This window comes from Lissotriton vulgaris, chromosome 4_1, assembly GCF_964263255.1.
Source record: "Lissotriton vulgaris chromosome 4_1, aLisVul1.2, whole genome shotgun sequence".
NCBI lineage: Eukaryota > Metazoa > Chordata > Amphibia > Caudata > Salamandridae > Lissotriton > Lissotriton vulgaris.
In genome coordinates, this window is record NC_141691.1 from 966,334,247 (window position 1) to 966,406,335 (window position 72,089).

Below are 72,089 nucleotides of genomic sequence, written 5' to 3' on the forward strand. Positions count from 1 at the left end.
TATATTTTGTGACTCTCAAGTACCCTTAGGAGTTTATTGCCAGCAGGTCCAGGGAAATGGTGAAGAATAGTGGGGAAACTGGGCACCTCTACCTGGTACCACTCCACCCCGCAATCCTCCACTCCTAACCCTGGCCCTAGGGTCCATGTACAGAAGTTTTACCAAGGAACAAAAGATTGGTCCAAAGCTTATATGCTTGAGGACCTCCAGCAGACAGGACCAATCTAGGGTATCCAAGGCCTTGGCAATATCAATGGCCACCAGGGAAAGCCCTTTATCCAACCTGTACACAGAGTGCAGGACGTGAGTTAACCAACATAGGTTCATGGGCTTACTGCAGCCTGGTATAAAGTCACACCGGTCCTACTGTACCAGAAAATCCATCACCGTCCCAGAATGAAAACCCGAGTGGCCACCAAAACCCGGGCAGAACTTCTAAGAACCAACATCAAATTAACTGATGAACAGAGACCAGTTTTCATCTCTAAGTACTCAACCAGAAGCAAGGCCATTAAAAACATCATCCTTAAGAGTTGGGACATGATTCGCTTTGAACCAGACTTTCAGGGCATTTTCAACACCAGACCACTTTTCGCATACCAGAGAGCCAAAAATTTAAAGAACATCCTTGAGACCAAACCTATTGACACTTCTACCAACTTCAGTGGCACCATACCGTGCCACAATTGCAGTCATTGTCACAACATAATTCCGGGTAATACCATCAACCATCCATCATCAGGAAAAGCCATTAAATTGAGAACCAACGACACTTGTGATTCCATGAACCTGGTGTATTTACTCAAATGTCCCTGTGGACTGCCTTATATAGGCAAAACTGAACGAAAGATTAAAGTCCGCTTAACCGAACACAAAAGCACTATCAGGAACAGATCAACCAAAGCCCCATTAGCTGCTCACTTCATCACTCACCAGCATAACGTGAGCCAACTGAAGTTCCTTGTCTTGGAGGTTGTCCCACTGAAAGTAGGCGTTGACAACAAGAAACTACTACTCCAAAGGGAGACAGCGTGGATTAAGAGATTGGATGCCTGCCAGCCCAAGGGGCTCAATGACAGACTCGAATTGAGTTGTTTCCTATAGAGAATTGTTGTCTCATATCTATACACATCCAATTTTCTGTGTGAAATTACATGTCTTGATCTTGTTTCTTTACACTTTCATTTCCCCCACTCTCCTCTCACCTTCAGCTTAGAAGGTTGTCACTCTGTTATTTGCAGACTCTTCTATACCTCACACTTCCCCTTGTTTACTATCTCATACTTTTCCCTAGTCTACAATTTCTCTGGTAAAATGTAATTTTCTTTACCTTCTTATAATTCATTTTCCTTCACCTTCTTGTTTTTTTCTCCAGCAACAGGTCTCTGTTATCCATTACAGTTGATTTTCCAGCTTTTTCTTTCTTACTTACCTCTTACTCACACTTTCTGTCCATCGTTTTATTCATTGCCTTGTCAACCAGGATGTTACTGTGTATACATACCATTTAGAACCCATTCAAAGATGGCCGCCATTTTCGAATTTAAATGTTGCGCTAGTTCTCATTTAATTTGGGTTTTATTTATTTTTCACCCGATATGTTATACCTATTTACCTTGCATTTCTTGGCACTTTACTATGTTTCTAACCCCATCGAGCATTCTCCGATTTGGTAGTTCCACCCACCCACATTCCCGCTAGTCCGTTTTCTACCTCCACGGCACTCTATTTACTTCCGCATTTTCCGCGTCCATTCACATACCCTCGGCAACACGGCGTTTGGCGCGTTGCGACTTTCACCCATCGGTAAGCTTTTTTCTTCATCTCCGTTCACTCACAAGGCTATTTTTCTCACTGGCACTGCGTAAAAAAACCCCTCCATCCGTAATCCGATTTCCCGATTGCCATCAACTCCACGCACACGTAAGGGGTCTTGGATCCTTTAGGCACCAGCCCGGGTTCTTTTTTCTTCTTAGACACGGCGATCCCGTTTTCCACCTACTTTGAACGCATGATAAGGCTCATCTTTTGCACTTCTATTTCTGACAGGACGATTTGGTTCATCTTGTGCACACTTTTCCTATTTTTTTTCCCCACGATGTCACTTTAGTCTTGCATGTTTTCACTGCACCCACACTTTATGTTTCTTTCAGCTTGTGGCTGCGAGCTCCCCTTCCTGATTTCAATTCATTTACTTTCAGATCCTTTGCTATCCCCTGACGAAGGGCCCAGCCCGAAATGCATAGGGATGAGGCATAGATCCATGGATGTTGCTTAAACATTGTCTTTAAAGCTCTGTTTCACAAAGGAGTCACTATGAAGATTTAATATGTGACCCACCAAATAAATCATCTTTGAGAAAGATTACTTCGACTATGCTTGTTTGAATCACATGAAACACATTTTTGAAATCATAATTTAGGAGTTTTATCTCCAACTGGAGTGCCCCTGGAAACAGTGCAAGCCCCCCTTGCACTCCTCTGTCTGTTGTCCCTCACTCAGAGCAATGTTGCCAGATTCCTGGAACCCCGCCATCCCATGGCTAAGTGCCTTTTTGCTAATAGCTAGAAGGAGACATTTGTTCTGCATCTTCCCTTGCTTTGATCGTTTGATGATATTATGATGGCATTGTCATGGGATAATGTGATGGGGACCCTGTCTCTCTTGGAGACAGAGCGCACTGCCTGCCAGCAAGCCAATACTGTCTCACACTTCCAGGCCAGGTGAAGGAGTTAGTCCCCTCCCATTCACATCTCTGGCAGGACGCCAAATGTACATTGAACTCAATTTAATTGAAGTTAGGTAGTACGGTGCACATAGTTAAAGTGAATTCATTTAAATATTGTATTGCTAGAAATCCCCTGACCCAATGCACATGTCGCCTCCCAGTCGCAATCTCTGAACTGATCAAACTAAGTCAGCATTCCATGCAGCTCTAGCTGTTAGTTCCTTAGTAGGTATGTCTGCCTTGAGGGCTTTGTTCATCATAAATAATAATGTACACTCTCAACTACATTAAGCAATGATTGAGGGATCTTGGCGCATGTGGCCTCTGGAAACTCCATCCAGATGTCCTTGGCAGTCCATGCATGTTATTTATATTGAAGGCATTGGCCTTCCCCACGGGGAATGTCTTTCTTGCACCCTGAAAGGATATAAAGTTTTCCCCCGGGTACAAGTCATCCAGGAGTCGGCAGACCCCTATCTGCCAGTGCACTATTGACATGGTTTTACTAATGTTATGGAATGGTTTATCACTCACACCTCCAGATCCCTGGAAAAGGGAGAATGCCAAAGGGCTTGAATGGCCTCGCATTTTAATACAAAGGCAGTATGGCACACCAAGTCCCCTCTCCCCTTGAACTATTCATTGGTAGTTCCAGTAAGGGTATATCTGCACATGTGCCCTGTAACAGTCATTTTCCTGTGTCTGAGGCCCATTTTCCAGCATGTTGTATGTGTGACAAATAGTAGTATAATTCTACCTCCTCGGGGAGGCCAAGCCTGCTGTTCTCTTGATCCAGCATGAGGGTTTTCTGGTGTTGCACAACTTCTTTTCCCTGTCCATAGCAATGTAACTCATATGCTGTTTAAAGATTTAAAAGTCTCTGTGGCAGAGGACATGGTGAGTTCTGCACAGCATAGAGGCATCTGGCAAGAATGTGTGTTTATTGCCAGCAGGTCCAGGGAAATGGTGAAGAATAGTGGGGAAACTGGGCACCTCTACCTGGTACCACTCCACCCCGCAATCCTCCACTCCTAACCCTGGCCCTAGGGTCCATGTACAGAAGTTTTACCAAGGAACAAAAGATTGGTCCAAAGCTTATATGCTTGAGGACCTCCAGCAGACAGGACCAATCTAGGGTATCCAAGGCCTTGGCAATATCAATGGCCACCAGGGAAAGCCCTTTATCCAACCTGTACACAGAGTGCAGGACGTGAGTTAACCAACATAGGTTCATGGGCTTACTGCAGCCTGGTATAAAGTCACACCGGTCCTACTGTACCAGAAAATCCATCACCGTCCCAGAATGAAGTCAGGATTTTGCACAGGACCATGGAGTCTGAATTAATCATAGTCAGCGGACTACAGGAGGAATTTAGTATCATGCAAATCAGACCCTCTTGCATAGAGATATAAATCAATAAATAATATAAAAATGTTTTATAATAATTTATGTATACAATTTAACAAAATAGTTCTATAACAAATTGTAAATATTTGAATAATACAGCATAAACATGTCTAATAAAAAATAATTCTGAAAAACGATTGTCATACAAAGTTAAATATGGCATTTTAAATGACAAATTAAACAGTTTTTATATAAAAAAAATCTTAAACTAATCACATCAGAATAAAATGACAACAAATATATTTTAAAAATCTCCCCACCGTTTTTGCCCTATAACCCCAAATCCTGCTCCTAAAACATTTAAAAACGTTTAAAATAATAATATTAAAACACATTTGTTAAAAATAAAACTATAAAAATAACTTTTTTGCCTTAAAAAACTAAAACATTAAGTTTAAAAATGTTATATAGAACATTATTTTCGCTCACAAAATGGTTACAACAAAAGGAAAAACAACACTTAAAATGATATTCTTACCGCCAATGTTTATGCCCGCGATATTTTTATTCCATGACATTTTATTTTCAATATTTATTCCAAACATTAGATTCAGCAAAAGACAAGCCGTAGCTATCTGGCATTGGCCCACCTTTGTGATTCCTGTGTTTCCTCGTGAGGAAGGAACAGGGCCCATAAACCTACGTGTTCAGTTGTACACTTACCATTCATGCCTCACACTTCACCACCCTAGCTTATTTTCCGATTGATGATTTCCTCAGATCATATTTAAACCTAACATTTTGCATTTTCTAAAACTATTCTTGGGCTAGATGGGTTTACTGAGCGGATGAGTTTGGTCAGAGTAAACAATGGTGTAAATGAAAGTGCATAAGGTCAACGTTGGATTGTAGGTTAGTAGATTGGGGGTTGGTAATTTTTCTGTGTCATATATGGAGTTAAGTCACATTAGTTTAGGTTTTGGTTGTTTTCAGAGTAGAGTAATAGAAATCGTTAGTTCACTAGTGTATAGCTGATTGACTACACCCCAGGTCTACTGCATCACACAATGAAAATTAAGTAAACTAAAGGCACATATCAAGCAAAATTGGAGAGCACACATTTACTGAAGGGGTTTCACTGTCTTGGTGCTATTGATGCATAGCATGTTTAACACTAAACAATATGGCATTTTTTATTAATAAGCCGTAAAGGATGAACGGCAAAGTGAACCTACTGGGATTTGAAACTGTAACCTAGGGGTCAATACACAGCACCACTGACGTAATGCACTATTTTACTCCTACTTTAAGAAATCAATGTCAAGTAGACTGGACGCCTGATGGGCCAAATAAGTTTATTAAGTTATTCGATCTGTAGATCAATTGGCCTTGATAGATGTTTTCTAAGTCACAAAACCTGGCCCTTCTTAAAAGAGGGGCAAAGCTTCCTGATTACACAAGACCTGCGACAATGGATTGCCCTAACCTATCCCTGCAGCCTGATGACCTACAGTAGGACATAGGCCTTCAGTGATTTGCTTAACATCCCGTCACTCAGAGATGCCCTTAGATCCTAGTGTACTAATACCAAAAAATATCTGCCACCACCTCTAGTTCGCAATGATCAGTATACTTCCAAGCCCTCACAACGTTCTCCCACAATTCCTACAGTAACAAGGGAATAGAAAGCACTCATCTTGTCGTCACTGCACATCAGGCGGGTGACACACAGGGCAACAGCGAGCTATGGTGGTGATTAAGGAGGGGCATGTTCTTGCAGCACTGAGTGGCAGAGGAAACTCTGACAGTCATGCAGGCCCCTTTTGGTTGCCCTTTGTCATTTGCTGAAGTTTGCAAAGCCATCAAACTGTTTATAAAAGAATATGTGAAGTTGTTAATCAGGTATCTTAGCACATTCATATATAAACAAGTCACATATTTTATTAATTCATTATAACAATTATAAATGGCCAAATATTAAACAAGACTTATCACCTGGAACCTCAATATTCAGGCTGAGGTGCTCCAAGAGGTCTCTCTCCTGACAATGACAACGTTGTCCACTCCTCAATTTTGGACTTGCCATAGGGAGTGTTTAATGGCAGCTTTTTAACTCATTCAGCAGCGAACATGCCCCCAAGTACAGCACTCTCTGGGTGTCCGTAACTCTTTCATGCCTTGAAGCCTGCCAGTAACATGCAGGGGAGATGTCTGTACACAAAAACAAAATAAGTGGTCTATTCTCCTCCACAGAGAAAATGTTATGTGTTATAGGATGGTGGCCATACTGCTAAAAAATGGCTGCCATACTGCTAAAAAAATAATATAGTAAGAAAAATGTACCTAACAATATTTGTACTTACAAAAATTGTTCTGTGTGGGTATTTAGCTCGGCAAGTGGCAGTCACTCACTAACAAAAGAAAATGGCTGCCTCACATGTATCCACCTCAAACATAAGTTGTGTAGTACATTCAGTTCTCACAAGAATTTCATCCGTTTTGCATGAAAAAAGATGACGTTTTGTCCTGACTTAATATTAACGATCGTGAGACTGTAAAGCAATAAGAGAAATACACTGCCCTACATGTATGAATAAAACATCCTGTGTAAACCATTATTTTCACACCATTAAAAAGTTATGGCATTACATAACCTTTCAAAAGTTTGAAATGATGGCGAATGATGGCTTCTTCTGTCAATGGATCTTCTCTGACACCACAAACTTCTTAGATTTCAAAATAGTTACTTAGGTATATTTTTGGAGATATAAAAGGCTATTTTTAGAATTCCATTTTTAGGCATTCAATTGATCTTCTTTAATTACCAGACACATATCTACTGAGGGGTACCATGTTTTAAAATATTCACCTTTGGGATCAAACATAGTTTTTTTTCTTTACATCTCGAAGAACTTTATGTCCTAACTTAATACCCTTCATGCATGAGCATGCACTGGAATGAAAATCTTTTTTTGTGAATAACAGATCTGAGGTTGGTGGTTATTGCCTCATTAGGACTGCACGATAGTTGCCTACTCAAATACCAGTTTCCAGACGTGAAGAAATTAGAGGAATAGTTTGCATACTCAAGGCCACTGGAATTATGCGATGGTGTGATGTTTGCATGTTTATAGGTTAACCACATTTCCACATGATCCATTATCTGCTACATAAACTGCAGATGACAAAAAAAGGTTTTCTAGCTCAAACAGTTCAAAAGCTACTAAAAACACAATGTCATGTGTTGTTGTGCAGTGGAAGGCCATTTGAAAAGGTTAACTGGTTGTTTATTGCTATATGTGAGTGTTAAAAAAAGGAGCAACCAATGCTCAGACAGTTGTTAAAAAGTGTAACAAGCATTTGCAATTCAATAGGTCTCGCATTAGGAAAGTTTGAGCTATTGGTATTGTAAATGACACATTTTTTATTTATGTATTGTTTTTGAAAATAGTGAAATTAATAGCTTTGTCATTTACAATGCCAATAGTTGTAACTTTCGCAAATGTGACACCTATAGCATTTGTAATGCAATATGTGTTGTATTTACATAACTTACATGTATTGATATTACAAATAACAATGGCCTTTAATTTTTTTCCAATAACTAATATTTAAATAAAAGTTATTGCAATTTATAATGGCAATAGCTTAAAGTTTTGTAAATAACTTTTGTGAAGATTATGTTCAGTGTATTTTATTGTCACGAAAATCCAAGAAAAGAAGTGAAATATTAACATCTTTTTGTTACATTTGTAATAAAGCTTGAAACAGTGAGAGAACAATTTGAACCAGGTGTTGTTGAATGGTTGCACAGATTGATGCTGTGGTGGCGCTGACTCATGTTGTGACGGCGAACGAGTGATGCTGTGGCTTTCAGTGATGCTGTGGTAGCACATAGTGATGTTTTGGTGCCCCTGAGTGATGCTGTGGTGATGCGGAGTGATGCTGTATGCTATGCTATGTATTGTTTTGCTATCCTTTTTTTGTTTTGCTATGCTACGCTATGTTTTGCTATCCTATGCTTTGATTTGTTGTGTTATGCTATGCTGTGTTTTGTTATGCTATGCTAATTTTTGTTATGCTATGTTATGCTTTGTTGTGTTTTATTATGCTATGCTTTGTTTTGCTATGCTATGCTATGTTTTGTTGTGTTTTGTTAAGCTATGCTATGTTTTGTTGTGTTTTGCTATGTTTTGTTATGCTATGTGTTGTGTTTTGTTATGCTATGTTTTGTTATGTTATGTTATGTTTTGTTATGCTATTCTGTTTTGTTTTGCTATCCTATGCTTTGTTTTGTTATGCTATGCTATGCTATGTTTAGTTTTGCTATCCTATCCTATGCTTTGTTTTGTTATGCTATGCTATGTTTTGTTGTGTTTTGTTATGCTATGCTATGTTTTGTTCTGTTTTGCTATGCTATGCTTTGTTATGCTGTGCTATGTTTTGTTATGCTATGTTTTGTTGTGTTTTATTATGCTACGCTTTGTTTTGCTATGCTATGTTTTATGTTATGTTTTGTTATGCTATGCTTTGTTATGCTATGTTTTGTTATGCTATGCTCAGCTTTGTTTTGTTATGCTATGCTATGTTGTGTTGTGTTTTGTTATGCTATGCTATGTTTTGTTGTGTTTTGTTATGCTATGCTATGTTTTGCTATGCTTTGCAATGCTATGTTTTGTTATGTATGCTATGTTTTGTTGTGTTTTGGTATGCTATGCTATGTTTTGTTGTGTTTTGCTATGTTTTGTTATACTATGTTTTGTTATGCTATGCTTTGTTTTATGTTATGTTATGCTATGTTTTGTTATGTTATGCTATGTTTTGTTCTGCTATGTGTTGTGTTTTGTTATGCTATGCTATGTTTTGTTCTACTATGCTATGTTTTATTTTGCTATGCTTTGTTATGTTATGCTATTCTTTGTTTTGTTATGCTATGTTTTGTTATGCTGTGGGTGTGAGAGGGGGTGAGGGTGAGTGAGGTTGAGAGGGTTGTGAGGGTGAGGGTGAGTGAGGGTGTGTGAGGGTGGGTGAGGGTGTGAGGGTGTGTGAGGGTGTGTTAGGGTCAGGAGGTATGAGGGTGAGGGTCCGAAGTAAATGGTGGCAGGGCAGACATCATAAGACAGAGAGAAGAGACTGCGTCGTGACTGCTTTGGTCAGTTTCAGAATCAGGAGGGGCAGAGTCAGCACAGTCTGCGAAGGATCAACGTGTCTAGAGGCAAAGCATAGCAGATGTAGCATTGCAGCTAGCAAGTTGAGTGTTTTCAAGCTGAGTGTCCCTAGAGAGATGGCAACACAGCAACAGCATTTGAGGAGCAAGGCTACTGTAAACATGTACGGTTTGCTTTTACTTTCGTCCAGAAAAAAACCGAGAAAGGTGCAGAGAACGCCGAACAGAACACGGCTTCCCCGCGAAATGAATGCAAAAAAAAAACAAGCTCTCAGCATTGCTGTGAGGGGGAGCGGGAGCGTATTCCTTTGAAGTCTGATGCCAAGGCTCGGACAAAAGGTGGTGTGTGATGTGCATGCGGGGGGCAGGGGAGCGGCAGCCTTTGAAGTCTGATGCCGAGGCACAGACAAATGGTGGTGTGTGAAGTGGCAGGCTCTGTGCACGTGCTTAGCTCACATGAACTGTACGCGATCTGCAGGTTAGGTAGACTTTTCTTTTCCCCTTACTATAATCTGGCCTATTTATCCCTGCGGGATATATTAGGCGAGACCTAAAAATGACAAAATAATGATTAGTACTGTCACAAAACGTGCCTCATTACACTGCATAATTTGCATTTTGCCTGCCTCATTTACTTAACCCTGATAAATAATTTAGCCCTCCTCCGCCGCATAATTTCAGTGGCCCTGCTCATACTAAATAGTACCAACATTTCCTTGATCTTTTGTCAGGAGTGCAATTGTCTCATAGTCTTATGCATGCCTCAGCTCTGTGAAGATATAATACTCTTGGGTGCTGTGGCAGATATCAAGTACTAAAATATTTCACTATTTTCCTTTTAGGTCTTAACTAGGCAGCGCTTGTACTGTCTCTTCAAGACATGCTGTATTCAGGATATGGGCATTAAGTGACCCCCATCTTTCTAATTGGCTCCTTTCACTCTCCTTTGTAAACTGCTACTTTTCATTGGATGGTGACTAGTCCCTCCTTTTTTATCTTTGTAACCTCCCATGAGGACTGCCCCTCTTACATGTGGTGTTACTCATCATGTTATTTATTAGTGCATGAACACTTTTTGTTTTCTTTTACCACTTGCTGCCCCTCCTTGGCTACAGCTGCTTTTGATGTCGCGCACCATCGGCCGATTTATATTTACAAAAGGCACTTGCTGCATGCTGCAACGTCACGCTTTAAGTTAATATGGTGATCGCGCCTCTTGTGTGGCCACTTTATATTTACAAAAAGCACTCGCTGCACACTACGATGTCACGTTCTAAATATTATATTTGTTAACAATGAAACACACCACGCCTCAAATTTAACAGGATAGCCGTCCGCCCTTCTTTTGTGCTCTGTGGCTAATCCACAACATTCTTTTTTTTCAGCGCTGCAATGTCGCACGTTAAATATTGTATTTTTTTGCAATGAGCTACACCACCCTTCACATTTAACAAGGCTGCCACGCTCCTTTCTTTTGTGCTGCACGGCTCGCCTACACACACTTTTATTTTTCCAACAGTGCGCCATGCCGTGCTTTAACTTTAATAAACAAACAAAACAGGTGATGGACCGAATGTGGAACAATGTCACACATTCACCCCAGTCCAAAGATCTGGGCCCAAATCCATCGTTTTTTTGCACTCCACACCACCCTGGGTTAGACAATGGCGATATGCAAATCAGCTCTGACCCTGTGCCCCATGGGAACAGTCCAGTCCGAACTACAAAAGACATGTCCTTCCCAGAACGGAATCAAGCATCCGAGGACCGGACCGGTTTCGAGGTAACACCTCTCATCAGCCCGGCTAGTGAGGTTCCGTGACGATTGTAAGTGGTGTTTTCGACTCGCACGAATATGGTCGAGTCTGGTATCTATGAACCGCAAATGACGAGTTTAGTAAGTGTGCGCAGTTTCGCTGTGCTAACTTAAACCGTTCGTTTGTTATGTGGGTTTTTCATCTGTACCCACGGGTTCCATCTTAGATACGGCATCCATTTTGTCTCTTGCCCTCAAGTAGCCAGCGAACGGACGCTGTCCGCTTTGCGACCCTGGGACTCCCGAGATATTTGCGGAAGACACATGTTCTTTGAAAGTGTCTTTATGACGAGGGGGATGCTACTGTAAGGCAGATGGCGCCGCTCGAGGCTCATCTTGCCGCACGGACTTATTGTCTCAGCCGTGCATCTCATTAGGCACGTCTCTTTGATGCCTGTATCTCGTGTTTCCCGATACCTCCCCTTTTACACCCTTTCCGATCTCCCCACTGTCTCCGTCATCCTCTGCACCTGTCTTCGTTCCTATTTCGATCTGTTTTACTGCTGATTGGAATTTGCTAATGGTGGGAAGATGGGTTTTTACAGTTGGGAACCGCCAAATGTTTCCGCACTTATGTTCCGGACCTTGTGTGTTTTGAAGTGACCAAAGCGACCCCTCTGGGGGATAATTGTGGGAACCGGGTTGTAAACTTTTGTGTATCATGTTATCCTATGGGTAAAAACTGTATAAAAGGAGCGATCCACAGAACCAATTTGAAGCAGTCTCCCCGAACTACACTCGATGTACTTCCTGTGATTTCTGTGTTCCCTGCAGCAAATAAACCTTGAATCTTTGACGTCAAAGGAAGTGTCCCGTGTCTCTGTGACTTGTACGCCGGAGCAGGTTACCCACGAAGGTTTCAGGTGTTGTGCCCTGGCACCGCTGGGTCTTGAAGAACCCAGTCCTTCAGTTGGCGCCCAACGTGGGGCTGCATCAGTGGTACCGGTCCAAGCCCGACGATCGTGAGGAACTTCGTGTGAAATCTCCGAGGGAAGGTGCACTCCGCTTCATCGATTCTGTTGTCGAAATAAGTGGCCCGAAGACTTTTCCCGCGAAGATTCCCGCCTCCTGACGGCTGCGACGGACTGCTGCCCTGACTGTAGACCTGTTTTGGCGCCTGGCGTAGACCTTGGTATAGCGAGACGATTGACGGGCCTTCCTGGTGACGCCATCGATCTTTGAGTTAAGTATTTTGTGGGTCGCTGCCAGAGTTCTTGGTTGTTGACACTTTAGCGAGTGTCTTTGTTGTTCACGCTGTGTGAGTGTTTTTGTCGGTGACACTTTGCTAGCGTACTTTGTTGTGTTGTTTGACGACTGCAGCCGCCAAAAACCGAGGGTTTTGTTCTTTGCTGGGACTTGGTAAATCCCGTAACCCTTGAAGTTTGTGAAACTCGGCTAGTGTGCAAGATGCCTGGTCGCAGTACTTTGTTCGGTTGTTTTAGACCTTGTGGTGCGGATTCCCGACTGGAGGACTCGTGTCCGATACCTCCGGTTGGAACTCCTACTTATGACTTATATAGCAAACATGGGCTAGGCCCGATTGCTTTTAACGATTATTGGGTTGAATACACAAAGAAAGACGGCGACCTTCGTTGGCCACCTCACGGTAGCTTCGAGGCGTCGATCTTAGATAATCTAGAAATGAAGTTGTTCGAACGTAAATCAAGGCCGGCCATGTTTGATGCCTTTCGGTTGTGGCGCAAAGAAGCCCGACAGAAAGAGATCAGACAGAATAAACGTAGTCAGCGAGATAATGTTGCTACTATAGTGAAGAAAGCTGAGCAGTTCCAGCGTGATAAGGAGGATAAGGATAAGGAAGTGTTTGAAAGACTACAGCGTATGTCCATAGATAAATGTTATCCGTCTTTGCCTACGGAGTCGGATAAGAAGGAAGAGGCAGTTGAGGATCCTTTAATGTCCTATCTTATGAAGTCGCCACCTCCGTACGTACAGGGTACCGCAGCTCCTGTGGTCCCTGCCGTACCTGTTCTTCCACCTATTGTTCCTCCGCCTGTTCCTCAACCTGCACCCGCTCTTCCGTCTGTTCCTGCACCTTTGTCTGTTTCTATTCCTACTGCTCCTCCGCTTCCACATACTCCTGCTCCCGCTACTGCTCCTGTTTTGTTAACCCCTGTTGTTGCTACTGTTTCTACTCCTTCTCTTGTTAGTTCTGTGTCTTATTCTTCTCCCTCTACTCGTAGTCGCAATTCTCCCCTTGCAGCTAGCTTCTTTCAGTCGCTCGGACCTGTTCATGGGTCTGTTGGTTCCGATGGTCCTCAGAGACGTAGTCAGCTTCCTGGAAACAGGGAACGCGTTGCGCTGTATAATATGGCGATGGGTTGGATGGTAAATCCTCAGAGAAGTCCACCCCGTGTTGTCCTCGAAACGTTTAGTCAATTCAACATACCAACTCAGAGATATGTGTTTGACGAAATGTGTAAGTTCTTACATGATCAGATAGCGGCCGATGCGCCTGACGAGGTGCTGACCGCCCTGTCTGAGCTTCGGCTTCAGTTCGCAACTGGACTGATAGTAGATACTAATGTCCGACGTGCTATTGAGCGATTGCTATCTTTCCGTCCCGCTCCGATACCTCATGCATTGTTTGTTGAGGATATTGAAAAACAACGAGACGAATCTGGCCAATACCCTATGCGTGAAGTTCCGCCAGTTTGGATGCCAGGTAATCCTGGGGCAAACCCCCCGGTTCCGCCATTCTTCCAGAGAGTATGGATACACCTCCCATGGAAAAGATCGGAAGTATTACAGGTGAAGCAATCTTTGCCTGACCCTCGCAAAAATCCTGCAGGGTATTACAAAGAATTATCGCAGCTCGTAGATGCTACGGTAATGAATCTTGCTGATATCGACATGTTGTTTGGCAATGTCGTACCGCAACCGGTATGGGCTAAGATTCGTCAGGAAAATCACGCAAACGAACTAGGTGGTGATTGGGCGGCCATTGTAGCGGCAGATGGGTTGCAAGTTGGTGGCGCTAAGCCTGAGCAGCTGATTACTGCTCTTCCTCAACGAATCATAACGTTAATGAAAACGCTTATGCCAGCCATGAGGGTCAATTGGGACAAGTTGTCAGCCTGTAAGCAGAAGAAAGATGAGAGTGTATCAGACTTCTTTACGAGGTTTGAGGAAGCATTCATTGATCATAGTGGACAGGATATGAGTACTGAGGGTGGACAAAGGTTGTTTGTGGATAAATTTGTGTCGAACTTGTTGCCCGATTTGAGCAATAAATTAAAGAATTCAGAGAGTGCATGGGCCGTTTCTACCTCAGCTCAGATATTGGCTACTGCACAATATTATGAGAATAGGGAGAAAGAGGAGAATGACCGTGCTGACAAAAAGACGAAAGAACTAAAAACTAAAGTGTTGTTGCAACAAGCGTATCCGCCGCGTTCCAATCAAAATGCGCCCCAACAGAATAGATCGCAGTCGCAATCGAATAGATCGCAGCCGCGTAATGATTCCTCCTTTCAGAGATCCTCGTTAGGGTACAATCAATGTGCTTATTGTAGACAAGAGGGACACATTAAATTCAATTGTCCTGCTTTAAATGAACGTAATAGTGGTAATTCGTCTAAAGGAGGCCGTGGTGGCTCGCAGCAGGCATCACGTGGTAGAGGTCGTGGTGCTCAAAACGATCGCTCTGATAACTCATCTAACTCTAATAATTGTTTTGATCAACGTGGATCGTCGCAAGGGCGATCTGCTCAGTATAATGTAGACGATTATTACGTCGATCAGGGAACTGACGACAGTAATTACTAGGACAGCCAAAGACAAGGAGAGGGAGTGGTATCAGTTCCGGTTGATCAGAGAGGGCCTTACGTCGCAGTTGCTACATCGGGCGTCGTTGAGCCTTTTCTGTTGGACACTGGTGCAGCGAAAAGTTCTATCATGCATTCGAAACTCCCTGGCGCACCTTTGTCTGGCTTAACAAATGTTTCCGTTGGATTCTCTGGCGCCCCTGTTAGCAATCCAGTTTCTCGCCCTTTGCCCCTTCAAATTGGGCCACGTGAGCTAGAAGCTCCGTTGATTTTGACTACTGGTTGTGGTGAGAATCTTTTGGGCCTGGATTTGCTTAAACGTTTGTATGCAACTTTGTATTGTTCTCCTGCGGGTGTAAAGCTTACGTTAGGAGAGAGGGTAGTCTCTCCCATGTATTTGTCCCTCGATAAGCTCCCACCGGAATTGAATTCTCTTCCTGCGTCTTTGTGGGCAACAGGTCCAAATGATGTGGGCCTGCTTGATATCTCTCCTTATGTTGTTCAACTGAAGTCTAATGTGCGATTGCCACGTATTCCCCAATATCGTATCTCCCTCGATGGTGAACGAGCACTGTTAGCGATCATCTATGATCTGATCGAGAAAGATGTTATTGAGGAGACTCGGGGAAACGTGTGCAATAGCCCTGTACTGCCCATTCTTAAACGTACAGATCCTACAAAACCGCCTGTTTATCGCTTTGTTATCGATTTACGGGAGGTAAATAAAATTGTGGTTCCTCAATTTCCTGTTGTGCCTGACATCACGGCGCTACTGACTCTGATTCCAGCTACTGCATCATGGTTTTCGGTGATTGATTTGAAAAATGCGTTTTTCAGCATCCCGATTGCCGAAGAGAGCAGGGACCTTTTCGGTTTCTCTCTTGGAGGACGTAGCTTCCGGTTCAAACGCGCTCCTCAAGGCTACTGTGAAAGTCCATCTATTTACAGCCAAGCCTTGAAGGGTCAACTAGATGCGTTTAGGTTGCCGGTTGGTGCGGCTTTAATCCAATACGTCGATGACTTATTGGTGGCTGCTGATACTCAGGACATTTGCAAAATTGCTACGGTGTCATTGCTGCAACATCTCTGTGAGTTAAATCACAAGGTGTCACCTTCTAAACTCCAATATTGTTGTCAAGAAGTAACCTATCTAGGTCACTTATTGTCAAAGGAGGGAAGGAGATTGACCCCAGAGAGAATTGCAGCGATTGCGCGAATGGCTGTGCCAAAAACCCAAAGAGATGTGCGTGCCTTTCTAGGTATCACGTCGTACTGCAGGCAATGGATTCCCAATTTTTCATTGCTAGCGAAACCATTGGTGGCTCTTACGTGTAAGGATGTTTCAACTCCTTTACCATGGACGGAAGAATGTCAGAAAAGTTTTTCTGAACTGCGTGATTCATTGTGTTCGGCTCCTGTGTTAGGTACCCCTGATTACAGTAAGCCGTTCACGTTATATGTTCACGAGAGGGAAGGTTGTGCTTTGAGTGTCTTAACGCAACCTTTTGGTGGTAAGCAGCGTCCATGTGCATATTTTTCCTCGACCTTAGACCCAGTAGCTAGAGCATTGCCGAGTTGTTTAAGAGCAACAGCGGCAGCTGCGGTCTCCATCCGACAATCAGCAGGATTGGTCATGGATAATATGCTTACGGTGATGGTTCCGCATGCAGTTGATACTCTGTTGAATCGTACGAAAACTCAGCACCTGACGAGTGCGAGGCTGTCTGGGTACGAATTGACGCTCTTGGCAAGCCATATTCAGATAAAACGTTGTAATGTCCTAAACCCGGCAACTTTGTTACCAATTAGCGCAGAGTCAGATGAAGTAGCAGAACACGACTGCTACTTGAGGACGGAAGAGGAAACGAAAGGTCGAGTGGACCTTAAAAATACCCCATTGGAAGATCCGGATGGCACTCTGTATGTGGATGGGTCATGTTTTAAGTTACCGAATGGCGATGTGACTACCGCTTATGCTGTTGTAACACTGAACACTGTTGTTGAAACTGCAAGGTTGAATCAGAATTCTGCCCAAGCTGCGGAGCTGATTGCTCTTACTAGAGCATGTGTGTTGGCGAAAGGGAAACGTGTGAATGTGTACACCGACAGTCAATACGCGTTTGGTGTAGCGCATAGTTTTGGACGATTGTGGCGAGAGCGTGGTTTCTTGACGTCGCACGGTACGAAGATACAGCATGGCCAGCTTGTGAACGATCTTTTGGATGCATTGACTTTGCCTAAGCAAGTTGCGATTGTTAAGTGTAGTGCGCATCGTAAAGTGACGGATGATGTTGGTCGTGGTAATGCGTTTGCGGATGAGACTGCTAAGGAGACTGCCCGGAACCTTAGCACTCGAATGTATGTGACGAGTTCGGTTAGGTGGCCTACAGAATCAAGTATGTGTGAAGATACTGTTGAGAGCGTGAAAGCAATTCAGAATGAGGCCACCGAGACTGAAAAGATGAAGTGGAAAGAAAGTACGGGAAAGTTGGATGCGAATGGCTGTTGGATTGATTTGTCGGATCAGAAAAGATGGATGTTGCCTGATGCGTATGTGCTGGCCGTTGTGACAATGGCACATGGGTTAGCACATATTAGTGCGAAAGGTATTTGCAAGTTGTTGGCTGATGTGTGGAAGAATGATGGCATTACGAAATGTGCTGAACGTCTGGTGAAGAATTGTATGGTGTGTATAATGTACAATCCTGGCAAAGGAACCCCAACTCCCCCTGGCAGTTTTGCTCCTCCTTCGTATCCCTTTGAGGTGATTCAATTGGACTTCATCCATATGGAGCGATGCAATAACCTGAAATACGTTTTAGTTGTGGTTTGCGCATTCTCCCGATGGATTGAGGCCTATCCCCTCAAAGACAATACTGCTTTGTCTACTGCGAAAATCCTACTGAAGGAATATTTTCCTCGGTATGGAATGCCTAGAGTCGTGTGGTCAGATAACGGAAGTGAGTTTGTTGGAAGTGTGATGAAGAGTGTGTGTAAGGGCCTTGGAATAAACCAAAAATTCCACAGCGCCAATCATCCCCAGTCAGCTGGATTAGTTGAGGGGTACAATGGTACCCTTAAACTAAAACTAGCGAAGATTCAGGCTACGACTGGACTTTCGTGGCCTGACGCTTTGCCTCTAGCATTACTGTCAACTAGGGCGACTGTACACTCCCGAGTAGGGCTTAGTCCCTATGAGATAGTGTTCGGCCGTCCTGCGAATGTGTGGGGGGTTCCTAGGCCAGGAATATTTTCTGATCTTGAGTATCCAATGTTGATTGACTATTTACATGACTTGACTGCTAAACTGAGGTTAATTCACCAACAGGTTTACGACGCATTGCCGACGCAGACGGAGGGTCCAGGCCACCAGCTCCAGCCCGGAGACTGGGTGGTAACACGCAACTTCTCACGCAAGAATAATCTGGACCCAAGGTTTACCGGACCTTACCAGGTGCTCCTGGCCACGAGGACTGCCGTTCGTCTAGAGGGGCGGAAAAATTGGGTACATGCTACCCATTGTAAGCGAGTCCCTATTCCTTTGCCGGCAGACCCGTGGGTAAGGAAAGGCATTGCGTCAACAGAAACAGAAACATTGCCGGCGTTTGTGCCTTTTAGCGACGCACAGCGTGTTGGAGAATCCTCGGCGCAGCAGAAAGCCACTGTTGAACATTTGTCAGCAAAAGACTCAAGACCAGAACAATCAACTGATCAGCAGGACGCTGTCTCTTCAACGGATCCTTTGTTCGACGAGCAGACACGTCCCGGGAAACACAGATATTCTCTGCGATCTCGCACTAAGGACAAATAAAAATTTTTCTTGCTTTGCTGAAATTGACAACTACAATATCCTCGTTTCCCGTGATCAGTTTTAAACATTCGTATCACTGTGATTTGTATATATATATATATATTGAGTTTCCTTCCTTGTATCTTTTTACTTCCACAGCCGAGAGACTTTGTGCTTGTTTATACATATTGTGTATTGAAGGCCGTAGGGCCGCGCGCGTACTTCCTTCTGGATAGTAGGTCTTGACGCTAGGTTAAAGGCCGTCGGTTCCTAGGAACTCCTGGGGATTGACTATTGCTGCACAGAACGAAGTGCGTCAAGAAACGTTGCGGACGGTCATAGGGAATGGCATTCTCGAAGCTGAATGATTTGGAAGGGGCTCAAGTCTATAGATTCAAGCTGCAGCAACTCAGTCGTACCAAATGTTTTATATTCCAACTGTTTGTATTGTTTTTGACTGCTTCTGCATTATTGGCGGGTGGGGTGTATTATACGATGTCTTACTTCTTACCTGCTACACCTACTCCTACTTCTTACCCTAATCTTACCTCTACTGCTTCTCCCCATTCCTTTCATATGTTACCGGAACACGAGCAGGCTAGACGTGTAGAATTCCGCAACAATTCCTTTATTCAGCTCCTCCATCAGCATCAGTTAGTGGTTAACACTACTAATTGTTGGGTGTGTGGGTTGATGCCACATACTACGGATAAGGGAATCCCATATCTGGTGTTACCGTATAGTTCCCAAGGGTCAGCTCGAGCATTCCAAACAATGTTTCGAAGCGCACTGGGTTTCCACCCCATTCGAGAACCACGTTCCCCCTACTCTGGTCCTACCTCGTATCAGAAGCCTTTATCGATAGCCATAGAGGACTTAGATAGTGAGATCTATGATCCTTCGCTAATCCCTGAAGAAGAGGTACAAGCCTATAAGGTCCTAAGTAGAGGTGAATATAGTGTGTTCACTAGTGAAAAACAGCTTAAAAGCTCGCCTCCAATATGGGTCGTACCCCACACTGGTAATTTTTGTCTTATGGGTCGTGGCCGAAGATCGCAAGCCCGACTTGGAGCAAGTGCTTGCACTGAAAACTACATTCTGCCGATGTTCTCGTCCCCTGTGTTTCTGGCTGCCAAGGGTACATACTTTATCTGTTATGATCGTGCCTATACATGGTTGCCCGCAGACTTCATGGGCACATGTTTTATTGCAAATCTGTTGCCTCCGACGTTCACTGTAGATGCCGATTATCATAAGACTAGAGTTGCACGAGGCGTAATTAGCGAAGAAGACACTGCCGGTCAAGAGGCAGGAGACTTTTTCAAGGGTTTCCTCCCGTTTTGGGGACCTATGGTTAACAGTAGGAACCTGAGACAGTTGACTCGAGTGGTAGAATCGACAGCTAATATTACTGCCAGTGCCCTTGGTAATATCACTACAGAACTTCAGGCGGAGAGACTTATGACGTTACAAAACCGTATGGTTTTAGATGTCATCTTAGCAGATCGCGGTGGGGTATGTAAGGTGATCCATTCGAGTTGCTGCATTTTCATTCCAGATAATGCTCCTACTGTCTATCAAGCCATCTCGAGGTTGCATAAGATCTCCGAATCCATACACGTGGATGTAGGGGATTGGACGCTACTTGGATGGTTTTGGGGCCTGATGTCGACCTGGGGTTGGAAAATTCTGATGATCATCGGAGTTGTGGTAGTGTTCCTGTTCACGTGTTGCCTTTGCGTGCAGTGTGGTCCTGCCTTATGTGGCCTCTGTGCTACAACGTGTATGAGACAACCATCTGTTACCAAGGGGACTCGACTGGACAGAGCTATGCTACAGCAACATCTCGATGGTCTGATGAATATCGAGTATGATTCCGACTAGTGCTTGCCTACATGAGGGCAAAAGGAGCGTCTGAGGTTCCGTGACGATTGTAAGTGGTGTTTTCGACTCGCACGAATATGGTCGAGTCTGGTATCTATGAACCGCAAATGACGAGTTTAGTAAGTGTGCGCAGTTTCGCTGTGCTAACTTAAACCGTTCGTTTGTTATGTGGGTTTTTCATCTGTACCCACGGGTTCCATCTTAGATACGGCATCCATTTTGTCTCTTGCCCTCAAGTAGCCAGCGAACGGACGCTGTCCGCTTTGCGACCCTGGGACTCCCGAGATATTTGCGGAAGACACATGTTCTTTGAAAGTGTCTTTATGACGAGGGGGATGCTACTGTAAGGCAGATGGCGCCGCTCGAGGCTCATCTTGCCGCACGGACTTATTGTCTCAGCCGTGCATCTCATTAGGCACGTCTCTTTGATGCCTGTATCTCGTGTTTCCCGATACCTCCCCTTTTACACCCTTTCCGATCTCCCCACTGTCTCCGTCATCCTCTGCACCTGTCTTCGTTCCTATTTCGATCTGTTTTACTGCTGATTGGAATTTGCTAATGGTGGGAAGATGGGTTTTTACAGTTGGGAACCGCCAAATGTTTCCGCACTTATGTTCCGGACCTTGTGTGTTTTGAAGTGACCAAAGCGACCCCTCTGGGGGATAATTGTGGGAACCGGGTTGTAAACTTTTGTGTATCATGTTATCCTATGGGTAAAAACTGTATAAAAGGAGCGATCCACAGAACCAATTTGAAGCAGTCTCCCCGAACTACACTCGATGTACTTCCTGTGATTTCTGTGTTCCCTGCAGCAAATAAACCTTGAATCTTTGACGTCAAAGGAAGTGTCCCGTGTCTCTGTGACTTGTACGCCGGAGCAGGTTACCCACGAAGGTTTCAGGTGTTGTGCCCTGGCACCGCTGGGTCTTAAAGAACCCAGTCCTTCACTAGCTTGACTCCAGTGGTGTGGAGTGCCTGGGACCCACGTCTGAGCATCCCCAGCGCACTTATGGCGAATTTGCAAACAAAACAGGTGATGGACCGAATGTGGAACAATGTCACACATTCACCCCAGTCCAAAGATCTGGGCCCAAATCCATCGTTTTTCTGCACTCCACACCACCCTGGGTTAGACAATGGCGATATGCAAATCAGCTCTGACCCTGTGCCCCATGGGAACAGTCCAGTCCGAACTACAAAAGCCATGTCCTTCCCAGAACGGAATCAAGCATCCGAGGACCGGACCGGTTTCGAGGTAACACCTCTCATCAGCCCGGCTAGCTTGACTCCAGTGGTGTGGAGTGCCTGGGACCCACGTCTGAGCATCCCCAGTGCACTTATGGCGAATTTGCAAACAAAACAGGTGATGGACCGAATGTGGAACAATGTCACACATTCACCCCAGTCCAAAGATCTGGGCCCAAATCCATCGTTTTTTTGCACTCCTCACCACCCTGGGTTAGACAATGGCGATATGCAAATCAGCTCTGACCCTGTGCCCCATGGGAACAGTCCAGTCCGAACTACAAAAGCCATGTCCTTCCCAGAACGGAATCAAGCATCCGAGGACAGGACCGGTTTCGAGGTAACACCTCTCATCAGCCCGGCTAGCCTGACTCCAGTGGTGTGGAGTGCCTGGGACCCACGTCTGAGCATCCCCAGCGCACTTATGGCGAATTTGCAAACAAAACAGGTGATGGACCGAATGTGGACCAATGTCACACATTCACCCCAGTCCAAAGATCTGGGCCCAAATCCATCGTTTTTTGCACTCCACAACACCCTGGGTTTGACAATGGCGATATGCAAATCAGCTCTGACCCTGTGCCCCATGGGAACAGTCCAGTCCGAACTACAAAAGCCATGTCCTTCCCAGAACGGAATCAAGCATCCGAGGAGTGAAAAAAAACGATGGATTTGGGCCCAGATCTTTGGACTGGGGTGAATGTGTGACATTGATCCACATTCTGTCCATCACCTGTTTTGTTTGCAATTACCGCCATAAGTGCGCTGGGGATGCTCAGACGTGGGTCCCAGGCACTCCACACCACTGGAGTCAAGCTAGCCGGGCTGATGAGAGGTGTTACCTCGAAACCGGTCCGGTCCTCGGATGCTTGATTCCGTTCTGGGAAGGACATGGCTTTTGTAGTTCGGACTGGACTGTTCCCATGGGGCACAGGGTCAGAGCTGATTTGCATATCGCCATTGTCTAACCCAGGGTGGTGTGGAGTGCAAAAAAACAATGGATTTGGGCCCAGATCTTTGGACTGGGGTGAATGTGTGACATTGATCCACATTCTGTCCATCACCTGTTTTGTTTGCAATTACCGCCATAAGTGCGCTGGGGATGCTCAGACGTGGGTCCCAGGCACTCCACACTACTGGAGTCAAGCTAGCCGGGATGATGAGAGGTGTTACCTCGAAACCGGTCTGGTCCTCGGATGCTTGATTCCGTTCTGGGAAGGACATGGCTTTTGTAGTTCGGACTGGACTGTTCCCATGGGGCACAGGGTCAGAGCTGATTTGCATATCGCCATTGTCTAACCCAGGGTGGGGTGGAGTGCAAAAAAACGATGGATTTGGGCCCAGATCTTTGGACTGGGGTGAATGTGTGACATTGATCCACATTCTGTCCATCACCTGTTTTGTTTGCAATTAACTTTAATAAAGGCGCTTCATCTTGAACAACTTTAACAATGGCGGCCGCGCCCCTTTCTATAGTTATGTGTGGTTCGCCGTAAAAAAAAATTCAAAAATGTAAATTAAGTAGACATCACAAACAAAGCATTACAGCTTCCTGCTGCCATCTTTGTTCTCCGGCTTTACTGGAGCCAAGTCAAGGATAGACACATTATCCTTTGCAGCAGCAATAGTTATAACTTTCACTAATGCAAGACCTATTGCATTGCAAATGCTTGTTTAAACTACCTGTTGATTCATACACTGCTTTTTAGCCACAATATTTTTTAACTATTTTATGGAAAACTGCTCTTTCACCACAGTTTTCAAAAGGTTTCCTGGAAGGAGAGTCCTCAGTCAACAAGGATGACTTAAAAAATAAAAGAAAGGATAGAGAATGGTAAGAAAGAAAAATTAGGAAGGTACAGTACTGGCTAATCAGCCCTGGCAACTCAGTGCAAGAGAGACAATGACTAAAATAGGTTTACCCATGCTGTATAGTGCAGTGGGATGAAGCAAAAACATACCAATAGATGAAGGGCCGATCCAAAGTACCTCCTTGTATGTATTTGGTATTAGTGTTTTTTGATATGATGAGGCAGATGAGACAGAGAACTTAACCCTTTAAGTGCTGCCGTCGGCCAACGGTCGTCGCGAGCACTACCTTGTCAGTGCTGCGCACAACCGTTGGCCGACGGGGCCGCACCCGTTATTCGAACGTTCAGCACTGGGCGCTGAACGTTCGACGCTGCTAAGGTGTTAATGCACTACTCATGCCTCACATAGGTCAGCTTAAACGGTCTGGGGAAAGAGCAGCGCTTAAGGACTGGGTCAAAAGGTTCAAAACAAGGAACACCTATTTAGACATTTTCTTTAGTTTGAAAATATATATGCACACGCACACATGCAGGGGAGTCGTTTATTCCACAAGATGCAGTTGTATAAAAGTCCATATTTCAGAGGGATGATGTCTCACTGATGGAAAATTCTCTGTAATTTGCCGAAATTACATAATTCTTGTGAAGTGTGGATTTCATCTAATAGGCGCTCTTTTCACACTGAATTCCTTCCCTACAGCTAATAGTTCTCTAAGCATGACAGTGCATTTATAGAGCCCCAGACGCCTCAGTAGAGTTTTACCACTGTCCATTGTTTATTGAAAATTCAATTAATGAAATGTAAACAAAACCTGAACATTCTTATTGCAATTAATGGCCATTGTTAACTGCACCCTGCAGACAACAGCTTCCCCGGTCTCTCCCTTTTCCAGCAAGAATGTGTTGATAAGAAATCAAAGCATCTTTTTTCCTAAAATTATACTAATTAACTAACTAATTCTATTTAATCCTTTTTCTCTTCCCATATCTCCATATGACTACACATTATTGTTAAGTAATTATCCAATAACTTCAATAAACAAATTCCCTGTTTGAAAAAAACAACTGCCTCCAAATAAACATTCAACTTAAAAGGAGTAAAACATGTAAATTGGTTTAATAGTACCATCTCAATGTTCTTGTGGCATTTACAAACCACTTAGCTTTTGGTGTTGTGGTTTTTATCTCTAGAGCCACTCTACAGCAACATAGGACTATACATCATGGCCTGATTACAAGTCTGGTGGTCTGAGGACCGCCAGACTCATAGCGGCGTGGTGATGGTTGTCTCCCCACCGCCCTATTATGAGATGGATGGGAGGACTGCCACAGCCCACTGCAGCTGACAGGGAACTGCCGTTCCCCGGGGGTGTTGCGGTTGTCAGGAGGCATCCATATGGTTGGCGGGACGACCGCAGTCAAGCCAACCATATTAGGAGTTTCCTGCCACCAGGGTTTTTATGGCGGTTCCTCCCACCATGAAAACCGTAGCGGAGAGGAAATAAATGGGGGTCCTACAAGGTCCCCTGGTGCATCTGCTCCCTGTGGATGCACACAGGAGGGCACAACACGTGCCCCCCATTGTGCGTGAGTACCAGTTCTTGCACAGCATGAACTTTTCAGTCCATGCCATGCAGAAACAGTTTTTGGTGTTCCCATTGTGGTGCCTGTTTTTAAAGGCACCGCTGTGGGAACGGCACAGAAAAGTCCACCTGACATGAGTTAAACTCGTAATCTGGCGGGCGGATTCACCAGGGGTTTGGAGGTGCAGCGGGCCGGGCGGACCCTGCGCCACCCCGCCAAACTCGTAATCAGGCCGTAAGTGTCCTATTGATGTTTGTGTGTATCTGTTTTGTGCCATCTGTAATTCCACTACCTGGGCTTACACATAGCTTTCCCAATGCATCGTAGTCTTGCGTCTAGTCTGCAGCACCACTTTTATTTCTGTGCTGTGGGTCTACCCACAGCTCTTCCAAAGCACTACAATCCAGACTTTCAAAATCCTGAAGTACAGCCTTTGTTTATGCACTGTAGTTCTCACTTGCAGCCTCCTCTGGGATCGCCCAATCATCTACAAGGGATTAGGAAGTGACTAGGATTGGAAAATGATAGGTATTGGGAGTGTGACAGAAACACAGATGGTGACAGGGACTGGGAGTAGCAAAGGTTTTGGGGTGTGGCAGGCACTAGGCCTGTGACATGCAACAATAGTACGACGTGGCAGACATTGAGAATGTTACATAAATTGGGACCTTGACAGAGACTGCTCACTGACATGGATCAGGAAGAGGTACAGCCACTCTCCTCTGCCGCTCTCCTGATTACTGCACTTGATGACAGTCACATTGACTCATTGAAAAAAATCAACCAAATGTTGCCCTTATTTTACTTTTTTTTTTAATTCAATAGAATTTTATATAGCATGAACTTGACCCAAATCGATAATTTAAAAGGTTGCGAAACACGCCATGGAGAAAGGTGTCTTTTAGATGGAGGACAGTATTTGATAAATGTTTCTTCACTTTTTTGTTTTTTTCTCCCCATTAGCCTCTACTATTATCTTCAATCTTTCGCTACCCTCATCATCATTTCATTCTACTCTCCACTTCCAGCACTGCTCAATGTTCCCTTTTTCTTCTATCCTCTGCTACCAGCGCTGCTCAATTTTCACATTTCATTCTACTCTCCATTCCCAGTCACTGCTCAATGTTCACATTTCATTTTGCCCCCCACCCCCGGCACTACTCAATTTTTCCCTTTCATTCTACTTTCTGCTCCCAGCGCTGCTCAAGTTTACCCTTTCATTCATTTCCCCGCTCCTGGCACTGCTCAATTTTCCCCTTTTGTTCTGTCTCTGCCCCGGCACTACTTAATTTTCTCCAGCTAGTTCTTCCGCTCTTCTCCTCTCCATCTCTCTGAGCTTCTCATCCTTTTCACCTTTGCACAGTTCCTCTTTGAGAGCATCTCATCCCGCTCTTCCTATCTCCTCAATATCATCCCTTTTCCTGTCCCTGTGTGAAACCCCTCATCACTTTTAAATACTCAATGCAACAAATGTTTAGTTTTGTATCACCATGAACAACAGATTGCTCTATGCACATTTCATTTTAATGATAATGAAGATCTCTGAGGAGCAATGAAATGATATGCATGGCACTATAGAACTACCAACCAGTCACCATTACTTACTAGAAGTTGGTATGCATAATGGCTCTCAACATTTGGATCCCAGAAGGATGAGAGGGTGAATATGACCTTTTAGATTTGGGTTTGTGACATACTTGTTAAACACATACCTCAACACATATATCTAATCAGCTAGTGTTTCACTCAGAGTTAGGAAAGAGAAACAAACGTCCGGGTTCGTTGGACAGTTTAGATGATGTCTTGTTTTAGTATAGGACTAACGGGTATCTCCTTGAACACCCTAGGGTCATTTATCATTGCTAGAGGGGCATGTTTTCCATGAAGAGGGCAAAAGTTACACACTTATTCGTGAGACAAAGAACATACATATATATATTTCCTTGTGGTAGGAAGATTGTGTCAATGTTTTCTAATAGAATGTTCAGGGGAAACGACAGAACTCAGAAGAGTTGATTCAGTTATCTATACCTGATCTTACGTATTTCCTTAAAAAACAACAATGGACAATTTATTAAACAAATTATTAAACAAATTAATTAAAATAAACGTTTTTTTCTGATTAAGAACATATCACTACTTTGGTTCGGTAACAAAATACAAGTTTTATTACACAATACAATATATAAAAAAAGAATACATTAAAACCATTACACAATGCATATGATCATCACAATGTTCTTAAAATACAATAAAAAGGTCACAGAATCAAAAGGTCGACGCGGCGTTTCGGCTTTTTCTAGTATGCCTTCATCAGGACTGATTCTAGACAATTAAAATAATAAAACACAAAGTTACCAAACAGGTAAAAACCGTCTTTTAACATTATTTGTCTGTCCATTGTTGCTGCTGACCCCCCTGATTAGAAATACTATTTTTTCTCCCAATCTATACACATATTTATTTTGAGTTACACTGTACATTATTACTTATGTACCATTCATGAGGTTTCCTACTAGACAGGTCTTAAAGTAGTCTTATCATTGTTTGCCTTCCCCTTGGATATATCTACTGTATATATAAGAGACACCCAATTACTCCTTTACTAAAAGAAAAGTACCTCCTATAATTAGGTGCGTACCTTGTTGGTCCAGTTGAATTTATTATCCACCTGGATGGAACTTCTTGGTTATATGAAGAGTGCTTTTTTGAAATTTGGACTTTTGGTGCTTTGCTAATTGAATATTCGCAAAGTTGCTCTATCTCCTAAATAGCAAACCAATGATCAATGACCATTTCATATGGATAAGTTGATTAGCATGTTTGGGCTGCATTTCATACAAGAAACTTTTCGTTACATACCGAAGTCATGGGTTCGTTAAATTTCCTTGACTTCCAGATCAGTTTATCAAGATTTCTACAGTACGAGGTTTGATACTCTCCTTTTATACCTGTGGATATTAAAATGTATGTATTGAGGGTCTTGTTTTAAAATTTTTTTTTTTTAATTATTGCTAACATATTTATTATCTAACCACATACCTTAATAAGGCTCTATGTTTGCCGAGTCTTTAGCTGCCAGGAGGAGCCACCATTCTATATAATGAACCTTCTAGCTCTGTCCTCCCTGTGGGGATTAATATTTATAAAATATCTTTCTTTTCCCTTGCCACATTACTCATTTTCTTTAATATACTTTGGTGACACTCACCGTGGGAGTCGGGGTGTTGATTGCAATGCCAAGTCCCCCTTTCAATTGGGTAACGGTATGTCTCACTCACAATAAATGTCGCGTGAAATATCTTCTTCCGTTTGGCTGATATCTGTATGGGTTATTTCCCAAGCGTTACAATCTTATTGCTACACAACCAAATGCGCTCATTCTTAATAGTTACATCTAAATTCTGTTTCTAGAAAATATTTTATTATGCTTAAAGTATAACTATTTGGTCAAGGTATATTGTTATGTGAAGGTATATTGTATATGTTAGGGGCAGCTCTTTATTGGAGTTTCTTACATTTTGTATTATTAAACAGTTGAAAATAAAACAAAACAAAGCAAAAGGCCAACATGGACCCAGTTGTTGTAATGGTTATTTATCTTCTCTCCTCTGAGTGAAGCTACATCTATTCTGGCTGCCGCTATGCTCTGGTATTATTTGCTTACCAATATCAATGCAGTCAGCCTCCCTGCTCCTTCCTTCCTGGCAGCCCGTCCTTGTGATCACTGCACGGCGTTTTTCGGAATTGAACGAAGCCTGCCGTGCGGTGACTTAAATACTACTTGCCGGTTCATTGGGTGCCTACACATCCTCCATTTCATTGGGTGGCTGAAACAAACAAACGAGGTAGCTATGGAGACTGTTAGCTTTGTATGCTCATATTGATTGGCTTATTTTACACTTATACGAAGACAATTGGATTAGTGCTAGAAGACGCGTTACCATGGTAACGAGGTTGTTCTTTTATACGTATTATTGTCCCGTTTTATACACCTCCCATAAGTGTATTAGATTTGTTTTGTATAGCGGTGTTGTTGTTAGGACACTGTCCTTGTTAGCGCCTATGAGTAAAAGTGTTTAAATAGTCTTTTTTGAAATTCTCTCCATTCCTTATTTTGTTATGATCGCGTCCGTGAGATGTTAATATGGGCGGCTTGTTCCCATTGGCTAGATTTTTGTTAGGCAGCATTCTACTGGTTGGATTACGGGTGAGTTACCCTCCTTCCTGAATCTTTCTCACTTTCTGTTCGCACTGATGGACAGTCTTATTTTACAATATTGCTTTACTAAATGTTTTCAGCATTCAACCGGTATCCAGATAATTAATAAAATTAATCCAAAACACTTTAGGGAAAAGGACACATTGTAAGGTGCTTTTAAGTACATATTATTTCCACCTCCTTGGGGTACAGGGATTATCCAGTGGTTTTCCTCAAAGAAAAGAAGGAACACATTGCATACAATCACCTGATCCTTTTTCATAATAAATACAGAATAACCATAAAGGGAGGGGGAGGGAGAACTAACTGAGGAAGGAGGGAGGGGTGAGACCAGAGAGTTATGTAAACATTAAGAGTGACAAACAGCATATTGCTTTTATTCTCAGTACAAACTGCAATTGAGTTTGTTGCAGCAGTACTATGTGTGCCCATATAATCAAGATGGTAACATAATAACATAGTACAAGCATAAAATGATACCATAGCACAAAGCAGCATAGTAGTTTCAATGCATTTTCAAGGAGGCATGATAATTGACATTCATCTCATGGCATAGAATATACGTATGGTTACAAGTGTGAAATCAAAATGTTAACAATAAGAACCAGACAATATAACAAGTGGTTGGAATATGGTAGTAAGTTTTCAGCCGGCTTAAATATTTCATATTTGTATGATATATTGGTTTTGTCACCCCATATTCTGTAGTCCTATGTACACCCAGGACCAAGGTCTGGATACATATTCATTCTCATTTCCTGTCTATCCCCTCAAAGAAATGGGCCTCAAATGTGTTCAAACCTAGTCAGTTTCTAGTTAATGTAGAGGTGGTCCCGAGCTCACTATGCCACTGGACCAAGCGGCTCCCAAATGACAAGCCCTAATCAGGATGAAACTGATCTTAGGTTGTCTAGACTTGTGCCTAAACGGTCGCTCCCCCACGCCTTCTGACTCCGTTCAGACTGCCTTTCCTGAAGCGCTTTAACTGCTCTCCGCTCTTTGAACACCAGTAGCGCATTGCCCTGTTCCGGCGCCTGGTATCGTAGCCTGCTGCATTTGCTCATTTCCCTGCTTTTGTCATCGTGCTGCTTTTGTTTATTTCCCTGCATTTGTCATCGTGCTGCATTTGCTCAGTTATCTGCATTTGTAATCGGATCATAGCGCATTGCCCCACAGCGCCGCGCCTTTTGCTTTTGAATCATTGTATCAGCTTGCTCCTGTGATTTCTGTGGACTCGCCATTGCTCTTTGTTTACATCGCCTCACTTTCGCTTTCCATCCCGACCACCATCTTGCCATTCCGATCCCCTTGGCCCGCCTACCCTCCCCGCTACCGCCTCCCAGCTGCCCCTCCCACGCTCCGCCCCCCTCCACTCTCCACGTATGCCAGATGTCCCAACGCGCAGCGTTCACGCGCAGCGATCGCGCCCCAGTTGCGCCGAAGGTGCGCCAAAGGTAAGCCCGTCTACGCCCGTCCGCGCCTGGACCGCGCCCAGCGCCAGAGCCCCTGGTCCTCGTAATGTCCACCCCTCCCGCATTTCTTACGATGCCACCACCCTCCTAGCCCTCAACTCCGGCCGTTCCCTCAACTGCGTCCCAGCCGCTCCTGGACACACCCATGGACCCTTCTCTTGCAACTCCTGCAAGTTCGACGGCACCAAGAACAACTCCTCATCTACGATCACACAACAGATATCCGACCCCAACCACCTAAAATGCATCCTGCTCAACACCCAATCGGTTCAGAGGCACGCCATCGACCTCTGGAATCTACTAGACACCATCTCTCCGGACGTCGCCTTCCTAACAGAAACATGGATGAATACCTCTTCAGCCCCAGACATCACCATTGCCATCCCGGAAGACTATAAGATCATTCGCAAGGACCGTATCGGCCACACAGGTGGAGGTATCGCTATCGTCCACAAGAAATCCATCCGCATCTCTACCAGCTCGGACGTCAATCTCGCCAACTCTGAACACCTTCACTTCCAGATCCACATCGACCCCAAAACCACACTGAGAGGCACCCTCCTTTACAGGCCACCAGGACCTCGCGCACAGTTTAGTGAAGACATCACGGACTTCATCACTCCACACGCGCTCCCCTCAGAGGACTACATCCTGTTGGGAGACCTCAACTTTCACCTTGAAAAAACAACGACCGCAACACCACCACCCTTTTGGACAACCTCGCCAACCTCGGACTTAAACAACTTGTCACCACCTCCACCCACATCGCAGGTCACACACTCGACCCTATCTTCACCTCCAGCAAACATGTCTCCTTCAGCCACACCACAGCTCTCCTTTGGACTGACCACAGCTGCGTTCACTTCACCTACAACAAGCCCACTTCCAACAACCACCCCCAACCCACTCTGCAAAGAAACTGGAACAAAATCACCATCGACCAGATCTCCTCATCGCTTCTTCAAAACCCCCCAGCCCACTCCTCAAACCCAGACCAAGCAGCCACCAACCTAACCCAATGGTTAGGTTACACCGCCGACATCCTAGCACCACTGAAAAAATGACAAATCAAACTAGGCTGCAAGAAGGCCTCCTGGTTCAACGATGATCTTAAGAAATCCAAGAAACTCTGCCTCTCCCTTGAGAAGGCCTGGAAAAAAGACTCAACCACCAGCACCAAGGACGCCTTCAAAAACGCCACCCGCATACTCCACCAACTGATCCGGACTGCCAAGAGAGCCGCTTTCAAGGACCGACTAGATAACAACGCCCACAACAGCAAGGAATTATTCAACATCGTCAAGGAATTTACCAACCCCTCGGCCAACTCCAACGACATCTCCCCCTCTCAAGCCCTCTGCGACTCCCTAGCCTCATTCTTCCACAACAAAATTGCAGACATCCACAACAGCTTCGACAACCGACCCGAAAACCAACCCACCCAACTCCCTGCAGGACCCCCACCCCCCATGAACATCCTCAATGACTGGAAGCCAATCTCTACTGAGGACACCATCCGTCTGATAAACTCTATCCACTCAGGATCCCCCACAGACCCATGCCCTCACCACATCTTTAATAAAGCAGACTCCATCATAGCACCGCACCTCCGAGACGTCATCAACTGCTACCTCAACTTCGCAACCTTCCCGGAAAGCTGGAAACATGCCGAACTCAGCGCCCTCCTGAAGAAACGCACAGCTGACCCCACCGAACTCAAAAACTACCGCCCTATCTCACTCCTTCCCTTCCCGGCCAAAGTCATCGAGAAAGCGGTCAACAACCAGCTCGCCGCATTCCTTGAAACCAACAAATCCCTCGACTCCTCACAATCCGGCTTCCGAGCCAAGCACAGCACGGAAACCGCCCTCATCGCAGCAACAGACGACATTCGAACTCTACTGGATAATGGAGACACAGTCGCCCTCATCCTCCTCGACCTCTCCGCAGCCTTCGACACGGTCTGTCATAGCACCCTTTTACAACGCCTCAGAAACGTCGGAATCCATGGAAAAGCACTGGAATGGATCACCTCGTTCCTCACCGGAAGAACCCAGAGAGTCCGCCTCCCACCATTCAAGTCAGAGGCCTCTGAAGTCATCTGCGGCGTACCCCAAGGGTCCTCACTCAGCCCCACCCTCTTCAACGTATACATGAGCCCCCTCGCTGCCATCGCACGCCAACACAACCTCAACATAATCTCCTACGCCGACGACACTCAACTGATCCTATCACTCACCAAAGACCCGGTCACGGCCAAAACCAACCTGCATGAAGGAATGAAAGAAGTAGCCGAATGGATGAAGCACAGCCGTCTAAAACTGAACTCAGACAAAACAGAAGTCCTCATCCTAGGCACCTCCCCCTCCGAATGGGATGACTCTTGGTGGCCAGAGGCCCTTGGAAAAGCACCTATCCCGACGGACCACGCACGCAACCTGGGCGTCATCCTGGACTCCTCACTCTCGATGAACAGACAAGTCAACGCCGTTTCTTCATCTTGCTTCAACATTCTTCGCATGCTCAAGAAAACATTTCGCTGGATCCCCACCGAAACTAGAAAAACAGTCACTCACGCTCTGGTCACGAGCCGACTGGACTACGGAATCACCCTCTACGCCGGTACCACCGCAAAAATCCAGAAGAAACTGCAACGCATCCAGAACGCTTCAGCCAGGCTCATATTAGACATACCGCGTAAAGAACACATCTCTGGTCACCTGAAAAACCTCCACTGGCGCCCCATCAATAAGAGGATTACTTTCCGGCTCCTAACCCACGCACACAAAGCACTCTACGAAATCGGACCCGAATGCCTCAACACACGACTGTCCTTCTACACCCCCTCCCGCCAGCTACGATCCTCCAACCAAGCCCTTGCCACTGTACCTCGCATCAACAAAACCACCATGGGAGGTAGATCCTTCTCCTACCTGGCAGCTAAAACCTGGAACTCACTTCCCACTCATCTTCGCCTTACTCAGAACCACCTAGCATTCAGAAAGCAACTTAAAACGTGGATATTTGACAAGTAATTCCCCTCCCTTCTTCAAGCGCCTTGAGACCCTCTGGGTATGTAGCGCGCTATACAAATTTACTGACTTGACTTGACTTGACTTGCTTGTTTTCTGTTTAAGGGAGGTCCTGGCCCGGCATTTTGGGCTGGACTGTTTCTATAGGAGCAGGGAGAAGACTGATTTGCATATGGATGGGCCAAACTGGGGTGGTGTGGTGTTCAAAATAATGGTGGACTGCAGCTGCCAGCGATCCCCGCAGGGGGTCATCAGCAGCGCAGCCCTCTAGTGCCGACAAGTCGGAGCCACCCCCCTTGTCCCCTAGGAGGGGGAGGCTCGCGGCGGCCTCACCAGCCCCTCCCCGTGGGCGGGTGCACCAGTGACGTGCGTCCAGGGGAGGGGACACTTGGGGCGGGCCGGGTACTTAGGTCCCTGCCGCTTCCAGGGCATCCTCTTTTGCCGGTCGTCCTGCTGCCTGCCTGCATCTTTGCCGTCGGCGCCGTCGTCGTCCCTCAGTCCGGGTACTTCGTAGCCTGGTAAGTGCTGCACTTCTCCCCCCCCCGCTGCCCGTCCCTGGGTTAAGCCCAGGTTGTACAGGGGCCCGTGATACGAGTTGCCACGGGGGGGATGCAGGGTGTGGCAAGACAGGGTAGGGCTTGGCGGAGCCCCTCAGGGAGGCAGACTCTTGGCCTGGGGTGGTGGGACGGGGGACGGGTCAGGGGCTGCATCGGGAGATCCGTGGCACCCCCCCAACGAAACCGGTCAGACGCCATGTTAATTGGTCCAAGGGAAGCGGGGGTGGCTGGCCTATGTTTGCGACAAAGTTGGCCCCGTTGTTACCTGGGCTCATTCCTGTGCAAGTGAGTCCCACAACTGGCCTCCCTCCCAGCCGCAATCATCGAGGGGTGTGCGGCTGGTCCCGCGCCCCGGGCCATGCTCCTGGCAGTGCACGGCCTCTGTCCTCACCGCCGTTCACACCCCGCAGGTGAGCTAGCAACATGCCGGCCCCTAGCCCCATCCACCGAAGGTTGTGCGCCGGTTCCCCTCGCTCCGGGCCTCAATTATAGGGCAGCGCCGGGGGGCCTCCATCATCACCGGGGCTCACACGCGCAGATGAGCCCCGCAACGTACATGGCACATGGAGGCAGGGTGGGCTCCCGTCCTCCAGCTTAGTAACGCACCCAGGCTCCCTCTCCGCATGGGAGCCCCGCAACCTACCGGGCACGTGGAGGCGGGGTGGGCTCCCGTCCTCCAGCTTAGCAGCGCACCAGGGCTCCCTCTCCGCATGGGTGGCCCGCAATGTACCGGGCACGTGGAGGCGGGGTGGGCTCCCGTCCTCCAGCTTAGCACTGCACCGTGGCTCCCTCTCCGCATGGGAGCCCCGCAACGTACCGGGCACGCGGAGGCGGGGTGGGCTCCCGTCCTCCATCTAGGCAGTGAGCCGGGGTTCCCTCCCCCACATGGGAGTCCTGCGCGTTACCTGTTGCCTGGAGGCTGGGTGGGCTCCCGTCCTCCATTGTGGAAGCGCACCGGGGCTCCCTCCCCCGCATGGGAGTCCCGCAACGATCTGTGTGCAACGTACATGGCGCGTGGAGGCGGGGTGGGCTCCCATCCTCCAGTGTGGAAGCAGCGCACTGGTCCGGAACAAACTCAAGACTTGGCACCTTTTTCTAACTCAGCTATCCATCCCCGTCAGAGCCATCTGCAAGCGCCATGAGACTCTTTGGACGTGATATGTGCGCATTACAAATGTCCTGACTTGACGTGACTGGGGCTCCCTCTCCGTAAGGGAGCCCCGCAACATACCGGGCACGTGGAGGCGGGGTGGGCTCCCATCCTCCATCTAGGCAGTGAGCTGGGTCTCCCTCCCCCACATGGGAGTCCCGCAGCGTTATCTGTCGCCTGGAGGCGGTGTGGGTTCTCGTTCTCCATTGTTAAAGCGCACCGGGGCTCCCTCCCCCGCATGGGAGTCCTGCAATGACCCAAAGCGCGTGGAGGCGGGGTGGGCTCCCGTACTCCATGTGGGCGGCACACCGGGGCTCCCTCCCCCGCTGGGGAACTCCGCAGCGTTCTGCGAATGTATGTGTTTTGGCACCAGGCGTCATTGTTGTGCTAAGTTACTTAAGCAGGCTTTGCACGGCACTCACTGTCACGCATGGCTATTTCAACCACTGTGAGTGAGCTTCACAAACCAATCACTTGAAGATACATTCTCTACTAAGTACATTACAAGTCCAGAGCCATGCTATTAGGTGGAAACTATTGTCATGGGGTGACTAGCAATCTATTGCCAATGGTGCATTGGCTGCCAACCTCTATGTGTTGCTCTACGTCAACGGCTGTTTATGCTTGCCACCGCAATTTTAATTAGCATTTAACTCCACCAGGCGCCTTTCATAAGGTTATAAGTACAGTACATGCCACAGGCTCCACAGCGCTCTTGTGAAGTAGGGCGAGTTTAAACCCTTGCCCGCTACCCAAAGTCATATTACAGTTACGTATTGAGAGAGATGTTGGTCATGGCCAATTATGTAAGAACAAAAGTATAGACCCTGTAGTTCACCTAAAAATTGTAGTAGAAAGATCTATCAATAGCACAAAAGCACTTTGAGTACTTAGCAGATATCACAATAACAACTCGTTTCTCTGTATTGACAAGTGTCACAGATTGCTAAGCATCACAGTCAGACTTAATGTAAAAAGAATAAAATGTATTCTTTTTACATTAAGTCTGACTGTGATGCAGGGTCTATACTTTTGTTATCACTTGATTACCCCCTCCCTGTCAATTAGTATAGGGGTACCTTCCTACTGTTGGACAATTATGTAAGAATGCAGGTGTTATGGTGCACATGGGGGATACAGTAACCGTTGCATGGTAATTAATATTCTACTATTTCTCACAAGGTCAAGACTACAGTTCAGCGACGTGTGCCCAATATAGTGAGGACAATCGCCCGCTGTGTGTCGCGACCTTTTCGATCACGTCCTCTCCCCGTGCGCTGGGAAGCAATAAACAAAGTAAGTAAGGAAGGTGTGGGGGGACTGGTGGAGGGCAATGAAGCAAGGTGTTCGGCGGGTCAGCCATATGGCTGGCAGCCCTGGACTGGGGGTTGCTAACAAATTCATATACCTTTTCACCCGTAGGGACCCGCAAGGGCAGAAGCCACCACTCGGATGGACGGCCTGGGGACTCCGTTCCCATTGTTCTCCCAAGTAACCTGTGTGGACGAATCACTGCAGGGCTACCCACAAGATGGGCTGTGGGAGGAATTCATGGCCATAGCTAAAGCAAAGGGACCAGCGTGGGCGCAAGGATTCATTGAGGCACGCAGACAGGAGGACTCAGGGGTAGTAGCCGTTACCCCACCTGACGACACGGCGGGCCTCTCGACCCAGGAGCCATGGAGGTCCAAGCGGAATCGCAAGCAAACCATCAAGGACTTTCTGGCCGAGGCACCCCGGCGAAAGGGAGGACAGCCTCCGTCCCGCGGGCCCCTGAGCCAGTGATCGCACCAGTAGTAGTGCAGGACTCGGCCACAGGCCTGACTGACTTGGCTCAAATGGGTAAGGCGATGGACGATATGTTGGGTCTCATGGCGGTATTTCAGAAACGATTGGATTCTATGGCGGCAATGCCACAGGTGGTGCCAGCAGCCCCACCAGCGGTGGGGGCGGCGACGGTGCTGCAAGTTTGGGCGGGTCAGGCCACTGCCACAGACGCAACTGGCGCGGAGGGTAGTAAGGGGGCCGCCGCTGGGGCAGCCACTGGGCCCGCTATGCCTGGGATTCCTGGAACTGCCATGCTAGCTGCTCCAGCCACAGTATCCGCTGACAACCAGCCTAGTGTTCCTCCCCAGACCAGCGCCACTGGAGTTCTCAGCGGTCACTCACAAGTCACGAGTGCGGGGACTGACACACCACAATCCTGCCCGTCCGGTACTTTCCCCCGCCAAGGGGAGACGCACAACAAAGTCGTGGGGGGGCACCCCGGCCTCTGGTCACGCAGGCGCCACTGGCTTCAGGCCGTTGCTCCCTGGCATGGTAAGTGCCATTGGCAGCCAAGGAAGGAATATGGAGGAGCGAATATATAGCTATCCTGACATTGTTGAAGCATGGGGCTGCAAGCGTAGATACAAGGAAGATGGGGGGGAAGGAAGATGAGAAAAAGGTGCATTATCAGCGTTGGCCAGGCAAAGTGGTCAGGGGGTATGGGCTGGTTTTATTATGACCAGGATTTCCGCAAGAGGATGGCCATATGCCCGGATTTGGGGTGGGATCAGAAAGAGATACAACTCTGGGTGGAACACATGTGTAGGTAGGTTTACTCACGAAAAGAAGGAGATGCCATACAGGGTGCAGGGTGAGGTAGATAGTAAGAAAGGTGAGCGACAGTTTCCCAAACGGCCAGTCCAGCAGCCTTTTCATGGGGGCCAGAGGAGGGGCCAGAGGGCAGGGTGCAAGCAATTCAATTCAGGAACATGCAGGCTTTTAAATGGGGGTGTTTGCACCTGGGGTAGGTCATGCAAATTCACGCATAACTACAGTAAGTGTGGCGCACAGCATTCAGCCATCCAGTCAGGGGTCTCCCCGCCGTCCCTGCGAGCAGAACAGACGCCCGCGCTAGAGAAAGCAGCACTCAGGGCCTGACCACACCGTTGACGGACATTAAGGCCCCCTTTCTAACAGCTAGTTGTGCACCACCAGCTGGGATTAACAAGGGCCCTTCCCCCATCATTCTGCAGAACATTCTTCCCCTCCCCCATTGACAAAGACAGGTCACTGTTAGCAGAAGGTTTCCTCGATGGTTTCAGGATACCATACAAAGGTCCTTTGGTTTGTAGGGACGCCTTGAATCTGAAATCAGCCAGGGACCTGCCTGGGGTGGTCAGTGAAAAAATCAGAAAGGAGGTGGCCCTGGGTAGGGTGGCGGGCCCAGTTTCTAATCCCCCACTGGATCCTTTCCTGGTGTCACCACTAGGAGTTGTGCCAAAGAAGCAGCCAGGCGCATATCGCCTGATTCACCATCTGTCCTACCCCGAGGGCAACTCTGTGAACCACTGGCTGGAGGAAGGGGCTTGCTCTGTATCATGCTGGTCACTGGACATGGCCATTGATATGGTTAGAAGGGCTGGTAAGGGGGCGTGGCTGGTCAAGGCGGATATCGAATCAGCCTTCCGCCTCCTGCCGGTTCACCCCTCCAGCCAGCATTTACTAGGTTTTAAGTGGGGAGGTGAGTTATTTTTTGACCGCTGTATGCCAATGGGGTATGCAGTTTTGTGTGCCTACTTCGAGGCGTTCAGTTCATTCCTACAATGGGCTCTTTCTCTTACCCAGTGCGTAATACAGGTGACACATTACTTAGATGATTTTCTATTCTTTGGACAGGCAGGAACGCAGGAGTGTGCAGAGGGTCTGCACGCCTTTGAGGCAATGGTTGGGCACCTCGGGGGTCCCCTTGCCCCAGGTAAGACCAAGGGTCCTGCGCAGGTCCTGACCTTTTTGGGCATCGAGTTGGACACCATCAAGGGTGAATCTAGGCTCCCTGCTGACAAGGTTTTTGATCTGCAGCGGGACATTCAGGCGCTGTTGGGCAAGGATAAAGCGACCTTGGGGCGAACTAGAGCCTCTTGGGCAAGTTGAACTTTGCTTCCTGAGTCATACCAGCAGGCAGAGTATTTTCACGTAGGTTGGCTAAGGCCACGACCAACATAGGCAAGAAGCATCATTTGTTGAAGGCCGACCTGGAAATGTCGGCGAACTTCTTGAAGCACTTTAATGGGACAATCATTTGGAGGGCCCCTTGGGCTGGTAGCCAGAAACTCTGTCTCTTTTCTGATGCGTCATGTAGGGAAGGCTTTGGTGTTATCCTGGGGGAGGAGTGGTGTGCGATGAGGTGGCCCAATGCTTGGCGGAAGAGGAAGTTAACCTCGAACATCACAGTGCTAGAGCTCTTCCCCATTATAGTCGCACTTTATTTGTGGCCACAAACATTGGGCAACAGGAAGGTGGTGTTCTGGTCGGATAATATGGCCGCAGTGCAAGCAATAAATGGTTTGACAGCCACATGCCCCCTGGTGTTGAGTTTCTTGAGAGAATTGGTCAGGGTGGAATTGCGTAGCAACATTGAGTTTAGGGCACGGCACATTGAGGGTGTGAGGAATGTGGCGGCTGATGCTCTCTCTCACTTTCAGTGGCTCAGTTTCCGAGAGGCCTGGCCGGCATCCCTATGGCGACTACTACGGTGGGCGAACGACTGAAGATGATGGGTTAGCGTTCTCTGACTCCGCAACCAGGAAGAAATATGGGTCACAGTTGCAAACATTTAGGACAATCATAGAGTCTGTGAAAGCTGAGACAATGGCACTGGAGGAACAGGTGCAGGTCTTTGTGGTTTGGGCCAAGGACACCGGGAAGAGCCATTCATGGGTTTGCGGCCACCTGGCTGCTCTGAGGCATGACACAAAGCTTAACGGGGGCTACGACCCCACTGGCTCGTTCAAGGTTAGGGCGGCTCTGAAGGGGTGGGCCAGGGATGAGGTGAGGATCCCAGACGCCAGGGCACCAATAGATTTCCCCACCTTGCAGAGCATGATAGAGGTGTTACCACAAGTCCCAAACTCCCCCTGTGAGGCCAGGCTTTTCACGACAGCATTCTGCCTAGAATTTTTCGGGGCCTTCTGGGTGAGTGAGCTCGTCGCCAAATCCAAGACAGACATGTCAGGGGCGGCCCTGCCAATCCAGGATGTTTGTGTAACAAAAAGACTGGTACTATGTATTCATAGGTCAAAAACAGATCATGCAGGGCGGGGTATGACAGTAGTACTACAAGCTTTGGGGGACCCCAGATACTGCCCGGTTACCACGGTAAGGGAGTACTTGATAATAAGGCCAGCGACTACAGGGCACTTCCTCATACATGCTAACAGGGCGCCCCTGACTAGGTTTCAGCTGGACCGCATCATGGCTGCTGCTTTGTCTCAGGCAGGTCTCGCAGGTTCAGGTAGAAAGTTTTCCAGCCACTCGTTTAGGATTGGCGCGGCCACAGCTGCATTCAAAGCAGGCATGGGGCTAGACGGCGTTAAGAGCGTGGGGTGCTGGCAATCAAAATGTTTTCAGCCTTACATTCGTCCCTAAATGTACGGAGCTTATGGAGTGTAAATATGTCTGTCGTGAACATTAATGATGTGCAATAATTAATGTGTGCAGCGTTTTCAAACAATTAAACAAGTTGTGACAAGATGGCGTCCCCTTTTACTCATCAGGTTGTCAGGTGTGGCTGCTGGGACACTCTTACGTTGCCAGGTTGGCACAGTGGGCAACACACAAGATTTGGATCCGGGGTTTCGCACGGACGCAGTTTGTATAGATGGGCTTCCCCGGGATGAGATGGAGCAGCTCGAGAAGCAGTCTAGAGCTCCACCTCTCATTGGAGGGACCCCCACCCAATGTCTTGATTATCCATTTGGGTGGCAATGACTTGTTGACCAAGGGTAGGAAGGCACTTATACAGGCCATGCACACAGACCTAGTGGCAATCAGCAATAGATTGGGGTCATGCGAGGTATGGTGGTCAGAGATTGTTCCATGTAGGGAGTGGCGGGGCCAGGTCCTTAGCTGTGGTAGAGCATTCACTCAAGAGGGTCAACAGGGCCATGCAAAAGTTCATGGAACGAAGAGGCTTGGGGTTCATCAGGCATGCCCTAATACAGGCAAGAGTGGAAGGTTATTATAAAAAAGATGGTGTGCACTTGTCCAAAGTTGGGATGGATATGTTTCTCCTTGATGTACAGGATGCATTGGAAGCTGCGGGGTGTAAGTAGGGAACTCAGAGGTGGTAGGCTCTGTCATCGATGGCAGCCTCCTCCAGAGCTGTGGCGGTGTTACAGGGCGATCTGGAGGCAGACGGGTACAGTAAGGGGACCTCTGCGGCAGACTAGTACAGTAAGGGTACCTCTGCCTGGCACAGTAAGGTTGCCAGAGCCAAAGACCGGGAGCCGCAGGGAGGTTCCTGGAAATCCTTGGTGCCGCCCCGTTAGTCCTTCGGGCGGTTGGGGGGCCTGACCAACCGGGTGTGTGCCATACCCGCTCCGCCCTGAAAGGGGCGGGAGTATAAGACATGATCACGTGATCTGGAAGGGGATCTACAAAGGTGCTGCACTGTCCGGGCGTCGACCCACCGTGCCGGCTGGCTCATTAGGCGGGCGGGGCAGCGAGGGGCTGCCTGCCCTGGATCGTCCGTAAGACAACCCACAAAAAATGGCATACTTTTGTTGTATGAAAATAAACCTGCAGCAGTTCTTTTCCCATAAACAATGTGTCCGGTGTAATCATTATATGGGTACATGTAAAATGTGGAGGGGGGCGCGGATGACGGTGTGGGCACTATAGGAAGCGGCCCGAGAAATTACTAGTGGCAGAGATTAATTCAAGGTTCTCTGCATCACTTTTTTAAATAGTTCAGTCCAGACAGAGCTGTAAACCTTTTGCTTCATAAATGCAGATGAAGTCAGGCATTTTAGAGGATGATCCCATTAAGGTTATTGGGAAATGAACACTTTTCTGAATGGTGAATGGCTTCTTGAAGCACTTTAATGGGACAATCATTTGGAGGGCCCCTTGGGCTGGTAGCCAGAAACTCTGTCTCTTTTCTGATGCGTCATGTAGGGAAGGCTTTGGTGTTATCCTGGGGGAGGAGTGGTGTGCGATGAGGTGGCCCAATGCTTGGCGGAAGAGGAAGTTAACCTCGAACATCACAGTGCTAGAGCTCTTCCCCATTATAGTCGCACTTTATTTGTGGCCACAAACATTGGGCAACAGGAAGGTGGTGTTCTGGTCGGATAATATGGCCGCAGTGCAAGCAATAAATGGTTTGACAGCCACATGCCCCCTGGTGTTGAGTTTCTTGAGAGAATTGGTCAGGGTGGAATTGCGTAGCAACATTGAGTTTAGGGCACGGCACATTGAGGGTGTGAGGAATGTGGCGGCTGATGCTCTCTCTCACTTTCAGTGGCTCCGTTTCCGAGAGGCCTGGCCGTGGGCGAGGGTGGAGATGACGCCATTGCCGGCATCCCTATGGCGACTACTACGGTGGGCGAACGACTGAAGATGATGGGTTAGCGTTCTCTGACTCCGCAACCAGGAAGAAATATGGGTCACAGTTGCAAACATTTAGGACAATCATAGAGTCTGTGAAAGCTGAGACAATGGCACTGGAGGAGCAGGTGCAGGTCTTTGTGGTTTGGGCCAAGGACACCGGGAAGAGCCATTCATGGGTTTGCGGCCACCTGGCTGCTCTGAGGCATGACACAAAGCTTAACGGGGGCTACGACCCCACTGGCTCGTTCAAGGTTAGGGCGGCTCTGAAGGGGTGGGCCAGGGATGAGGTGAGGATCCCAGACGCCAGGGCACCAATAGATTTCCCCACCTTGCAGAGCATGATAGAGGTGTTACCACAAGTCCCAAACTCCCCCTGTGAGGCCAGGCTTTTCACGACAGCATTCTGCCTAGAATTTTTCGGGGCCTTCTGGGTGAGTGAGCTCGTCACCAAATCCAAGACAGACATGTCAGGGGCTGCCCTGGCAATCCAGGATGTTTGTGTAACAAAAAGACTGGTACTATGTATTCATAGGTCAAAAACAGATCATGCAGGGCGGGGTATGACAGTAGTACTACAAGCTTTGGGGGACCCCAGATACTGCCCGGTTACCACGGTAAGGGAGAACTTGATAATAAGGCCAGCGACTACAGGGCACTTCCTCATACATGCTAACAGGGTGCCCCTGACTAGGTTTCAGCTGGACCGCATCATGGCTGCTGCTTTGTCTCAGGCAGGTCTCGCAGGTTCCGGTAGAAAGTTTTCCAGCCACTCGTTTAGGATTGGCGCGGCCACAGCTGCATTCAAAGCAGGCATGGGGCTAGACGGCGTTAAGAGCGTGGGGTGCTGGCAATCAAAATGTTTTCAGCCTTACATTCGTCCCTAAATGTACGGAGCTTATGGAGTGTAAATATGTCTGTCGTGAACATTAATGATGTGCAATAATTAATGTGTGCAGTGTTTTCAAACAATTAAACAAGTTGTGACAAGATGGCGTCCCCTTTTACTCATCAGGTTGTCAGGTGTGGCTGCTGGGACACTCTTACGTTGCCAGGTTGGCACAGTGGGCAACACACAAGATTTGGATCCGGGGTTTCGCACGGACGCAGTTTGTATAGATGGGCTTCCCCGGGATGAGATGGAGCAGCTCGAGAAGCAGTCTAGAGCTCCACCTCTCATTGGAGGGACCCCCACCCAATGTCTTGATTATCCATTTGGGTGGCAATGACTTGTTGACCAAGGGTAGGAAGGCACTTATACAGGCCATGCACACAGACCTAGTGGCAATCAGCAATAGATTGGGGTCATGCGAGGTATGGTGGTCAGAGATTGTTCCATGTAGGGAGTGGCGGGCCAGGTCCTTAGCTGTGGTAGAGCATTCACTCAAGAGGGTCAACAGGGCCATGCAGAAGTTCATGGAACGAAGAGGCTTGGGGTTCATCAGGCATGCCCTAATACAGGCAAGAGTGGAAGGTTATTATAAAAAAGATGGTGTGCACTTGTCCAAAGTTGGGATGGATATGTTTCTCCTTGATGTACAGGATGCATTGGAAGCTGCGGGGTGTAAGTAGGGAACTGTTATGGCTGTCTTTTTGCTAGCTCTTTGGAGAAGGAGAATGATGGAGAGTGACTCCAGCCTATCATCCCCATAGCATAGGGATTAGGCCGATAGACAGGGACCCTGTCTTATATATATAAGGGCATTTTCGTACTATTTTCCTTAGAGTAAGGCTTATGAATTTAAGTTAGGGGATAGATATATAAATAGTAGTCATGATTCGCTCATTTGCTAACATGCTGAGCTGTTTTTCATGGAGCTATGCATATTATGGGCTCCGTAGGCCTTAAACGAGACAGACTCCATTTTGCTTTCTGCCCGGTAGCTCGAGAAGGCCTTCTAGGTCAAGTGTAATGTTTTAGTTTTAAGCTGTTGTTCGCTTGGAGAGAACCGGTTCAGGCTGACCCTTATCGAAGGAATGTATTTTTCTCCACTCCGAAGACACAACTTCAGGCCGGCCGGCTGGGAAAGTGTCCTTGGTACGGGGAGGTACAAGAATTTGGTGGGCGGCAGGTTACTGGCCGTGAATTTCCATGACGGAACGGGCTTTGATATTAGCGAAGGTGTTAGTCAGTTTGTCAGTTAGTCCGTAGGCGGCATCTAGCCGTTAGCATCTCTGCTATTATTCATTCTCATGGTGGACAAGTCGCCATCTTTGAAGTCCGAGAAAGATTTAAGACCGAAACTCTCTGAGATAGACTGAACGAGAAGTAGCGCGGAGCGCACTGATACAGAGAGAGAGAGAGACGGTAGCTAATAATCAGCAAGGTTCCGAGGTCCTGAGGGGAAGCAGACGAGGTTGAGCCTAGCGGTGCAGAAGTGTACTTGTGACGGCTGAGGGTGACTGCAAGGCGAGCCAGGACACAGAGACGAGAAGGGAACCTAGATGACTGCCGAGTCCAAACTTCATATTAACCAGGTGATGTCCGTCCATTGCTCATAGATGGTGCACTCTAATCTTTACCTTTTTCTTGCAAATGTTATGCTGCATAGTAATGTGATTTATGTCTATTGTTAATAAATACCCTAATTCATATAGAATTATTGTGTACCTGGTGTTCATGTTCAATCTAGGTAAACCGCACTTCTAGTTGAAAGCTGTTTAGGTGAACGGATGAGAAATCCCGATCAGGTAAATGGTGATCGAATAAAGAGGGAGTGAGTGGACCTTTGATGCCAAGAGCAGGGAGTACACTATACAATCTGGAACCATATTCAAAGTTACTATTTTAGTTGTGTCCCGAGTAGATTGCTGAGATATCATCCTAATAATGGTTCATAGGAATGTGGTCGTCGTTGATATGCGGCGTTAATGAGAACACTGGGTGGGAGACCAGTGCCGATACCCACTGGATTGTGGCTTGAATAAGTGAGAACGCCAGGGAGGATACTGGCGCTTAGTTTCGCAGGATTGTGAACAGTTTGGAAAAGGGAGCATTGGGTTCTGCAGGCCCATGTGTAGACACACCGGATTGTGTGTCAGATCTGCCCTAGGGTAGAACGGTCTGGGTTGGGGTGACTGCGAGACCAACTGATGTGAATAAGATATTGTAGAAAATCCGTATATGTATATTGTCATTCCCCATCCTTAGGTGCGACCTGTATATTTATCTGTATATCTACTCATTGTGAATACGATCTAAGGAGGGAAGGTGAGTACGTTTTGGCTGGGTCACAGGGGCCCCTAGGGGCTGATCCCATCTAAACAGAAAATCCGGCCATTACATCTGGCGTCACGAACTGTTTACGAAGCCTGTGTGCATTGTGTTGTTTTAATCTTGTCGGTTTGCGCTCGGCTCGTACGTATAAAATTTTGTTTATAATTGTGTATATAATTTTTGCGTGTTATTATGTTTGCGAAAAAATCATCGTCGGTTTTTAAATTACCGATCCAGATTCCCGGCTGGGAGTCTACGCCCTACGAGGCTTTGGCCCGTGAGTGGGCTGATTCTACTGGTTTAAGTGAAAATTGGTCTTCATGCTTGGAGCAGGCGGAGCCTGCTGATGTGGTTTCGTGCCTACAGAAAGCGCCAGTAGTGAAGGGTGATGAGCTTCCTATTTTAGGACGCAGAGGGTGGATTGTTCTTAATGCATACAGAATATTGCATGAGAGGTTTGTTCAACTACGGAAACAGTTTAAAGATTCGGAAGGACAGTGTGTTGAGTTGCAAAATGCGCACACTTTGTTGCGTTGTCAAAATAAATTGCTTGCCGATAAACTTGAAACATATCAGACCATTGCCGAAAGAGCTGCGGTCCGTATTGCACGATACAAATATAAACATCGTCGTGGACGTGTGTCTTCCCTCAAAGTGCGTATGGTTGTAGCAAAAGCTGGAATGGATTGGAACCCCGATGAGTGGGACGGTAATATCTGGGATTCTCATACTTCTGACTCCTCGGCAGAGGAGGGTGACAAGCGCGAGTCTTCTCGCTCCGGACGTGATTGTAAATCTGCTTCATGTATTGATTCGACTCCCGATTGTGACCGTGCTCGTTCTTCCCGTGCGGATGACGTAGCTTGCCCTGATTGTGCTGTTAAATCTAAGACGCGGGCTTCCTCGGACGCTCTTCCCGCAGTTTCCGCTCACCCGATTTTTCGACGAAAATTACAACAGGCCCCTGGTAATCCGGGTGGTATAGCTCTTGACTGTATTGAAGATTTTACTCAGCAGGAGGTCAGTGACATTCTGCAACGATTTAGACAACGGCCTGGTGAGGCCTTGCTTACCTGGATGGTGCGTCTTTATGAGCTTGGCGCTGCCGGTATTATGCTCGATGCTGTTGATTGCTTACGATTTTGCTCTTTGAGTTCTGATTCTACGATTCAGGATCATTTTCGGAATTATGCTGGTGCTGGTCAAATTTCTTTGCTCCAGCTTGCGTCTGACGGCTGTAATCATAAATATCTGACTGAATCTGATTGGCCTACTGATGAAAAACCTTGGTACACTCTGCGCGATGCGTCGCAACGTTTGAAAGAGGAAGTCATGAAAACGTGTATCTTCCTTAGTACTGCTGACAAGTTATTGGATGGTCTTTTAACATCTTCTGTGCGTAATTGCATAATCCGTGCTTCTCCTGTTGCTTACAAGCAGGTCATGATGACATTATTGATTAACCAAACTGGCAACCCTTTGTCTGTTGTGCTTGAGTCTGTTCGTCAGCTTGGTGAGCTGGGTGAATGGTTTAAACCTGAAAGACAATCTCGACCTGAGGGTCGTACTGGTGGGGACTATAAGTTCTCTAGACGTGACATGTTTCTTGCTCTCATTGCTGATGGTGTCAAAAGAGAAGACATTGATGGCGAGCCTAATAATCGCTTATGGGATATGTTTCGTAAGCGTGGTTTGGATCGAAAGGAGGGTGCCCGTCGTGTGCGGAAGAATGAGTGTGATCGTGGTTCGGATGACAGTGGTGATGAGAGACGACGTGTGAATTCTGATTGCCGTGATGATCGGCGCTATGAACGTGAGGGATCCCCTCGTCGTTATGATGGGAGGGGGAGAGAGGATGATCGTGAGAGGGGAAGAGATGATCGTGGTTCTAGCAGACGACGAGATGCAAGGAGTTATTCCCCTGACGTGAGAAAGAGAGAGGATCGTAACAGGCTCTCTGACCGTAACTCACAACTTTTTGAACCTGACACTAATCCGTTTCGTACTGGAGACGGATATGAACAAGAAATTCTGATACCTAAGAAAACTGAGAACATTTACCCTGATTTGTCTTGGTTGACAGAACGCAGGAAAAATGACTAGGAAATAGGTCAAGCTCCGGTACGCAAGTGGGCCCACAGAGATTACAGACCTTATGTAGATATTGAGATTTTTTGGAAACATCGTAATATCCAAAGGGCCCGAGCGTTGGTTGATACTGGGGCGGAGGCCACTTTAATTCATGGTAAGTCGAGAAAATTTAATGGACAGTCTTTCACAATTACCGGTCTGGGTGGTAAAGAGACACCCGCAGTTCAAACTGCACTTGAAATTAAAATTGGTAGAATTCCTCGTAGAGAATACTCTGTGTTGGTTGTGCCACTTTTGGAATACATTATTGGAATTGACATTTTGAAAGGTATGACTTTGCATTTGGATGATGGGTACTATCAATTTGGTACACTACAGTACATTTCGACCAGACCTGTACGGGTTGGCCGTTTACGCATGCCACCTATTAATATACCTTTAGCAACGAAAGTGATTTGTCAAAAGCAATATCGCATCCCTGGTGGTCATGAAGAAATTACCGCTACGATTCAGGATTTGGTTGACGCAGGAGTCATTACTCCAGTCACATCTGCTTGGAATAATCCCGTTTGGCCCGTGCGCAAAAGTGACAACTCTTGGCGCATGACTGTTGATTATCGAGAATTGAATAAACATACACCTAAATTGACTGTTGCAGTGCCTGACATTGTTACATTGATTCAGAGAATTCAAAAGCATCCAGGTACGTGGTATGCTTCCATTGATATTGCTAATGCGTTCTTTTCAATTCCGATTGCCCCCGAATGTCAGGAACAATTCAGTTTTACATGGAATGGACGTCAAATGACGTTCCGGAGTCTTCCTCAAGGATATGTACATAGTCCTACAATCTGTCACCGGCTGGTGGCGGAACATTTGTCCGAAGTACCCACGAATCCACAAGTTCAGATTTGTCATTATATTGACGACATTTTGATTCAAGGTGAAACGCAAGACCAGGTACAGTCCCATTTAGATCAAATCATTGACTGTTTGCGAGCGAAAGGTTGGGAAATTAATCCTGATAAATTACAAACTCCATCCCAAGCTGTAAAATTTTTAGGAATTAATTGGCATGAGGGTCACAGAGAGGTGATTCCACAGGTTAAACGAAAAATTCTTGATTTCGCTGTTCCCAGGAACAGGAAAGAAGCGCAATGCTTTATTGGATTGTTTGGATTTTGGCGTCAGCATATTCCCCATTTAAGTCAAATCTTGGCTCCACTGTATCGAGTTACTCGTAAAAAGAATGCGTTTGAATGGGGTGAACCTCAACAGACTGCTTTTAATTTGGCTAAAGAAGCTATTCAGTATGCTTTGGATTTGTGGCCCGTGAGTGAAGGTGATGTGGATTTGAATGTGTCCGTGGAAGGCCTGTATGCCAACTGGAGTTTGTGGCAAAAGCAGGGCAGACAAAAGGTGCCATTAGGTTTTTGGACCAAAAAGTTACCAGAGGCTGGTGAGCGTTACTCACCTTTTGAAAAACAGTTGCTTGCTTGTTATTGGGCTCTGGTGGATACCGAGCAGTTGACCGTAGGCCATGCTGTGATTTTGAGGCCTGAAATTCCCATTATGCAGTGGGTTTTGAGTTCACCTAAGTCCCATCGAATTGGACATGCTCAGGAGGCTAGTGTGATTAAATGGAAATGGTACATTCAGGACAGGGCACGTGTGGGTCCGAAAGGTGTGGCGATTTTACATGAGCGAGTGGCGCAGGCGCCCTCCAATGAGGCTGAAAGTGAGTGTTCGGTTCCCGTAGTGCAGGAGTCTCCCGTGAAGTGGGGTAAATCATTTGATGATCTGTCCGCGGAGGATAGGAAACATGTGTGGCTTACGGATGGCTCTGCAAAATTCATTGGTGACAAAAGACATTGGAAAGCTGTTTCTTACAACCCGATTACAAAGAAATTGCTAAGCACAACTGGAGACGGTAAGAGTAGTCAATATGCTGAACTCTATGCGGTTTACCAGGTTTTGAAACAGGAGCTACCAGGTACATGTCATATTTTCACTGATTCCTGGTCCACTGCAAATGGACTAGCGGTGTGGCTACCGACATGGCATTCTCATAATTGGGAATTGCACTCCAAGGAGTTATGGGGTAAAGAGTTATGGCAAGAAATTTGGGAATTGCTCCCGCAGAGTACTGTAACAATCTTTCACGTGGATGCTCATACTCCAATTGACTCCCTTGACAAATTTTTTCATAATATTGCAGATGAACAGTCTAAAATTTCTGAGGCAGTGGTTGACATGCAAGATTCTGATTTGGCGGGATTGGCGAAGTGGGCCCATCAGAAAGCAGGACATTTTGGAGAGAAAGCCAAAACAGGTGGGCTGCCGATAGAGGAATTCATATTCCCTTTTCTTTAATTAAAGATGTCATTCTACATTGTCCCATTTGCCAGCATTCTAGGAAAAAAGAGGTGCCTCAGATTGTTCGAGGCCATTTACATCGAGGTAAATTGCCCGCCCAAATTTGGCAGATTGATTATATTGGTCCGCTCCCTATGAGCAGAAATTGTCAATATATTTGCACAGTGGTTGATACTTACAGTGGCCTTTTGGTCGCTTTTCCTTGTAAGAACGCTACCCAAGTGAACACAATTAAAACCCTGGAGCTCATTATTCTGTACTATGGTGTTCCATTCCAGATTCAATCAGACAATGCATCCCACTTTCGTGGAAGATTGGTGCAGGAATTCTGTACGGAAAACAATATTGACTGGGTGTTTCATATTCCATATTATCCACAAGCTTCAGGATTGATTGAGAGAATGAATGGCTTGTTGAAAGAACAGTTGCGCAAGTTGACTGATGATCGTTACAGCCAGTGGAGAGATGTTCTACTTCAAGCTTTGTTAATTTTAAATAATCGTCCTTTGTTACATGCTGAATCTCCTTTGATGCGTTTATTTCCTCCACATGTTGATGCAAAACCAAATTCTATAGTGAACACTGTCACATATTGGGAAATTACCCCCGGTGCTTTGGCTCCATGTAGAGCGACCCCAGGTTCTGCAGGCCTCGACCTGCATGCATTAAATGATGCACAATTTCCAGGAAAGGATCGAATCATTGTTGAAACTGGCATTGGTGTTTCTATACCTGCCGGTAGTTTTGGATTCATTGCCCCTAGATCTGGCCTGGCCCTGAAAGGTGTACAAGTACTCGGAGGAGTGATTGATAGTGAATATCAGGGAGAGATTAAGGTTCTCCTGCTTAATAGCAGCGAGACGGATTTGTTCATTAAAAAGTCTGACCGTGTTGCTCAGTTACTGATTATGCCTGTCTTCAGTGGTGAGATCAAAAAAGGCTCTGCCCCAACGTTGCTAACTGTGCGAGGACAAAAAGGCTTCAGATCGTCTGATCTTCCTGGAGCTAAAATATGGGTGCAATCGCCTAAAAATCCTCCTGAACAGGCTGATATCATTGCGACTGGTCATGACAACACCGTTTTGGTGATGAAGCCAGGGAAAGATGGCTGGGAAGCTGTCCCAGCTGATAAATGTTACTTACGAGAATGATTAAGGCCTGTGTTTGTATTCTTTCAGATCATTCTTTGGATTGCTGCTGCAGGATGTGTCGGCGCTGGATTCCTTTTGGCTTGTTACGCCGGGAGAGGAGAGGATCCACCGACGCCGGTTGATGGGATAATAAGAGCCCCGCGGTCTGCGTGGGAGAAGTCCTCCAACTTTTGGATCACACTCGCGAAGCGGGTGACAAACTCTCCGCATTTCTGCCTTACCCCAATGAAAAGTGTTACTGACATTTTAGCGACCTGTTTGGTAGCTGTCCCTGCATCCACTGAGACACTCCACCATATTTTTAATTTTTCTAATGCCCGACCTAATGTTATTCTGGGGGACTTCGCAGCACATTAATTTTGTCCCTCATGTACTCTTATTCCAGACCTTGATGTTTCTGTTAATTCCAGAATTACTACTTTTAATATTACCCCTGGAGATCTTTGTTTCATAATGACCTGCAACCCTAAAGCTATTACCGAGTGTCTGCGGCTGAAGCTCCAAGCCGCTACTACCTTTTCATTTCATCAACGTTTGTTATGTTTAAAGAGACTTCCGGACTCATGTCTTTCAGTTAAGAATAATATGACTTGTAAACGTTTAGTAGTAGCCACCAGTCACTATCGTCCAATGTTATTGCCAGCTGGATGGCTCTTTTCCTGTGGGAATTCATCTTGGTCCTATATTCCAGCGAATATTTCTGGTGGTCCATGTGCCATCACTAGATTAAGTTTGCTAATGTTTTCCTCACATCCTACTCCACATTCCCGTATTGTACGTGATTCAATGTCATTACATGAAGATTGTGACTCCTCTGTTCATCTCTATTCTAGATCAGAGTACCTTGGTTTAGCTTTTTCCATTATTGGAGTGCCTGCATTGGCCGTTTATAATGCCAAAACAATCGGCAAAATGGCCTGCTGGATGGTTAAGTCAATTAACCAAACGTCTACTGTTTTATCAGACTTATTATTAGATTCCCAAGGTGAACGTAGAGCTATTTTGCAAAACCGTGCAGCTATCGATTACTTATTGTTGAAACATGGGCATGAGTGCTCCGATTTTGAAGGTCTATGCTGTTTTAATTTGTCTGACCATTCTAAAGCTATCCAATCCCATATTAACAAACTCCACGACTTGACTGCAGAAATTAGAGAACATATAGATCAGGGTTTCTTTGACTGGCTCTTTAACTGGCTCCCTGACATGCATTTCATACGACAAATTTTAGGGGGGGTTATTCTTACTATTTGTGTCCTGGTAGCTATTTGCTGTTTTATTCAGTGTATCCCTTCCCTGCTACAATTTTTTAGATTTAGTAAGGGTCGTAGATCAGTTAATTTTGTTTCATATTATTCGTCTACTGACGATAGCTCCATTTAGTTTGTGGTTAATAGACTGGAGTCAAGGGGTGTAATGTTATGGCTGTCTTTTTGCTAGCTCTTTGGAGAAGGAGAATGATGGAGAGTGACTCCAGCCTATCATCCCCATAGCATAGGGATTAGGCCGATAGACAGGGACCCTGTCTTATATATATAAGGGCATTTTCGTACTATTTTCCTTAGAGTAAGGCTTATGAATTTAAGTTAGGGGATAGATATATAAATAGTAGTCATGATTCGCTCATTTGCTAACATGCTGAGCTGTTTTTCATGGAGCTATGCATATTATGGGCTCCGTAGGCCTTAAACGAGACAGACTCCATTTTGCTTTCTGCCCGGTAGCTCGAGAAGGCCTTCTAGGTCAAGTGTAATGTTTTAGTTTTAAGCTGTTGTTCGCTTGGAGAGAACCGGTTCAGGCTGACCCTTATCGAAGGAATGTATTTTTCTCCACTCCGAAGACACAACTTCAGGCCGGCCGGCTGGGAAAGTGTCCTTGGTACGGGGAGGTACAAGAATTTGGTGGGCGGCAGGTTACTGGCCGTGAATTTCCATGACGGAACGGGCTTTGATATTAGCGAAGGTGTTAGTCAGTTTGTCAGTTAGTCCGTAGGCGGCATCTAGCCGTTAGCATCTCTGCTATTATTCATTCTCATGGTGGACAAGTCGCCATCTTTGAAGTCCGAGAAAGATTTAAGACCGAAACTCTCTGAGATAGACTGAACGAGAAGTAGCGCGGAGCGCACTGATACAGAGAGAGAGAGAGACGGTAGCTAATAATCAGCAAGGTTCCGAGGTCCTGAGGGGAAGCAGACGAGGTTGAGCCTAGCGGTGCAGACGTGTACTTGTGACGGCTGAGGGTGACTGCAAGGCGAGCCAGGACACAGAGACGAGAAGGGAACCTAGATGACTGCCGAGTCCAAACTTCATATTAACCAGGTGATGTCCGTCCATTGCTCATAGATGGTGCACTCTAATCTTTACCTTTTTCTTGCAAATGTTATGCTGCATAGTAATGTGATTTATGTCTATTGTTAATAAATACCCTAATTCATATAGAATTATTGTGTACCTGGTGTTCATGTTCAATCTAGGTAAACCGCACTTCTAGTTGAAAGCTGTTTAGGTGAACGGATGAGAAATCCCGATCAGGTAAATGGTGATCGAATAAAGAGGGAGTGAGTGGACCTTTGATGCCAAGAGCAGGGAGTACACTATACAATCTGGAACCATATTCAAAGTTACTATTTTAGTTGTGTCCCGAGTAGATTGCTGAGATATCATCCTAATAATGGTTCATAGGAATGTGGCCGTCGTTGATATGCGGCGTTAATGAGAACACTGGGTGGGAGACCAGTGCCGATACCCACTGGATTGTGGCTTGAATAAGTGAGAACGCCAGGGAGGATACTGGCGCTTAGTTTCGCAGGATTGTGAACAGTTTGGAAAAGGGAGCATTGGGTTCTGCAGGCCCATGTGCAGACACACCGGATTGTGTGTCAGATCTGCCCTAGGGTAGAACGGTCTGGGTTGGGGTGACCGCGAGACCAACTGATGTGAATAAGATATTGTAGAAAATCCGTATATGTATATTGTCATTCCCCATCCTTAGGTGCGACCTGTATATTTATCTGTATATCTACTCATTGTGAATACGATCTAAGGAGGGAAGGTGAGTACGTTTTGGCTGGGTCACAGGGGCCCCTAGGGGCTGATCCCATCTAAACAGAAAATCCGGCCATTACAGGAACTCAGAGGTGGTAGGCTCTGTCATCGATGGCAGCCTCCTCCAGAGCTGTGGCGGTGTTACAGGGCGATCTGGAGGCAGACGGGTACAGTAAGGGGACCTCTGCGGCAGACTAGTACAGTAAGGGTACCTCTGCCTGGCACAGTAAGGGTGCCAGAGCCAAAGACCGGGAGCCGCAGGGAGGTTCCTGGAAATCCTTGGTGCCGCCCCGTTAGTCCTTCGGGCGGTTGGGGGGCCTGACCAACCGGGTGTGTGCCATACCCGCTCCGCCCTGAAAGGGGCGGGAGTATAAGACATGATCACGTGATCTGGAAGGGGATCTACAAAGGTGCTGCACTGTCCGGGCGTCGACCCACCGTGCCGGCTGGCTCATTAGGCGGGCGGGGCAGCGAGGGGCTGCCTGCCCTGGATCGTCCGTAAGACAACCCACAAAAAATGGCATACTTTTGTTGTATGAAAATAAACCTGCAGCAGTTCTTTTCCCATAAACAATGTGTCCGGTGTAATCATTATATGGGTACATGTAAAATGTGGAGGGGGGCGCGGATGACGGTGTGGGCACTATAGGAAGCGGCCCGAGAAATTACTAGTGGCAGAGATTAATTCAAGGTTCTCTGCATCACTTTTTTAAATAGTTCAGTCCAGACAGAGCTGTAAACCTTTTGCTTCATAAATGCAGATGAAGTCAGGCATTTTAGAGGATGATCCCATTAAGGTTATTGGGAAATGAACACTTTTCTGAATGGTGATACAGGTTTGAAAAGCGGGTGTGTTTATTAAAACCTATAGAGGCATTTTGTTTCTCAGGCAGGTAAATGGAAGAAAAAAGCAGGTGGCACCTGCCAAATATTGGTGTGGTGACAGTTATGTAGACACACACAGCTGCCTCTCAGACTCCCCTATGAACACCCTTCTGCCACTAGCACTATTAATATGCATATCTTTATTTCCACTAATGATATTTGTCTGACTCCCAACCGGAAGGTTTTGGCACCTTTTCTCCTCCTTGCTGAAGTGGTTGGCCTTCACCAGCATACAGAAACATTTGCCACCGCGGCTACAGACACACTGCACCCGCTTGATTTGTGACCCCTCGCGTGCCTGTCTTTTAATATTACCTGGGCCTGCTCATGCTGCTGTTGATCCAAAGTGACACAACAGAATAAAAGTCACTGTAAGGCAAAACATTCAAAGAAAAGGAATTGCAATATATTTCTATTTTGAAATGCGAGGATCTTCCGTACCCCCCAAGATGGCGTCCACCCCTCTCTCTTCGCAGCCCTGAATCGGCTTTGCAGGGAGTAGGGAGCCAAAGTGGTATCGATAAGGTAAGGTTTTACAGGTGCTACTTTTAAGTAATCTAAAAAAGCACAAACGATCTCTGCACACGTTATGCTCAAAAATCGTTTATAAAATGATGCAAATAGCGTGACGATAGATTTGTTAGAAACAATGCAAACAATACAGTGCCTGATGTCTAAAACAACCCCGGCTTCCGCCTCAGGGGTGATACAACTCACGCGTCCACCAGATAAGCAAAGAGTGTTCAGCGTGGCTTAAGTAGTTTCTCGGGGCGGGAGGCAGCCAACAGCTAGAGCGCTGCTCTTCCGTACCCCCCAAGATGGCGTCCACCCCTCTCTCTTCGCAGCCCTGAATTGGCTGTGCAGGGAGTAGGGAGCCAAAGTGGTATCGATAAGGTAAGGTTTTACAGGTGCTACTTTTAAGTAATCTATAAAAGCACAAACGATCTCTGCACACGTTATGCTCAAAAATCGTTTTTAAAATGATGCAATTAGCGTGACGATTGATTTGTTAAAAACAATGCAAACAATACAGTGCCTGATGTCTAAAACAACCCCCGGCTTCCGCCTCAGGGGTGTTCCAACTCACACGTCCACCAGAATGGATAATACATGGTACAATCACTCTGCCTGTGACGATTTTCCATTTTCAGTATTGTTTAAAACATATACTAGCGGGCGTATATGAAAGGTTGTATAAAGAATGCATCAAGACATCCTGGGATTTACCTTACACACAAATGTTGGAGTGGGGGAAAAGAAGTGTTTCTTAGTGGTATGAATTGTGAAAACACACTAAGTGGTTCACTCTTATGTCAGGGTATTCATTTATACAGGGCCTGCGATTTCCTCAAACAACTTATCCTGCCACCTGCAAGGTTCTCCAGCTGCAGTGATAGATCCAATTTTTAGGCAGCTTTCTAATGGAAGTTACATTATGTTGAATGATCACAGCTGTTGTGGCATGTTGCCAGGAACCCCCTATCTGGTTACTGTGTCAGCCAGGGCCACTTGCTGTATGCAAGTATTGTTTCCTAAGACTAAGTCAGACGGGGAGTCACCTTTATGGCCCTCACTGAACATCTCTTCTATTCTAATTGATACTTTAAGCAGGCTGAAAGCCAATTCTTTTACAAAAAACGGTGCCATTGACCTCAGTTAAAGAGACGTATGATCTGCAGGTTGTAAGGGCTTCTGCAAAGATACATGCCCTTTTATCAACAAACTGCCTTATACATTTCTCAAAAATGTTAGGTCGTATCTTAAACATGTCTGATACGAGTGTTATTGTACATGTATTTAAGACAATTTTTTCAGAACTATTAGCACCCTTTGAAGTAGTCCTAGGCATATTTCCGAACTTCGTGCACTCTGTGTTTGGCGGCCTGCCTCTTGTTTTGGGTCTCATAGTAGGGTTACTATTTTTATTCATTCTGCTCTGATATGGCAAGTCAAGTCACCATCGACACCCAGATCACCTTGGAGAACACCCTCCTGGCAATGAAGTGTTGTGAGCGCATGATACAAAATCTGGGCTTGGATCGTTTAAGAGATCTAAATACCATGTGGTTTCTATCATTCCGACCAATCTGGCAATATTGCATCCTACCTGTTATACGATGCCTGCTATGTAGACAAGAATGCATGCTAGACATCTGTCTGACACTCTCATCACTCCTGCCAATGGAAATTGATACTTTGCTTGAACCAGTAATGGCTCATGCACTGTGTTGTCCTCAGTGGCTACCAATCCTGATGACGGCATTCATTGAGATCTCACAGACGCAAACTGCAGACAATGAGATACATCGAGCAACAGGCACACAGGTACCTTCTACTTCGAACATTACTAACGTGGCTGACGCTGACGGCGATGCTTCTCATCTATGTGCAATTGATCTACTTAGCGAGGTAGTCCAACTTTCACCTACAGTAGTAGACAAATTCTTTGCCAGCTTAGAAGATTTGATGTTTTCTCCAAACAATGACACTGACTTATGAAGTTAGCACACAGTGTTCTGTGAGACTCTGAATTCAACCTTCACTTTCCAAAACAAACTTCTAATTTTGGAACTCTATTTTTCTATGAATTGACTTTTTATTTTTCAAAATTGAATTTTTTTTGGGGCACAAAGTAATCTGCTTAAAGTAGAACTATTCCTAGAGAACTAGAATTATTTGAATACTTCCAAGGGACAATATTTTACCTTGTCCACAACAAAACGATTGATATATTCTGTCATGGAATGGTCTCGACTTTTTCTTCTGTATTTAGGAGCTATTTCATGAATGTATTTTCATGATTCCTTTGGATAGCGTTTTTTAAATATCATCTACATGCTTTGAATGAAATATTGCTTTTAAATGCGTACAGCACAAATGCTCTTTTCGTGTACAACCATTTTGAATACATTTTATGTATTTTTGGTGGGGTTTAACACATCATGTTTAGATATGTTTAATTTGTTTTAGAACTTAGTAATGTCGTACATAATAAAGTGGAGTGGGTGCTGTATGGCGTTTTAGGACTCCTTCCCGTGTACTAGGCTTAGGTTAGGTACATTTGGGTAGGTGTATTTTAGAAGCACCAGTTGAGTACTTTTAGCCCTTGGTATTTATTTATGTATTTTTTATATAGTTTAGAAACCATACAATGCTCTTACAGTATTATTTTATAATATTGTTTCTCGCTGTATGGTATGCATTATACTTTGCAGTCTGCATTACGATTGTAGCAGTTCACTTTACTTGCATGAGAAAGAAGACTGTTCAATAAAACCTTTTTTTGAAAACGCACGTCTCTCTATTTCTCTGCACCTCTGTAGAAATAAAGCATGCACGAGTGACTGAGTGAAATACTTATCTATTGTTTCCACGAATCTAGAGATATACATTTCTTATTCTTGGGAAACAAAGTTGTCATGTTTATGCGGTTGTCAGAAACGAATCCCTTTGTGTGAATTCGAGAAAGTTTCAAGTGACCTCTGAGCTAGCTGGCATTCACTATTAAGTTTAATATATTCGATAGAGACCTAGTCGACCTCAGTCCTACGTCTAATCTAGGGGTCTCTAACGAGTAGCTCGGGAGCTAGTGGTAGCTCACCAGTACCTTCAAAGTAGCTCTCAAAGATGAAGCCAAGCCCAGTATCAAATTCGGAGAGTAGGCGCCTATTAAAGAAGGCAGCACTGCTGATCTCAAGTTCCTAAGAGTGGCATCCAGCCAAACCTATGGCAGTAACTTATACTAAACACTCAAACACACAAAGTATCGGCCTATAGGGCCTGCCACTTGACAGTCCGTATCTAATCTCAATATAACTAAGCCACAAGGAGATTGACCATCTTGTATCCCTGCTTTATCAGTCAGAACATGTGTGTGACCAGTGGACCACAAAAGAAGTGCGACTGTAGTAGCCTGAGCAGTAATGAGCGCTGACCCACTAAAGTGTGGGACTGCAGGAGTTAGAGTGAAAATATGTCAGTTGGGTGTATAACCAGCTCAAGACCGAAGGAGAACAGGGCATGATTCAGACCAGAGAAAATGAAGAGACTCATCAACATTTATGTGCGTCCCTAATAAACACTATTGCTTCTTGAAAGTTACGCCTGGTGTCAAGGACCACCAAATGTCTATGCTAGCCCCCATCATAAGGGTGTTATCTCTGACATAATTGTGCCCATTCCTGGCATAATAGTGCCAATGGCATAATAATGGTCCTCCTTGACTATCTGGGGTATAGTTATGGTATACTGGCAGCCATCATTTAAATACTGGGAGAATGACTGGCCTACATTACGTATTCCTGGCGTAATATTTGTCATGACTGATATATGGTCTCTGCCTTGACCCTTATGGTTTCAAGCCTTGGCCCAACTGTGGCCCTAGTATAATGGTGGGAATTATTGGCATAAAACAGACATCCGTGTTTCTGGTCCAGGGAGGACCTGGCTTGGCAGTTCGGTCTGGACTGTTCCCATGAGGCACAGGGTCAAGACTGATTTGCATATGGCTGGGTCTAAACTGAGGTGGCATGGTGAGCAAAAGAATGATGGACTTAACCCAGATCTCTTGACTGGGGTTGAATGTATGATTCATTGCATTCCGTCCATCATTTGTTTGCATAGCACTTTTCACCCTAAGTGGGATGGGTATGCCCAGACGTGGGTCCCTTGCTCACTGTGCTACTGGATTCAAGTTAGCATGGCTGATGAAGGGTGACATACCCTGAAACCAGTCCCAGGATGCTTGTTTCTGGTCCCGGGAGGACCTGGCTTGGCAGTTCGGTGTGGACTGTTCCAATGAGGCACAGGGTCAAGACTGATTTGCATATGGCTGGGTCTAAACTGGGCTGGGATGGTGAGCAAAAGAAAGATGGATTTAACCCAGATCTCATGACTGGGGGTGGATGTATGATTCATTCAGCATTCCGTCCATCATTTGTTTGTGTGAGCATCTGTGGAACAAGATTGTAATACATGGGTATTCAAAGTGGGGGTGGGCAGAATTTGTGTAATCGCATTACGCAAATATCAGCGAAATTGTAAAAAATCCCTGCGAACACGCAGAAATTCCACGAACACATGGAATTGCGTGTTCGCTATGCCTTTTTCCTGTTCGCAATCACCGTTTGCGTGCTCGGGGGAAAATATCCGGCAAACACGCATTTTGAGAACGCGAACTAGCAAAAAATGTTGCGAAGTCGCGGAACGCTGAATTTTGGGCAATTTCACATTCTCCACGGAACGCGAAATTACCCACATTCCGCGAGCGGAACGGAATTTACCGCCCAGGCCTAATTCAAAGTAGTCTGTCCATATGAGGCATTTGTACATAGGAGTACTTGATGAAAATAAAAAGCTGATTTTTTGGGACCGTGCATTACCTAAAATCTGAAAATGGACATTTTAAAGGCAGTTTTTTTTTTCAAAAATGGATTTTCTTCTGTTAAACTGAGTTTGTTTGCCCACAGTGGAAAGTGGTATTTGATAGAAAGAAGTGCACTTTCAGAAACTGATGAATAATAATTCAAGCTGAGTAGGGGAGACCTACTGCTGTATTTATATACTTTGTGCCATAGGGCATGTCTAGATTTGAATGTTACTTCATAAGTCAGGCGGAGGCATTTTATATTGATGAATGTTTTTCTGGCATTTCTGATGGTAACCGTACCAGGAATACTTGGGTGGTAACTACTGATAATCCTGCTTAGGGTGGTCATAGCGTAGTCACTATTTTACAGTTATAACGTTTGCTAGTAGCTCAGGAAGACTTTCCCTGAGCAGAAGTAGATCTCACTACAGAAAAGGTTGGAGACCCCTGGTCTAATCTATAGGATATATTATTCCAATGCGCGGAGCCTATTGGGCATATAGGAACTACACTACAAGAGGTGCAGAAAGAAGCAAGAGCAGTGCAGAAAGAAGCAACAGATGTGCAAAAAGAAGCAACAGAGGTGTAGGAAAAAGCAAGAGAAGTGCAGAAAGAGGCACGTGAGGTGCAGAAAGAAGCAGGAGCAGTGCAGAAAGAACAAACAGAGGTGCAAAAAGATGCAAAAGTGGTGCAAAAAGAAGAAAGAGAAGTACAGAAAGAGTCAAGAGAATTGCTGAATAAAGCAACAAAGGAGTAGAAAGAAGCAAGAAAAGTGCAGAATGAGACAAGTGAGGTGCAGAAAGAAGCAGGAGCAGTGCAGAAAACCCAACAGAGGTGCAAAAAGAGGCACGAGATGTTCAGAAAGAGGCAAGAGGGATACAGAAAGATGCAACATAGGAGTAGAAAGAAGCAAGAGGAGTAGAAAGAAGCAAGAAAAGTATAGAAATACGCAAGAGCTGTGCAGAAAGAAGCAAGAGCAGTGCAGAACAAACCAACAGGGGCGCAAAAAGAGGCAATAGGGGTGCAAAAAGAAGGAGGCAAGAGAAGTGCAGAAAGAGGCAAGAGAATTGCTGTAAGAAGCAACAGAGGAGTCGAAAGAAGCCAGAGCAGTGCAGAAAGAAGCAATAAAAGTACAGAAAGATGCAAAAGAGGTGGAGAAATAGGGAAGAGGATGCAGAAAGAGGCCAGAGGGATACAGAAATTTACAAAAGAGGTATAGAAAGAAGCAAGAGAAGTACAGAAAGGGGCAAGTGATGTGTAGAAAGAAGCAGTAGCAGTGTAGCATGAACCAACAGAGGTACAAAAAGAGGCAAGAGGGGTACAAAAAGAAGGAAGATGTGTGCAGAAAGAGGCGAGAGAATTGCTGAAAGATGCAACTGAGGTGTAGAAAGAAGCAAGAGAAGTGCAGAAATAGGCAAGAGAACTGCTGAAAGAAGCAACAGAGGTGTAGAAAGAAGCAAGAGCAGTGCTGAAAGAAGCAGGAGATGTGCAGAAAGAAGCAAAAGAGGTGGAGAAATAGGGAAGAGGGTGCAGAAAGGAGCAAGAGAGATACAGAAATGTGCAAGAGATGTCCTGAAATAAGCAAGAGAAGTGCAGAAAGAGGCAAGAGAATTGATGAATAAGCAACAGAAGAGTAGAAAGAAGCAAAAGTAGTGCAGAAAGAGACAAGTGAGATGCAGAAAGAAGCAATAGCAGTGCAGAAAGAACCAACAGAGGTGGAAAAAGAGGCAAAGGGTTACAGAAAGAGGCAGGAGGGGCGCAAAAAGACGGAAGAAAAGTGCAGAAAGAGAATTGCTGAAAGATGCAAAAGATGTGTAGAAAGAAACAACAGAGGTGCAGAAAGAGGCCTTGTTGCAAAGTCATCCTGTGCCCACAACTTTTGCTGACTGGTACTGGTAGAAACTGGTGTAGACTAACCAGGCCCGGAAGCCAGTGCTGTGCTGAAAGACACTTAGAACACAGTGAAAACACCTACATACAGTAGGATATACTATGGGTTAGGTGTATCCCTATGATTGGCACGACCTCCCTTGTAAGGCACTAGTACATAATAGGGCAGGGGGCTAAAACTACCTCTAAGTCAGAGGTGCAGAAAGAGGCAAGAAATGTGCAGAAAGAAGCAACAGATGTGCTGAAAGAGGCAAGAGAGGTGCAAAAAGAAGGAAGAAAGTTGCAGAAAGAGGGTACAGGGATGCAGAAAGAAGCAAGATGGATGCAGAAATTTGCAACAGACTTAAAGAAAGAGGCAAGAGCAGTCCAGAAAGAAGCATGACAAGTGCAGAAAGATGCAACTGAGGTATAGGAAAAAGCAAGAGTAGTGCAGAAAGAGGTATGTGAGGCTCAGAAAGAAGCAAGAGCAGTGCAGAATGACCCAACAGAGGTGCAAAAAGAGATAAGATATGTGCAAAAAGAAGGAAGCGAAGGGCAGAAAGAGGCAAGAGAATTGCTGAAAGCAGCAACAGAGGTGTAGAAAGAAGCAAAAGAAGTGCAGAAAGAAACAATTGAGGTGCAGAAAAAAGAAAGAGCAGTGCAAAAAGAATCAACAGAGGTACAAAAGGAGGCAATAGGGGTGCAGAAAAAGGTATAAGGGGTGCAGAAAGAGGCAAGAGAGGTACAGAAAGAGGCCGGAGGGGTGCAGAAAGATGGAAGAGGATTGAAGAAAGAGGCGAGAGAATTGCTGAAAGAAGCAACAGAGGTGTAGAGAGAAGCAAGAGCAGTGCAGAAAGAAGCAAGACAAGGGCATAAAGAAGCTAAAGAGGAGGAGAAATAGGCAAGAGGGTACATAAAGAGGCAAGAGGGATAGAGAAATGTTCAAAAGAGGTGCGGAAACCAGCAAGAGAAGTACAGAAAGAGGCATGAGAATTGCTAAAAGAAGCAACAGAGGTGTAGAAAGAAGCAAGAGAAGTGCAGAAAGAGGCCCATGAGGTGCAGAAAGAAGCAGGAACAGTGCAGAAAGAACCAGTAGAGGTGCAAAAAGATGCACAAGAGGTACAGAAACAGGCAAGAAAGGTGCAGAGAGAGGGTACAGGGGTGCAAAAGGGGCAAACAAATTGCTGAAAGAAGCAACAGAGGTGTAGAAAGAAGGAAGAGCAGTGCAAAAAGAAGCAAGAGAAATGCAGAAAGAAGCAAAAGAGGTGAAAAAATAGGGAAGAGGGTGCAGAAAAAAGCAAGAGGGATACAGAAATTTGCAAAAGAGGTACAGAAACAAGCAACAGAAGTGTAGAAAGAGGCAAGAGAATTGCAGAAAGAAGCAAGAGAATTGCTGAACAAAGCCACAGAGGAGTATAAAGAAGTGAGGAAAGTGCAGAAAGAGACAAGTGAGGTGCAGAAAGAAGTAGGAGCAGTGCAGAAAGAACCAACAGAGGTGCAAAAAGAGGCACAAGAGGTGCAGAAACAGGCAAGAAAGGTACAGAAAGAGGGTACAGGGGTGCGAAAGAGGTAAGAGAATTGCTGAAAGAAGCAACAGAGGTGTAGAAAGAAGCAAGAGAAGTACAGAAAGAGGCAAGAGAATTGCTGAAAGAGGCAAGAGAATTGCTGAAAGGTGCAAGAGAGGTGTAGAAAGAAGCAGGAGCAGTGCAGAAAGAATCAAGAGAAGTAGAGAAAGAAGCAAAAGAGTTGGAGAAATAGGGAAGAGGGTGCAAAAAAAAAGTAAGATGGATACAGAAAGAAGCTACATAGGAGTAGAAAGAAGCAAGATGAGTAGAAAGAAGCAAGAGAAGTATAGAAAGAAGCCAGAGCTGTGCAGAAAGAAGCAAGAGCAGTGGAGAACGAACCAACAGAGGCGCAAAAAGAGGCAATAGGAGTGCAAAAAGAAGGAGGCAAGAGAAGTTCAGAAAAAGGCAAGAGAATTGCTGTAAGAAGCAACAGAGGAGTCGAAAGAAGCCAGAGCTGTGCAGAAAGAAGCAAGATAGGTACAGAAAGATGCAAAAGAGGTGGAGAAAGAAGCAAGAGAAGTACAGAAAGAGGCAAGTAATGTGTAGAAAGAAGCAGTAGCAGTGTAGCATGAACCAACAGAGGTGCAAAAAGAGGCAAGAGGGGTGCAAAAAAGAAGGAAGAGGTGTGCAGAGAGAGGCGAGAGAATTGCTGAAAGATGCAACTGAGGTGTAGAAAGAAGCAAGAGAAGTGCAGAAATAGGCAAGAGAACTGCTGAAAGAAGCAACAGAAGTGTAGAAAGAAGCAAGAACAGTGCAGAAAGAAGCAGGAGATGTGCAGAAAGTAGCCAAAGAGGTGGAGAAATAGGGAAGAGGGTGCAGAAAGAAGCAAGAGAGATACAGAAATGTGCAAGATATGTCCAGAAACAAGCAAGAGAAGTGCAGAAAGAGGCAAGAGAATTGATGAATAAGCAACAGAAGAGTAGAAAGTAGCAAGAGTAGTGCTGAAAGAGACAAGTGAGGTGCTGAAAGAAGCAATAGCAGTGCAGAAAGAACCAACAGAGGTGGACAAAGAGGCAAGAGGGTTACAGAAAGAGGCAGGAGGGGTGCAAAAAGAAGGAAGAAAAGTGCAGAAGGAGGCAAGAAAATTGATGAAAGAAGCAATGGAGGTGTAGAAAGAAGCAAGGGAAGTGCAGAAAGACACAAGTGAGGTACAGAAAGAAACAAGAGCAGTGCAGAAAGAACAAACAGAGGTGCTGAAGGAGGCAAAAGAGGTACAGAAGGAGGCATGAGGGGTGCAGAAAGCAAAAAGAGAAGTGCAGAAAGAAGCAACAGAGGTACAGAAAGAGGCAAGAGAGTTGCACAAATAGGAAAGTGGGGTGCAGAAAGAGGCAGGAGGAGTACAGAAAGAATTAACAGAGGTACTGAAAAAAGCAAGTGAAGTTCAGAATGAGGCAACCAAGGTGCAAAAAGATGCAAAAGAGGTGCAGAAACTAGCAAGAGAAGTGCAGAAAGAGACAAGTAAGGTGCAGAAACAAGCAAGAGCAGTGCAGAAAGAACCATCAGAGGTTCAAAAAGAGGCAAGAGGGGTGCAGAAAAAGGTGAGAGGGCTGCGTAAAGAGGCAAGAGAGGTACAGAAAGAGGCCAGAGGGGTGCAGAAAGAAGGAAGAGAAGTGCAGAAAGAGGCAAGGGAATTGCTGAAAGAAGCAACAGAGGTGTAGAAAAAACCAAGAAAAGTGCGGAAAGAGGCAAGTGAGGTGCTAAAAGTAATGCAAAGGGTGCAGAAAGAGCAAGAGAAGTACAGAAAGAAGCAAGATAGATGCAGAAAGAATGAAGAGAAGTGCAGAATGAAGTAACAGAGGTGCAGAAAGAGGCAAAAAGGGGACAGAAAGACGTTAAAGGGATGCAAAAAAAGGCAAGAAGGTGCAGATAGAGGGACGAAGCATGCAGAAAGAGGCAACAGATGTGCAGAAAGAGGGAAGAGAGGTGGAGAAAGTAGAAGAGATGTGCAGAAAGAGGCAAGAGAAGTGCAGAAAAAGAAGGAAATGTGCAGAAAGAAGCAACAGAGAGACACAGAAAGATCCAAGAGTGGCTTGCACACCATTAGTACCAATGTAATACCCATATTTAGCAATAAGTAACAGGGGACCATTCTAGGTTTGCAAGGGGCCTTCTACCACGCGGTAACGCTTGTTGCTGCATTTTTTGTAACGTTTCACCCGTTTTCTCTAGAAACAAGGCTTTTTTTGTTCAAAATATTGATTTTGGTGTACAGATCATGATCAGTTTCATATTAGTGCAAACCGATCGATTATCAACACTCTCCAAGATGGCTGACATACTCTATATTGTCCCAGATGGTTATACGCTTTTCCGTCATCTAATAAAACGGTTCCCGGAAGTATTATTTTTTTAAAAGCCGGCTTCACGATACCGCGTTCGTTTATGAACCTTAGCGTGGCAGACAGCGTTTTTAAAAGAGTGCACGGATTCAGATTCGGTAAGCATTATCCCAACTTCCTTCGTCTGAGTAGGAGATATCTCTTGAGTTGAAAATTTAACAAATCCATTCTACCCCCCCTTTTTCTTTTCTCTTTTTTTCTTTAATGTTTAGACTTCCAAAAGGCGCTACACAAGATTTTGCACTCTGTAGCATTTGTCCGCAAGCTGTTATTCGAATATTTGCCTATTGACAGCATTAGTCCGGTTACAGGTAAGCCCCTGACTGACAGGGATAGTGCAAAGTGCAACTTTGATATGCAAACCTCAATAGAACTACACCTTCTACAGTGCAATAGATTTGGTATTTCTTCCGCTCCACCTTTATCAATTTGCTTTCATTTTTTACTAGTCTACAATATAACATTCAAGCCCTGGTGAGAATTTTAATAACCCCTGCCAGCTCCAGATTATAAATTATATTGAAACTACACAAGATCAATTATCCCCCTCCATATGTGACCCCATACAGGCTGGCTACATAGGAAATACTTCTTTATATCTGTCTTTAATGCTGTAATTGCTCCTGCTCAGTTGAATGTTCCATATACAGGGCAACTTCGTAATGAAATTATGTGTTTTCTCTTTTATTGACCGCCACATGAATAATTGCCCGCTAACTCTTTTGATGGTAACTAAAAATTGAAAATGTATCTATATATGCCATCAAGCCTATTGACCACGCATATTCTTAGATTGGTTCAGATATACCTTAGCAAGCTCCTTTATCAATACAGATAAGAAGAATTAATGCAAGAAGAATTAACACAGACTCTCTGTTTTTTTGTTGTTGTTGTAAATGTATCTTAAACAAGTGTCGAAATCCATCTCCCTATATAGATACCCTGATAAAAATACGGAGAACGTCTATATTCGCTGTGACTCTATTGAGCCCACTACCCCCCTACAAAAAGAAATGGTAGAAGTAAGCGATTTTTGGCATTAGGTTTCTTCAAGTGTTAATAACCAAAAGGTTCTTCTTTCCTCCATGTAAATAATGAGTCTGTATTTAAATCATGGATTTGGTCCTTTCCTTTCCCACAGACTGGGGCTAAGGTACATTTTGAATACTCTGGGCCTCCTATTTTTGATGGCCTCTATCTTCTTTTTTCACGGGTGCATCTTTTTCTTCTTTTAAATTGATAATTCATTTTCCAAATGGCAATGTATTAAAATTGTTTTACATGTTATGTATACAGGGATACTTTTTGGTGCCATAATCAACTTCATATCCTGAAGATGGTCTGACGGTCTAACTGCCTACACAGACCGAAATGTCAACAGCAAATCTATTTCCTTTAACATTTGTTGATTTCAAGGAACTGTTTTCTGTTTTGTCAGATTGTTTACCTTCTTGAATTCTTGGAATGGATGTTTTCATATATGTTCTATAGGTTAAATTATAATACCTAGAACATTATGTATGGTTGATTCTAAATGTAATTCCCTTGCTTTCATTTTTTTGTATATATTACATATTTATTCTTTTCAAGAAAAGATTGCCCCATTGTCATACAATTGAAACTTTCATAAAAATGTGTTTATTCATGAGAAAAGACATTTTTCATTGGTGTGTAATCACAAGTTCATCACTGATAAGGCTGAACACAAATGATGTTGTTATAAACTACTATTTAAACTAGGATTGTGAATAAAATCCCTTGTAGGCATTTCTTAACTTACTGTTGGTTCTAAATAAAGCACTGTCTCGAGAGGCCTGGAAGGAGCGTGATCCTGCTCTGGCAATGTGCGCGCCATAAATCTTGTGGGGTAGAGCCAATGATGCGCAAACTGTGCCTGTGCACGATGGTTATATAGGTCCAAATCCAGCACACCAGCCTTCCTTGCTATGGGGAAGTGTCAGCACCTCCCAAACGATGCAGGGTTATTTTCTGGTCACTGAGAAGAGAGGTGTTACATACAGTTGATGTCCAAACAAGCAGCTGGGTGGGTATTTGGGAGTCTTATTAGGTGGAATAATTTGGGGCTTAGACCTAGTTGTGACAACATTGTGAACAAATAGGGCCACTCTAGGGAGTCAAATGCCTCTGTAGCATCAAGGAAAAATGCAGGGGCACTGAGGTCAGGATTAATGGTGTGGACAAGCGCGAAGAAGGTGCGCAGATTATGAGCCGTCAAATGGCCAGGCACAAATCCTGCTTGGTCTGGTCTAACAATAAGTAGCAGAAGAGGTAACAATCTGGAAGTGTTAAGCTTGGCAAGGATCTTATTGTCTAGGTTGTTCATTGACAGGGGCGATAAGAGTCACTCTTTTGGGTGGTCCTTGTCTTGCTTAAGTATTGTAACTATCAAGGCCTCTCTCAGAAAGGGGGGCAGGATGCTGACCTGGAGTGATTCTTCATACATTGCGAAGAGGTGAGGCACAAGGATCTGGGCATATTCTTTATAGAAGGCCATGGTTAGCCCAGTGCTTTGTCGCCTGGTAATTCATTGATGACGCTTTTGATCCTCTCCTTAGTGAATGGTTTGTTCAAATATTGCCTAAGTCCATTTTCTAGCCAAAGAAGCTACACTGAATCTGAAGTACTTATTGAGGTCAGGGGAGGTTTCGGGTTGTGTTGTCGCATAAAAGTAATAATAGAAAGCACGGCTAGTGTGCCAAAATGGCTTTGCTTCATGTCATCTTGTAACTCCATGGTTTAATGCTGGACTGGGGCTTGCACAGTAATTTGTCAAGAGTCCTACTTGCTCTGTCTCCCTCACCATATCTCCTAGCAAATGTATCCTTTCCCAGATAGTGAGCTTCCCGCTGTGCCGCTTCCTCATAGTCTGCCAGCCTAATCTTGATGTCCACTAACACTGCAGGTGAACAGTACTCGAAATATTGGCTCGCAAGTGTACGGATCTCTGCCTCAAGATAGCTCAGCTCGGAGCACCCACAGCACTTCTGCACTTCTTTCTGCTTAGCAATACAGACACATCGAAGCACCCCTTTGAAAGCTGCCCAGAGGGTGGAAGGGAAAGAAACCAAGTACTGATTGTGCTCAAAATAGTCCACTATGGCACCACTGATTTCCTCTCTAAATACCTGGTCCTGCAAGGTTCCCGGGGAAGTCACCACATGAAAGTGTGCCCAGTGCAGTCTGGCAGGCAGAGTTCCAACAGAACCAGCGCTTGGTCAGACACTGTCCTAGCCAAATGTTAAACCTTTGTGGTCCAAGCATCAATATCACACATGGCCAAAAGTAATCAATGCGTGACCAAGTGGAGTGTGTTGACATGAAACATGTGTCCTCAATGGCTCCTGCATGCCTAGTGGGCCAGAGGTCCGAATGGTGATTGTCATCTATGAAATGATGCACCTGCACAACTGCGCCTGAGTGTGGACATCAGATTTCTCTGGAGAGGTCAGCTCCGGGATCAAGGATCATGTTAAAGTCTCTGACTCCGAAAAAACGCGCACAGGGTGCCAGTCAGCCTCCAAACCTCAGCAAAGAAGCAGGGATCATCAATATTGGGGCCATAGATTGATAGCAGTCTCAGTTGGCTGCCCTGCAGTGTGCCAGCCAGCAGTACATAATGGCCCAATAGCTCACAAAGGACCCAACAGGTCTGGCAGGGTAGTCAATATCGGAGCAATATTGCCACACCTCTTGCGCAACATGAGTAGTAGGCCAGATGTTGTTCACGCACGTATCCAGCTCGCAAGCACCCTAGAGTGAGTTTAGTGAGGTGCAGCTCCTGCAGAAAGCCTATGTCAATCTGATGATGCTGCAGGAGGCCAACACATGCCACGCCTTGTGCCTATCATTTAGGCTGTGTACATTCCACGTTAAACACTTAAGCAGTCACAAAGGGGACAAGAAGCAGGAAAACTGAACACCTGATGTACTTGATATGAGCTGTCAGTTTTAGAATTCACTGTATGGTGCTGAGTGGCCATGGAAAGAGAAAAGATGGAAACATCACGCAGCTGAACAACTGTAAACAACAGCATTACCCCAACAGTCCACTCAAATCCCATTTTGACCCCCCAAATTGGCCAAATCTGCCCTTCCCTCCCACCTAACATCTCCCAGTTAAAGAATTTAGAAGAAAACCAAGAACTCCTTCCATGGGGGCAAACTAGAGGGCTGGCAGACTCCCAGCCACAAAGTAGCCAGGAGACCGGAGCAGATACAGGTGCGTGGACGATACCCACCAGGGCTGACCACCTGCGTAGTCTGTAGCAAGTGTCGCGACTACAGTGTTCCAGTGGTGAGTCCTGCAGAACAAAGAGAGGCCTCATCACACAGTTAATCATTTTCGCTCAGATGTCCAGTCTCAGAGATTTCTGCCTCTGGGGATGGTCATAAAATGGACCTCGGAATGGGTTTAACAAATTTTGATGCTGCCTTTGGGTCAGTAAAATAGTGGGTCTTGCCCAAAAAGAATTGTGAGGATTCCTGCCACAGCTTACCTCTCTTGACTATCGCAATATACCAGCATGACTCATATCATTCCTCCCAACACTTATAAATGAACAAACATCTTGTACCCTGACTTTTCACCATATTGCATGCTGTTGGTAATATCTAGCTGCAGCTCGTGTTCCCCGGTTTCTTAGAAAAGGTTTAATAGCTTTTACAAAGGTTTTACCATGCGTATGCAAGGTCAGGTTTCAGTGCTACGGAAACATCCAGAAAATCCGCTCGAATAAGCATCAAGCAACCGGCATAGATGGCCTCAATGTGAACCTTCTGGAAGACAGCACTTATCAAATTAATCCCCTGCTCTTGTTCCTTGCCAAGCAATTAGAATACAACCTTTGTGAACATTCTAAAACACCTTCTAGAAGACAGCCTCATCAAATTAATCATGTGCACCTGTTGCTTGCTATAATTAATTAGAAGACAACCTTTGTGGACATTCTAAAACACTTTCTAGAAGACAATCTCATCAAATTAACCATCTGCACCTGTTCCTTGCTAATAGCAATTAGAATGCAACCTTTATGAACATTCTAAAATACCTTCTAGAAAGCAGCCTCATCAAGTTAATTATCTGCACCTGTTCCTTGTTACTAACAATTAGAATGAGACTTTTATGAACCTTTCTAAACCAGTCTTATTTAAAGACGTCTACACTCCTTCCCTTCGAATAACCTCTTCACCTGCCACTTATC